The sequence below is a fragment of the Callospermophilus lateralis genome, chromosome 10 (assembly GCF_048772815.1).
Source record: "Callospermophilus lateralis isolate mCalLat2 chromosome 10, mCalLat2.hap1, whole genome shotgun sequence".
In the NCBI taxonomy this organism is placed as follows: Eukaryota; Metazoa; Chordata; class Mammalia; order Rodentia; family Sciuridae; genus Callospermophilus; species Callospermophilus lateralis.
Window position 1 is genome coordinate 80,913,807 of NC_135314.1, and position 72,089 is coordinate 80,985,895.

Sequence of the window (72,089 nt, forward strand, 5' to 3'; positions counted from 1 at the left end):
AAGACATAATACTTAGGCCAGAGGGTGAAGCAAAAGTTTCCTTATGTGAAAGACTAACACCACTGTCTTTGCACTGTAGGCTTCCCATGCTATTAGGTCAGAATCCATGGAAAGGATTTCCTGTCCTGAAAAGATTAAGCTGGTAAGACTCTTGCATTTGTAGGAACTCCAGAAAATAGACAGATACTAAGTAAAGAGGAGGTATACAGTCCAAAAGTAGCAAGCACAATTAGAAAAGTGGTTGACCCATGAGGAGGGGTCTTGTGTCTGCAACTCCAAGGTGTTAAGCTCTGATGTCAAAGAGTGAGCCTAAACTTCAGAAAGATACAAAGAATTAAAAAACAGAAGGGTTTTCCCTCAATTTTCTACTGCATGTTTAGAAAGGTAAAACATTTTATTATGAAATAGCTGTGTAGCATTGGTAGCCTTACATATTTTATTGGATTCATTTCCTTTCAAAGATGTTACCTTTGCACACATGTATAACAAACAAGAAGTATGGCTCTAAGTTTTATAAAAGTCTAAGAATTACAGTATGGAGTAAAAACTATAAAATGTGTCCTGTGCCTTCAAAAGGAAAATCAAACATCACATAGAAAACCACCTGACCAACAGAGACCAGATATTTGAGAACAAAAAATTTACTGTAGCAACCTACATAGAATGAAAACTGAAGACAAGAAAATGTCACCAAGGTCAGTACAATAGACAATGACTGAGAATGGATCATATCATTCACTCCTTGAAAACATAACTTGACTTATTGAAATACCCACTTTAATTCAGTTAATACTGTGGCAGAAAATGGAAATTCTACAACATTTTACCATTTAATAAAAGAAAATTATTATACAGAACTAGGCATTATCCAAAGGTTTGTTGTGGTTACAAGATATATTTTTCTATGTTTCTAATTTATTTAAAATATAAATGTAACATCAAATTGAGATATAATAAAAATAAAATAAAACAAGTGACAACATTATTATAAAGCAGTTGATAGCAAGTGATTGTAAAGTTGTTGCATAATATGTACAATAAACATCCTCAGATATACATATTTCAATTTCAAATGTGAAAATAGCTATACTTCTTAAAAATGAGTTAATTTTCCTATAAATAAAAATTTTCAAGAAGCAAATTTCATATTTAGAATTTCATTTACTATTTAGAATGATTTTTTAATATTAGCTGATAAAACCTTCATTATACCTCTAAGTGATATATCAAACAGTTATTTACCTTTTCTAGATGAGGAACTAGAACTTGATTGAGATCAGGAGAGTTATATATGTTCCTTGATATGACTATCAAATCCTGCACTTAAACTCACTCTTGAAATTCAATCCAATTTGTTTTTCCAATATACTGTAGTATTTACTATTAGGTACTATTATATTATGTTAGCATTAAATCACTAATGAACTTTGTACAGGAGAGTGTTATTCTTTATCAAATAAATTCAGTGAGGATATACTAAAATAAATTACACAAAGTAATTGAATATGGTTTTCGTTTGTGATTTAAATGTTTACTAGTCTGAATATATCTATATGGGAAGTTTGATATTCAAAATTAAAGGTATGAATACTTATATAGGGAATGTTATTTTTTTTAGAAATACATTATAACCTAAATATTTGTTTCAATATTACAAAAATAACACTCATTATTTAGTAACAAGAAAGAGATCAAGATTTTTTTTAACAATTCCAGAATATATGGAAAGGTTTTGTTTGTTTATTTATTTTCTTTAATCTGACTACTCTATTTTAAAGAGCATCAAGCAGAAATTCTAAGGTTGAAATATCTTGTAACTGCTTTTCTAGTTAGTTTACTGCAGGTCTAGGACTTCTCAGCTATCACAGTAATATTTCTACCAGATAAAACTTAAAATGAGTAAGAATCTCACTTTTGTATGATTTGGACTTATAGATGTTTAGTTAACTATTCAATGATTTCTTATTAGTTAATTAAATTTTCTCACCTCTATTCAGATTGGATTAATATTAGTATGTGTAACATCTTAAAATTACCATTTAGTGAATACTGAACATGGAAAATCACAAAGATGAAAGCTATCTAAGGTATAGGCATAACTTTTCAAAGAAATTAACCTAAAAGTGTTTTAGCAATATAACTTGATATAAACTATATGAGCTTCATATTGTGGCATTGAAACAATCTCTATAAGTAGGTCTTGAAATTATTTCTCATTTTACAACTTTATTCTGTCTCAAATGATTTTCCTATGTAGAAAATAACTTTAATATATGATTTTAAAACTATAGGCATTTATTTAATTACAGCTTGTACTTTTGCATTTAATTTTGTTACCTGGTTCTATTTAAGGTAAGGATAATCTTAATTAGCTTTTAATTATTATATGAAGCTCACTTTCAATAATACCAGAAGTGGTCCTATACTGTGGTGATACAATAATAATAATATAAATTGACAGCATACCTCATAATCACAACTCAGCAAAATAAACAAGTTTAAATTACTTCTGCTTTATCAGTCCTTAAGGGAAAAAAGTATTTACAAAGATCAGTGTAAATACCTACTAATTTTGAATTTTGATGATTGGTAAATATTAAAAGTTTAAAACTGCAATTTCTAAATTTTCTTTATAGCAGTTTCTCTGTATGACAGAAACACAGTGCTTGATGGACTGCTTAAATCACTTCATTCACCACTGAACTGAAACTAAGAAGAAACATCTGTACATAACAAAGTGACACAACTCAAATATTTCAAGCATAGAAATGAGGAGGAAAGGAATGATTCATCATATCATAACCAAAAAGTGATTTTATCTGTACAATATAATTATCTTAATTGGTGTTAGTTTAAATGAGGCTCAAATTTGCCAGTCATATTAAATTACTACTAGTTAATTATGAGAGACTACAGGAAAATTTTAACCTCAACAAATATGACTGCACCTGCAGCTCAAATTGTATAAATGTATGCATTTGAAAAACAGCCTAAAGAATTTCATCCTCTAGTAAAGAAATGCTATAGTAAAGTAACTATTTGTCTCATGAACATATTATTGTTTTAAAACAGGCTTCCTTCTGTATACCAATGTTCATGTCTATATGTCTATGCTATTGTATGCAAAGGTATTAAAGTGCTTTATTCAAGTAAATGTTCCCCCAAACAATTTGTTTAAGATTCTTATATTATATGGTATATCAGCCAAAAATAAATGACTGGTTTGTGTTCTAAAATGTATGTTCACCTATTAATGATTTCTTAATTTTCCATAATTGATCACCATTTTTAAACAATTTATTTTGAAATTATTTCAAATAAGGAGAAAAATCACAAGAAAAATACAAATTGTTTTTGTATGACCTTCATAAAGATTCTCAAAATGTTGTCATATCCCCATATTTGCCCAATTTTTGTTTTCTTACTCTAGGTGTATATGTATATTATTATTTTCTCAACTGATGAGAGGAACTTTACATCTTTTTTTCTTTAGAGTTCACTTTGCATTTACTGAACACTAGAAAGTCTCTTCTATAGCAATGTTGTAAAAATTATTTTCAAAAATCAATAAAATAACAGTGATATAATACTACTTTCTAATCAATAGACATCATTCAAATATCATCAATTTTTCCTGCAGTGTTATTTCTTATAAAATGATTTTAGTTTCTGGATATGTTATCTAATCCAGTATAACATACTGCAGTTAGCTTTCATATCTATTTAGTTTTCTCTAATCTGGTCTATTTCCTCAGATTTTTCTCAGTTTTTCAGAATCTTGACAACCGTGAGAATTACAAGCCAGTTATTTTGTGAAGTGTCTTTCAATTGGGCTTTGTCTGATGGACCCTCATGATTAAATTTGGATTAGATAATTTTGTCAGAAATATAACAAAAGTGAATTTCTGCTTTTCTCAATACCTGATGGCAGGATGAGACTGGTTGGCATTTTAAAACAGCTTCACTTAAAGAGGATGAGACCTTGGTTATCATTCTTTTCACAATGTGGTTCTTTTTGGTGTATGAAAAATTGTGCTAAGCCATTGTATTTGTTGCTTCTTGGGAGAACAGGATTTTTCTACTCTGGTGGAATTGACTTCATAATAGTCTTTTTTATTTGACATTTTTACCTTTTATTATTTCAGAAACATATTTAAAATTGATGTCTGTTAGCTTTCTAAAAAATGTATTACTCATTCAACTTGGATGGATCACGTTCTTCTTTTCTGTCTTCCAAACCCAGATAATAGCACTACAATGGAAACCTATAAAGAAAGATAAAAAGAAGCTACACATGATTACCACTTACATTTAATTTTCCTTCATCCTTTTCCCCATGTGTATTCTATATATGATTTCCTTTTATAAAGTACAATAAATAAAACAAGGTTTAAATTCCTTCCTCATAGATGAATGTTTTAAAAAATCAGGATTCATAAAACTGGTATGAAATCTCAGAGTCAATCTCACATAATCTAGTCTTGAGAAATGAGATTTTTCCTGAAAGTCATCCTAAGAAATGTAATTTTCTCTGAATTTATAAGTAGTAAACTATTTTATCTCATTGAGTAGTTCTATAGGTTGATAGTAGAGCATCTCATTGAGTAATCCTACAGATCACTGATTTGATCAAACTGAGCTGAGTTCAAGAAAGTCAGTTCTCTTTCTTCACTAACAAAATCTCCCCTGACTCCTGAGGCAATGGAGTAGTTTTTTGAGGTTATCCTCCACCACATTCTTTTAATTTGTTCATCCCCATAGTGTAGCTGCAGGCCATGAATATAGTCTTGGATATGTAGAAAATTTTAAGTTTCTGGACTTCAGACATAAGTAATTGATCAAAGTCTATACTTAGGAAAGTTCGTGTTTCTCTTCCATTTTACCATTTAAATTCCCTGAAAGAAAATATTAATTGGTATTAAACTTTTTAGTTGATTTTCATAAAATAATAATTTCCATACACATCCAATATAAAGCACTCAGTTTCTTCTTGAGTGTATATATCTTTTAGGTATCATAAGATAAATTTATTCTTTGGGAGGAAATTTGTAACTCACGAATATTATGATGAGAATAATAGTGAAACTGCAATTATATTGCATAATTCCTAAATTATGCCCTATCCTACAAATTCAACTCAATTTCAAAGAAAGCTTCATGGTTTAGGAAATTGGCCCTTTTCTTTTTGCTTATTTAAATATCATGTAACTACCACTTATAAAATACACTCTTGTTAATCATTACACGGACTTGATATAATTGATCCTTACAAAAGAATCTCATAATTTAGTAGCTCATTCTCTTTAATATGATAATAGATGCTGAATGTCCCTTTCAGGTCTACTAAACTAGCTGCTACACACATCTCCCAGCTATTACAAGGCTTGTGCTTAGCAAATATCACCTCATATCTGCCTCCTATCCCAGAGAATTTCCCTCAGCCAAATAGCAACCACTTCTGCAGGTTTTATGTGCTCATTCCCTGTTTTGAGGACAGGCTTTGGTTAGTGACTGACTAGTGCAGGCTTAAAAGTAATTTGTTCCAAGAAAGCACTTCTGATCTACATGAGTGTTTTTCCTTAGTATTAGATTAAAACTAACTTCTATCTGACAAGACATTATTATTTATAGTTTTTCTCCTAATTCTTACTGTATCACCTCTCACCTTTTTTCATATCAAGTCACCTGAAAACAAAATCTTATCTTAGATTCTGCTTCTAAGAAATCTGAATTAAGACAGTGCTGATCAGGAGCCATCCTAGTAATGACAACTATAGATGTTATTTCTAGATGGCAAGGGGAAATTTTGTCTTTTATTTTAAGCATAATATTGACAGTTGTAGAGCAATATAATTTCTAAAACTTCATTTCATCTGGAATGGACTGGAATGGATATACTGTAAGAACACTATGCACTAGCATTGCAGTGTCTCAGATATTTAAGATAAATAGGAGAGATATTTAATTATAAGAACAGTAGAATTAGAAGGCTGCTTCTCGTGCCAATGATTAATCACCCAAGAGAATGAAAGGCTCACATCTTTTAGTCAATAATTTAAAGCAATTAATGAAAGTCAAAATGATTCTTGGCATTCTTAAAAGAGGCTTTCCTCCTCTGCAGTTAGAGGATGAAGACAGTTGGATATCAAGAGAAGGCAATAACTGTAGAAAAAAATAGAAATTCATAGGGAAAAAAACTTTTTTTTTCTTTTTTCTCAGCAAGAGAAACAATAAGAGAGGTAAATAGGGAGCCTACATCCTGGGAACAAATTTTTACTCCTCACACTTCAGATAGAGCCCGAATATCCAGAATATACAAAGAACTCAAAAAATTAAACAATAAGATAACAAATAACCCAATCAACAAATGGGCCAAGGACCTGAACAGACACTTCTCAGAGGAGGACATAAAATCAATCAACAAGTACATGAAAAGATGCTCACCATCTCTAGCAGTCAGAGAAATGAAAATCAAAACCACCCTAAGATACCATCTCACTCCAGTAAGATTGGCAGTCATTATGAAGTCAAACAACAACAAGTGCTGACACGGATGTGGGGAAAAGGGTATACTTGTACATTGCTGGTGGGACTGCAAATTGGTGTGGCCAATTTGGAAAACAGTATGGAGATTCCTGGGAAAGCTGGGAATGGAACCACCATTTGACCCCACTATCGCCCTTCTTGGACTATTCCCTGAAGACCTTAAAAGAGTGTACTATAGGGATACTGCCACATTGATGTTCATAGCAGCACAATTCACAATAGCTAGACTGTGGAACCAACCTAGATGCCCTTCAATAGATGAATGAATAAAAAAAATGTGGCATTTATACACAACAGAGTATTACGCAGCATTGAAAAATGACAAAATCATGGAATTTGCAGGGAAATGGACGGCATTAGAGCAGATTATGCTAAGTGAAGCTAGCCAATCCCTAAAAAACAAATGACAAATGTCTTCTTTGATATAAGGAGAGCAACTAAGAACAGAGCAGGGAGGAAGAGCACGTGGAAAAGATTAACATTAAATAGAGATGAGAGGTGAGAGGGAAAGGGAGAGAGAAGGGAAATTGCATGGAAATGGAAGGAGACCCTCATTGTTATACAAAATTGCATATAAGAGGTTGTGAGGGGAAAGGGGAAAAAAAAAACAAGAGAGAGAAATGAATTACAGTAGATGGGGTAGAGAGAGAAGAGGGGAGGGGAGGGGAGGGGGGATAGTAGGGGATAGGAAAGGTAGCAGAATACAACAGTCACTAATATGGCCTTATGTAAAATCGTGGATGTGTAACCGATGTGATTCTGCAATCTGTATTTGGGGTAAAAATGGGAGTTCATAACCCACTTGAATCAAATGTATGAAAGATGATATGTCAAGAGCTTTGTAATGTTTTGAACAACCAATAAAAAAAAGAAAAAAAAAAGAAATCCAGAGGGGACTGAATTCTCTGCTGAAGCATATTCTTTATTCAAGAATTAATGAAATGAGAGGAAAACATGAGATGTGGAATGGGGATATAAAGGTATATGCACCAGGATCCTTGAATATCTAGGTGACTCTTTTTAGAGAATAGTGCAAACCCTTTGCTTAAAGGCTATAAAGGGGACTTAACTAAAATAATATGCTGACAAGATAATGCTTTCTTTTCTCAGGATCTGCTCATACCTCATTTCCTTGACAGAAGACCAATAAATACAGTCAAATCTGATTAATAAAAAAAATTATACAATTGCTTTCTTCTAAAATAAAGGTATTTTAAACTACAGAAAATGAAAACATCTATAGACAGGAACATAAAAATGTGCCTAAAAGTAAACATTTAAAGGCAGCTGAATGAAGGTATGTGTAATGTGTATGTGTGTGTGTGTGTGTGTATGTGTACTTGAAAGCTAGATAGTAGGTTTTGTCAATATCTGAACACTCTCCTGTGACTTGATATTTCATGACCTGAAAAAGTATTAAGAGCCAATTCTTATACATTGCTGGGATGACATCTAGAGTCTAGGAAAAGAGCGGTCCACACTAAATAAAATGAACCTTCTGAAGAGCTGAGGTCAAGTGCAGAAGAAAGGAACGAAGTCACAGAGAAGTAAGGAACACCAAAATGTTAAGACAGAGGAAACCAGCAACTACTTGTTCCTAGACAATGTTGGCACGACACATCCTTTACAATGACTACAACTACAGGCTCGTGAGGAGAATATGGATATCATGGAGAAACTTAGAGTTGGATGTTCTCTGTAAATGGATCCTGAGGAATCCAACATGGCGGCGGGCAGAGAAGCTGCGCTTTTAAGGCACACCCAGTGATGGGAACATAAAATCGCAAGGATAACTCTTGGATTCGTCCAACGGAGATTCTTCTAGCAAAATTCCTCTGAAGAAAGACCGCCCGGGAGCTACTAGAATTTTTTTGAAGCGTCTGTGTGACCCGGACGAGCGGGACCCTGCCAGAGACGCGGAATTCCAAAACTAACAGCCACAGTCCGCGCACCGCGGACGCAGCTGCAGATCCGTCCACCCGCCCGCAGCCAAAGGACTGGGTCCTGCTAGACGCCGAGACACAGCTTGGCAGGGAGAAGTCTTAAGCCAAACCTCCACAAGCCTGAAGCTGAGGCGAACCGGGCCGGACCAGTCCCACCCCTCCCCTCGGACACTCCGGCAAGGAGCCTAGGGCCCGCCATAGCAGAGAGGTGACGTCATCGGAATTCGGCCGCCAGAGTTCTTTCTCAGCAGAATCCACTTTAGCAGCACCCTCATTCCCCTAACCCCCAACTCTCATCCCAAGCATTACATCTTCCATTGCGTGTAATTGTCTAAATGCAAATAGGTGAATATCTCGAGGCTGTCTATAAGACTCATAAATACCTAGCTACTATCAGCACCCTGATCCAATTGCCTGGTAGTATCCACCTTCAGTGGAGCAATCTTCTAAAGTAGCCAAGACATACAAACCATCGTATCACCAGAGCACCCAACCTAAACATATAGTCCTAAGAACAAACAGCAAAACATTATATGCATACAGAACCAAGAAGCCTTATATGAATTGAATGAATCAGATGTAAAGTACAACAAAGCCCAACATTTCTAGGCATAATCCCCCACCACAAAAGAGAGACAACAGAGATATACAAAGCCAAAACAAATGTATAGGAGAAAGCAGTTACTAAGCAGTCAAACAGAGCTGGAAAGCAACGTGAACAATATGAAAAAACAAGGAAAAAAAGGGTTACAAACAATAGAGGACAACCTAAATTTACAGGAGGGCCAAGAAGAATCAGAAACATGGACAGGGAAAGAAATCAAGGCATACCTAATTCAGATGGAACGGAATATTAGAGAAGACATGAGACAGCAAATCCAAGCATTGAAAGTATATTTTGAAGAGGAACTAACCACACAAATTCAATCCGCAAAGAATGAACTTTATCAGGAGATAGAGGTGTTAAAAAAAAATCAAGCTGCAATCTTAGAAATGCAAGAAGCCGTAAATCAGATTAAAAGCGCTAATGAGAATATTACAAACAGACTGGATCAAGTAGAAGTCAGAACATCAGATAATGAAGACAAAGTTTATCAAATTGAAAAGAATATAGTCAAGACAGAAAAGATGCTGAAATCTCACGAGCAATCTATCCAAGAGATATGGGACCTCATCAAAAGACCTCATCTGAGAGTCATTGGGATAGAAGAAGGCACAGAGAATCAATACAAAGGAATGGATAGCTTATTAAAGGAAATAATACTAGAAAACTTCCCAGAGATGAAAGATGGAATGGATTGCCAAATTCTGGAAGCTTACAGGACCCCAAACATCCAAAACCATAATAGACCAACTCCAAGACACATAATTATGAAGATAGCTAACATACAGGACAAGGAGAGAATACTAAAAGCTACGAGAGAAAGGAGGCAGATTACATTTAGGGGTAAACCAATTAGGTTAACAACTGATCTTTCATCACAGACTTTGAAAGCGAGAAGATCCTGGAACAACGTATTTCAAACACTGAAAAATAATGGATTCCAACCAAGAATCCTGTATCCAGCAAAACTAAGCTTCAGATTTGACAATGAAATTAAAATATTTCACGATAAACAAAAGCTAAAAGAATTCGCAGCTAGAAAACCAGCACTGCAAAATATGTTGTGCAAAATATTACAAGAAGAGGAATTGAAAAATAGCGCCCAAAATTAACAGTGGGAGGTATATTAGTAAAGGGGGAGAAAAAATAACCAAAGAGGGAAAACTAACCAATCTAAAATAAATAAATAAATAAACATGACTGGAAGTACAAACCATATTTCAATTGTAACCTTAAATGTTAATGGCTTAAATTCACCAATCAAGAGACATAGGCTAGTAACCTGGATTAAAAAAACAAATCCAACAATATGCTGCCTTCAGGAGACTCACATGATAGGAAAAGACATACACAGACTGAAGGTGAAAGGGTGGGAAAAATCATACCACTCACATGGCCCTCGGAAGCAAGCAGGAGTGGCCATTCTCATATCGAATAAAGTCAACTTCAAACCTAAGGTAATCAAAAGGGATAAAGAAGGACACTATATACTGTTAAAAGGAACCATCCACCAACAAGACATAACAATTATCAATTTATATGCACCAAACAATGGACCTGCAACATTCATAAAACAAATTCTCCTCAAGTTCAAGAGTCAAATAGACCACAACACAATTATTATGGGGGACTTCAACACACCACTCTCGCCATTGGATAGATCCTCAAGACAAAAGCTGAACAAAGAAGCTATAAAACTCAATAACACAATCAATAACCTAGACTTAACTGACATATATAGAATTTATCAACCGTCATCAAGTGGATACACATTCTTCTCAGCAGCACATGGATCCTACTCAAAGATAGACCATATATTATGCCATAGGGCGAATCTCAGTAAATATAAAGGTGTGGAGATAATACCATGCACCATATCTGACCATAATGGAATGAAACTGGAAATCAATGATAAAAGAAGGAAGGAAAAATCCTGCATCACCTGGAAAATGAACAATATGTTACTAAATGATCAATGGGTTACAGAAGACATAAAGGAGGAAATCAAAAAATTCCTAGAGATAAATGACAATACAGACACAACATACCGGAATCTATGGGACACAATGAAAGCAGTGTTAAGAGGGAAATTCATCTCCTGGAGTTCATTCCTCAAAAAAAGAAAAAACCAACAAATAAATGAACTCACGCTACATCTTAAAACCTTAGAAAAGGAAGAACAAAACAACAGCAAATATAGCAGAAGACAAGAAATAATTAAAATCAGAGCGGAAATCAATGAAATTGAAACAAAAAAAACCATTGAAAAAATTGATAAAACTAAGAGTTGGTTCTTTGAAAAAATAAATAAGATCGACAGACCCTTAGCCATGCTAACGAAGAGAAGAAGAGAGAGAACGCAAATTACTAACATACGGGATGAAAAAGGCAATGTCACAACAGACACTACAGAAATACAGAAGATAATTAAAAAATATTTTGAAACCCTATATTCCAATAAAATAGAAGATAGTGAAGATATCGATAAATTTCTTAAGTCATATGATCTGCCCAGACTGAGTCAGAAAGACACACACAATTTAAACAGACCAATAACAAAAGAAGAAATTGAAGAGGCCATCAAAAGACTACCAACTAAGAAAAGCCCGGGGCCGGATGGGTATACAGCAGAGTTCTACAAAACCTTCAAAGAAGAGTTAATTCCAATACTTTTCAAGCTATTTCAAGAAATAGAAAAAGAAGGAGCTCTTCCAAATTCATTCTATGAGGCCAACATAACCCTGATCCCAAAACCAGACAAAGACACTTCAAAGAAAGAAAACTATAGACCAATATCTCTAATGAACTTAGATGCAAAAATTCTCAATAAAATCCTGGCGAATCGAATGCAAAAGCACATCAAAAAAATTGTACACCATGATCAAGTAGGATTCATCCCTGGGATGCAAGGCTGGTTCAATATACGGAAATCAATAAATGTTATTCACCACATCAATAGACTTAAGGATAAGAACCATATGATCATCTCAATAGATGCAGAAAAAGCATTTGACAAAGTACAGCATCCCTTTATGTTCAAAACACTAGAAAAAATAGGGATAACAGGAACTTACCTCAACATTGTAAAAGCTATATATGCTAAGCCTCAGGCTAACATCATTCTAAATGGAGAAAAACTGAAGGCATTCCCTCTAAAATCTGGAACTAGACAGGGATGCCCTCTCTCACCACTTCTATTCAATTTAGTTCTTGAAATGCTAGCCAGAGCAATCAGACAGACAAAAGAAATTAAAGGCATAAAAATAGGAAAAGAAGAACTTAAATTATCGCTATTTGCGGGTGACATTATAATATACTTAACAGACCCAAAAGGGTCTACAAAGAAACTGCTAGAGTTAATAAATGAATTCAGCAAAGTGGCAGGATATAAAATCAACACGCATAAATCAAAGGCATTCCTGTATATCAGCAACAAAACTTCTGAAATGGAAATGAGGAAAACCACTCCATTCACAATAGCCTCAAAAAAAATAAAATACTTGGGAATCAACCTAACAAAAGAGGTGAAAGATTTATACAATGAAAACTATAGAACCCTAAAGAGAGAGATAGAAGAAGATCTTAGAAGATGGAAAAATGTACCCTGTTCATGGATAGGCAGAACTAACATTATCAAAATGGCGATATTACCCAAAGTTCTCTACAGGTTTAATGCGATGCCAATCAAAATCCCAACGGCATTTCTTGTAGAAATAGATAAAGCAATCATGAAATTCATATGGAATAACAAAAGACCCAGAATAGCAAAAACAATTCTAAGCAGGAAGTGTGAATCTGGAGGTATAGCGATACCAGAGTTCAAACTGTACTACAGAGCAATAGTAACAAAAACAGCGTGGTACTGGTACCAAAACAGGCAGGTGGATCAATGGTACAGAATAGAGGACACAGAAACCAATCCACAAAATTACAACTTTCTTATATTTGATAAAGGGGCTAAAAACATGCAATGGAGGAAGGATAGCATCTTCAACAAATGGTGCTGGGAAAATTGGAAATCCATATGCAACAAAATGAAACTGAATCCCTTTCTCTCGCCATGCACAAAAGTTAACTCAAAATGGATCAAGGAGCTTGATATCAAATCAGAGACCCTGCACCTGATAGAAGAAAAAGTTGGCTCCGATCTACATATTGTGGGGTCAGGCTCCAAATTCCTTAATAGGACGCCCATAGCCCAAGAGTTAATAACAAGAATAAACAAATGGGACTTACTTAAACTAAAAAGTTTTTTCTCAGCAAGAGAAACAATAAGAGAAGTGAATAGGGAACCTACATCCTGGGAACAAATCTTTACTCCCCACACTTCAGATAGAGCCCTAATTTGCAGAATATACAAAGAACTCAAAAAATTAAACAATAAGATAACAAATAACCCAATCAACAAATGGGCCAAGGACCTGAACAGACACTTCTCAGAAGATGACATACAATCAATCAATAAGTACATGAAAAAATGCTCACCATCTCTAGCAGTCAGAGAAATGCAAATCAAAACCACCCTAAGATACCATCTCACTCCAGTAAGACTGGCAGCCATTAGGAAGTCAAACAACAATAAGTGCTGGCGAGGATGTGGGGAAAAGGGTACTCTTGTACATTGCTGGTGGGACTGCAAATTGGTGCGGCCAGTATGGAAAGCAGTATGGAGACTCCTGGGAAAGCTGGGAATGGAAACACCATTCGACCCAGCTATCGCCCTCCTCGGACTATTCCCTGAGGACCTTAAAAGAGCATACTATAGGGATACTGCCACATCAATGATCATAGCAGCACAATTCACAATAGCTAGACTGTGGAACCAACCTAGATGCCCTTCAATAGATGAATGGATAAAAAAAATGTGGCATCTATACACAATGGAGTATTATGCAGCACTAAAAAATGACAAAATCATGGAATTTGCAGGGAAATGGATGGCATTAGAGCAGATTATGCTAAGTGAAGCTAGCCAATCCTTAAAAAACAAATGCCAAATGTCTTCTTTGATTTAAGGAGAGCAACAAAGAACTGAACAGGGGGAAAGAGCATGAGAAAAAGATTAACATTAAACTGAAACGAATGAAGGGAGGGAAAGGGAGAGGGAAGGGAAATTGCATGGAAACGGAAGGAAAACCACATCGTTATACGAATCACATATATGAGGTTGTGACGGGAAAGGGGGGGGAGGGAGAGAATGGAACAACAACAGATGGGGTAGAGAGGGAAGATGGGAGGGGAGAGGAGGGGGGATTGTAGGGGATAGGAAAGACAGCAGAATACAACAGTCACTAATATGGCATTATGTAAACATGGTGAATGTATAACTGATGTGATTCTGCAATTTGTATTTGGGGTAAAAATGGAAAAGCATAACTCACATGAATCAAATGTATGAAAGAGGGAAAAAAAATAATAAAAAAAAAATAAATGGATCCTGAAAGAAAGAAATGCCATTGCTTAATTGGAGGTCTGCTTCCAACTAACTACTAATCAGAGAGTTTGCACTAGAACTCAAATGATCTTTCTTGATGGGATTCCTATAATGGATATCATCTTTTTGAGGATTCCCCAGTGGCCTTACAAGACTTCATTAGATTTGTGTGGCAATTTCTGCCATCCTATCATCTCTCTCACACATTTTATCCTCCATCATACGCTGAAGGCTGTCTTCTGTCTATACCTATTATCCTGGCCTTTCATCCAATTTAGCAATCTCCAGTGCTGTCATTTCATCCTACATTCTCTTGTTAGAGTGAACACATCTGAAGTATAAACTCACATATCTGACAGTAAGAGTCATAGAACTCAAAAGATATTTAAACTCTTTATCAAGCCATCTGTTATGGCAAGATTAGGGCCATGATTGGAAAAACTTAAGATGCTGAAACATAAATAACTGAATGAATGACTTAAGAACTTCAGTTTTGCAGATTTATGTAACTCGTTGAAAATTTCAGAATTGATCTTGAGTAATAGCTAAAATTTCATTTGTGCAAGGAACATGTTGCAGAGGCTTCTCTTTTAAAAGGCACCATGAAATCTTAAAAGAAATTACTCATTTTTCATCTTGTTTGGCAGGGTGGTAACAAGTCATAAATTAGCAGTGTAATCTGGATTGGGTCATGCTGGACCTGAAAAACAGCAAGATATTGTACCTTAAGGGACTCCAGCAATTAGAAAGTATGTTTCAGTAGGAGCAGTGGAGCAACCTGAAATTGGAACTGGGTAATTTATCAAATATGTGGTAATGTAAGAATAGGTAAGTAGCTAAATAGCAAAGGAGTTTTATATGTTTATATGTTCAAAAGTCAGTGTATCTTCTGTTAATTTATTGTTGAATGTGCTGTAAATGAAAACCTTTTCAATTAAAGTAAGATTTGCCCACATCCAAGGGGGAAAAAAGAATATATAAGTAAGAATTAATTGAATAAATGTCCTTTCTTGAGATAAGGGAATATTGCCAAGGTTGCCAGATAATAGGGCAAACTTATTATTTAGATGGCTTTTAAAAGCTAAAAGAATACGATGACCCACTATGAGTTAAATAAAAATGCCTAAATTGTATTGAAAGGAAGAATAAATATTTGGATGGAAGTGGCTATACTGGAATTAATAGAGAATTTTATGGCAGATTTTATGTTCTGCAAGACAGTTGAAAGAAAATAACTTCACCTAAGTAATCAAGAAAAATTGATAAAAGGAGCACCAGTATTTAAAGAATTCAATGTTGATGCTGACTCTACTTTGTGGGCAGATGCACCTACAGGAGAGAAGCTGTGGTCACAGAGATGGATTTGTTATAGTCATGGGGATAGGAACATCTGCAGCAATAAGGTTAGAAGGTGGTACTTACATGCTGGAAGTCAAAGGAATAAAATTATTTTGATGTTTAGCCAGGAGAAAAGAGAAGTCAAGAAGCTCTGACATGAAGGGAGTGTTAAAGATGGTTAAAAATCTATAACAATATTAGAGTTATAGTGGATGCATGGCATAAGACTAAGTTGATTAATAACTATAATCTAGAGGGAAAGAATGAAGGAGCAGGTAGCATTGCAGTAAAATCAAGAAGCTTTGCTCAGTTCCTGCATCTGGGACAATTTAGAAGTCTGGTACTCACTGGAGTCTTGGAACATTTTAACATTTATTGTAATGGTCCTCCAAGTGGGTGTCTTAATGACTCATAATTATTTGCTTGCATAATTCAACTCTAAAGAAAGAGTAATAGGAGACATTTTCAAGTATATGGGTTGGACATTGGTATTTGAAGATATTAAAAGTTTAGGTATGCTGTATGCCCAGGAAGATAATCAAAAACATACATGGAATAATATTCTGTAGTAAAACAGCAAATGAATAGGAAACTATATCTACAAAAAAACAGCGACCCATACTTCTAATAGAAAACAAAACAAAGTGACATCATGACTAGAATGTTCATTTGAAAATATCCTGTATTGTCTAATAAATTGAATAAATATTTCTAAGTTATTCAAATCCAATATCAGACTGAGATTGAATTGAGAAAGAAGTAAAGGAAGAAACTTGAAACAAATCAATACCATACTAAGGTAATTGGTGTATTAGAACCAACAGGGGACACAACACATAACTAAACACAAAATATATGACTTAGCAGGAAAATATCATGCAATAAGAGAGGCAAGAGAAACATCAAAAATATTAAAAGGAAAAACAGTTAAAAAACAGAGACAATACAAATATAATGTATGAATCTGGCATCACATCACATGGTAGGAAGAATTCCATAAGAATGGAAAGTTATACTCCAGGTATGTATAACATGTCGAAATACACAGTACTGTCATGTATATCTAAAAAGAATAATTAAAAAAGGAATTAAAAGTCAGTTGAAGGAACAATAAATTACTAGCAGTTACAAATAATTGCATTATAATTCTTTCTAAATATATATCTCCTATCCAGAGTTCTATTGTGACTTTATACTCAGTTTCATATTACTATTTTTTCCTTCCTTGAAAGCTCTTAGAAGGGTTAGCAAATTAGTACAAGAAAAGCCAAATTCCTCTCCATAGCATGTCCTCAGATGCAGCTAATATTGTTTTTCCTTCTCATCATCATATTCAGGCTGTGTCTTTTACATTTCTACTTCCTTCTTTTCATTAATAACTACTTATTCTAAAAGTTTTTGTCTCAAACATACCTCTATATTTATAATTTTTAATAAAATTCCATATTTTATTATCCATGCTAGAATGGAATCTCATAATACAAACACTGAAATGCAAACATTTTAACATATTTTAACATAGGGTCTGGTAAGCAGACCCTATGTTAAAATATGTGGCTTACATACCAATCAAAATAGATAATAGTGAAGAAAGATTAGTAGGGTAAATTAATAAGCCCATATTCTATAATTAAAGCAATAGGCATTAATTTTTTTGTAAATAAATTATAAAAACGTTGATTAAATTTTGACAATTGCTAGTTTCTAAAGAAGTTTGCTTGACTAGTCTGTAAAACACTGTGTGGAGCATGTTCTTATCCTAGTTGGTTTAGACAGTGTTTGGCATCTCTTCTTGTTTGCTCTGCTACGTTTAAGGGCCCAGTGCTTAACTCTCAGTGTCTGGGACAGGTTCTGCTTCCTTTCAACATGTTCAAAGACTCTGTCTTTTGTTGGGCTTTGTATTCCCAGTCTAAACTCCCTTTATGTGTATTGATATTCTTTTTGCTTGTTTATATTATTTATCATTGCTGTGGACTCAGAATGCCTTGGGAAGATATAGGACAGAATATTCATTTAAAAATCTCCAAGAAATAAGAGTCAGTGTCAGCTTTGAGGTGTACTGTAGACGTTTCTCTAATTTCCTCCAAACCAGAATCATTTTATACAGCAAAGTTTGGTAGCCTTTTGCACCAGTAGTTCTGGCATTGATGCTAATTATCTTGAGCTTAATATCACACTTTATTACAGCTTGTTCATCTCTGAAATATTCAAAGCACACTGGCCACTGTTGTGTAATTCTTTGCATCAGGAATTATCTACTAAATAAAGATAAGATGTTTTGCTTACTTGAGTGTAATAATTTGGTATTGCTGTGAGTGGAAGATTAAAAGACAAAATTGGAAGCTATGTTTTATTGATACTCATTTCACTCTTTGTTGCTTAAGTATCATTTTTGTACTTCCTGAATAAGAAAGGAAGTAAGCACCTAGAGGAGTAATAAACCTTTCTATAAATGCTTATCCCACATGGCAAAAATTTTTCTCAGTACAAGTTAATTCATAGAATATCATATAAGTAAAAAATGAATAAATTAATAAGTAATCTTCAGAATAAAATGTTTTTCTGGCTTTGTGCTTGAAACATCCATTTTCAGTAATGACTACACTCTAAAAGAAAGTCTGCCCTGTAAACAAACGAAACACTAAAATGAAGACAATCACAATTTTTAAATGTCAGTTTTGTTCTTATATAATGATACTTTCACTGAATAAAGTCCTTGATAGAGCTGTGATATGTAAACAATATATATTTATTTAATTCTTGAGGGAAAAAGCCTACCAGGTATGTAGAACATTTCTTTTTGGAATAAAAGTATCTCTTAAGCAACTAATTTTTCTCTAGAAACATTTTTCTTTATAATATTGTTAAGAGTTTCCAAAGTTTCACACAAATATTTTAAGATCATTTTGAAAAATAAGTTCAAACTTTTTATTATCCCATATTGAAACATTGTGTTATAATATAGACTCTAAAATCTTGGGGCGGGGGATGTGGCTCAAGCTTTAGTGTGCTCACCTGGCATGCACAGGGGCATTGGGTTCGATCCTCAGCACCACATAAAAATAAAATAAAGATGTTGTGTTTACCGAAAAACTAAAAAATAAATATTAAAAAAAATCTTTTTGCACCTCTAACATTTTAAGATATGTATGTATATAGTGAGAGATATACTCAAGTACACACATATCCATGTGTATAATTATGTGTAAACATAGTTTAAAACCAATTGGGCTTGACATAGAATATAAGAATGCAATGTGCTAATGCTTGGAATTAAACATTAGAATCAAATTTAATACAAAACAATAAAGTGTTCAACTAGATCATAGTCTTACCTGAAATAAATTACTCATTTTGTATTTTGTAGTTTTACTGTAATGAAATCATCAAAATGGCTTTATAAACAATGACAGAATATTCTTATTTGTTTAGAAATAAAATGTATGGTTCAAGGACTTGTATAAATCATTTAGGACAGATAATTTAGCTTCATTATTGTTGGAAGTTATGAGCTGTAATAGGATGTGTAGAGAGAAGAAATAAAACTACAACAAATGGCATATTTATTTCACCTTCCCAAATCAAGTGACACAAATGTCTCCTGAAAGCAATGACACTGTTAAAACAATTTTGCAAGCTCTCTTAGGAAAGTATAATTACATTTGGTTGGTAAGAGTCTAGGTTTTCATGAGGTATTCCAAATATATTTTTTAAACCTTGATGAAAAACAGAAATACATTTTGGCAAAAGTTTATATTATTTATCAAAACATTTTCTTGAAAATTGTCTTTTCAATTTTATTTTAAATTGTTAGGAATTTTCCTTACTATTAACTATTCAGAATCAATAAAATTATTATGATAGGTTAAAATACTCATGTTAATGTTAAAATAATTGCACCTTTTTATGCTACATTACAGATACATTACACATAGATTTGAATTTGATTTCAAAAGTTGTAGTGTTTGCTTTTTAAATATGTTACTGCTATATGGTTTTTAATAAAGTACATAAAATCATGTACTTAATTTCAGTAAACTACCTACAGGTAAGGCAATTTTAGTTTTGAGGTGAATTTTAAAAATAATTTAATTATGGAATGAAGTATTATCCATCAAAACAACTCCAAACATTTTTGTTCTGTTGTCGATTGCACCAGCCAAATATAGAAGTTGGATTAGTGCTGAAAATAAAGCAGATGTCCATCCTCATATTGTTACTTTTTAAATTGTCTAACTACATATCTGGAGAAATAAATGCCACTAGACAAAGTATAGAAATCGGGATGCATTATAGAGTATTGAAGAAAAAACATTGTTACCAAGTAGTAAGTCTGACTAAATGTAACATGGTTGAATCTCTAGTTATTAACTCCGTGGACATGAGCCCAAATAAAATGTTTAAAATAATTCATTCCCTGGACATGAACGATTTTAATGTTATTTAAAAAATGAAACATTTTAAGTGAAACAAGGAAAGAATACTGGTAGAAAAAAATTATAATGACAAACTAGCTTCAATTGAAAATAATCCTCTATAAACAGAAGAATCTTGCTAAGTAAAAATAAAATAAAATGTTTAAACATACTGATAAAATACTTGCATATTAATGTGTTATTGCACCTAATGTAATTGTCATTGACTTGAAATTTGAATATATGAACTGATGATTTAATTTGGGGCAATATGAGAAAAAGTGAATTTTAATTTAGTGTTAATAAAAACCCATCAAAAGTGGTAAATAATGTTCAGAAAAATATACAGATCAAATCAGACAATACTTATTTTATTCTGGTGTTTCCTGTAGCCTCTGACCCTTCCTCTGGTAAAGAATCTCCCCCACCAAATGGACATCATAACCAACATACCCTTCCCTATCACAGTGATAGAGCCAACATATTCTAAGCTAAATCAAACTAGCATTTGCTCTGCAAGATTGGTAATTTTCAGGGAAGAGGATCCCTACATTTTGGAGTTGCTATTTGAAACAAAGAATGTGAAATTTCCTTATCAATAGCCATGCGGCTTGCTGCATAAAATTAGTTTAATATGAGCAATAGAGAGAGGAGTCCTAGAAAATATTGTTTGAATACCTGCATCCACTTACTTATGTAGTTAATTTTGTTTTAGAGTTTTCAGAATAAATTTCCAACTCTTGCTTAAACTAAAGTTGAGTTGTTCCTACTTTTACACATATAAAATCAATAATGACATTTTTATTATTTTTATTTGTGCACTATAATTATACATAATGGTGGGATTTATTATATCATATTTAGATATGCACATAATTTGATCAATCTCATTCTCTAGTACCTTCCTTTTATAATCTATACAGCATATTTTCTTTCTCAACCACATGAGTTTCTTCTCCTTCTGACTTCTTTTTTTTAACTATCCCTTTTATTCGATGCATACAGTCAGGTTTATTTTCCAATTACTATTTCAAAATATTATCAGTGAAATTTAAAGAACCCATTAACATTTTACAGCTACTTATATTACTTTTTATTTATGCAGCATTGAACTGTGATACTTAGTAAAACTTATATTTTGCCTTATGATTTTGAGATATTCTCATCTCTGACTATGTTGTCTGAAATTTTTAAATTCATTTATTTATTGTAATTTGTTATACATGACAGTAGAATGTATTTCAATTCATAGTACACATATAGAGCCCAATTTTTCATGTCTCTGGTTGTACACAAAGTACTCACTTTGACTTCTTATAAAATAGTTTTAATTAGATTTGTATCTTCAAGATTAAAATCCGGATATATTTCCTTTTATACAGAAATATGAACAATATGCTGCTTTTTATAGAAAACAATAAAAATTTTTATGTTTTTTAAGAATTTGATTTCATTAAGAAATTATCCCATGTAGACTATCACAAGACTATAAATATTCAACAGTTATGACACTTTTCATAACAAAAAGACCATTCTCAACTATCATGTCAAAGAATAATTACAGGAAATTGTATACAGGTCTTAAGAAGTCCAACTTATATATAAGTTAATAATGTTATAAGGAGTCTAGGAAATAGATGAAGTATAAAAGTAGAGAATTATAAACTCGTTTAAAAACTTTTAATAAAAGAAACAGAGTAAATAAAGAAAGGTAGAGAAAAAAAGATCACAAAACAAGAAGAACTGAAACTACTGTAAATATTATGGGGACTGAGATTATAGAATTACTTCATCCCGAATGACTATAAACAAGTAAAAGTGGAGATATTTGGTCAGAAGAAAACATTTGGGGAACTTTAACTGGATTATTAGAAAATGCCATTTGAAGTGAACTACTACAGAAAGGAGAAAGGAAATGACAATAAAAATAATCCTGGTCAATGAAAAAGGTGTAAGTCATAAAAAATAGCTCAGACTAACCATTGAAAAATATTGATTGAGAGGGCCTGTATGACCCACAGAAATATACATATATCAAGATTTTAAACTGATAGATCAAATCACTGCACTTCCTTTTTGTGATGTGATGTTGAAACATTCTTTCTACTTTAGTACTTGGAGTTATGTAATTATTGAAGGAACATCATACTTGTTACCATATTTAAAATTTTTGTTTCATAATGGAAATAATGAATTTAAACTTATTAAGTGACAGAGGGATCTGATATTATTTTTCAATGTATAAGGCAAGTGGCTATAATTCTTTGTGAGACATTAAGAACATATGTAGTATGTTTTGAAAGGGTCTTTTGTTTTATGGAAGATATGAGAAATTGTTATTCTATGATACACAAGTTAATGTTATTCATAACTCAAATATCAAGAGCTAAAGACCTGCTGTTTTAAGTTAGAAAGTGCTTTGAAAAGAAGAAAAAGAAAGGTAAGCCGGTTATCATTGATTTAAAAAGCTTATGAGAAAATGCATGTGGTACATGACCACAGAAAATATACTACTATGTAGAAAATGATAAACACCTATTAATAAATTTTTTAAATGCTATGATTTCCAAAGAAAATGAAGATTCCTATAAATAAGATACAGGAGTATACTTGGAGGAAAAAATTTGAAGTTATTACAATAGAAATGGCTTAGCAAAGAATGAGAAAAAGAACTCAAAGTAGGCAGAGGAAATACATAGGAAGTAAAATTGTAAGGTATCATAAAATGTGATGATAATGTCACTTAGAAATGGGTTATAGTCTCTGATTTTGAATAATAAAATTAAGAGCTTAAAAGCATCCAGATCTTGGGGGCTGTGGTTGTGGCTCAGCAGTAGAGCATGTACAGGGCACCTGGTTTGATCCTCAGCACCATATAAAAATAAATAAAATAAGGTATTATGTCCAACTACAACTAATATATATTTTAAAAAGCATCCAGATCTTGCATACTTTTCACTGGACAAATAGAATTTTACCTTATTATATAGCAAATATATTGGATTACATAATTATGTTAATGTACATATATAATGTATAGTGGAAACACAGATTTTTGCCTTATTTTCCAAAACCACAGTATATATTTTCTCCCAAGTGAGAGCACTGATTTAAAATTTGCAATTTCAAAAATAACTATTTGAGCTATCACAAAACATATTTTAAAATATCAGTGAGAATGAAAAGTTGAATACACTTTGAGATTATTTCATAATAACATATTTTCTGTCATGATGTCTTAATTATGTAAAAATAACATGAAACAATAATGTTTAAATCAGAATTTGTATAAACTCTAAGAAGTGTGGACAAAGGCTATGTGTAATTTGATGCTTTGAACCAAGTAAGTGAATTAATCCACTATAAACAGTGGTTATTGCAAATTTGATGAGTTTTTTTATAGTACTAGTTCTCATGCCTGCATGGATATCAACATAATTTGATTCACAATTAAAATTCAATGTCCATACCATATCCACACAAATTACTTCAAAGTTCTGAGAATGGAGATTTTAAAACTACTAATTATGGATCAAACTAACAAATTGTCTACCACAAGCACATTTTACTACCACAATCACATTTTACATAATAACTAGAATATTGTGTCTTATTTTCTTTCAGTTACAGTAAACAACAGTTACAGGTTTAAAAGTGGTTGCCTAATTAGTAACCAGCTGATTCATAGATTTTTTTTCACTGTATTTCTATGGACTCCTGAGAGTTAAGTATTTTATTTTATCACTTTTCTATACTCTCTGTATAATTCAGGCATAATTTATTCTTTGTTATTCTTTGAATATAGTTGCCCTTTCATAATGGAGAGTCTGAATATTCAGACTCTACCCTTATATATTCAGCCTATACAGGAAAGATGTTATGAACTTCATTTCTTGAATTTGCTAAATTCAGATCGTATCTTGTCAGTTAAAAATGTCAGATTTTAATTTAAACTCAAATTGTCAAAATTTATTATTTCTTATTGCATCCACAACAAAATTCTCCTTTATTTTCTATTTATAACTTCAATTAATTTTTATTAAATTTTAATATTATCAAATGTTTTTCTTATTATGTATGTTTGCACATTATTCAAATTGAAAGCAAACAATGAACTTGTGTCCTTCTCTGTCTCTCAATATCCTATCTTATTCTATATTCTTATCAGTTATATATGTATATGTGTGTATGACAGTGTTTATGAGTGTAAATGTATAAACATTATCCATTCAGATTTTATACGTTCTTAATCATGTAAAAATCAAAGGGAAATATCAAAGCCGTCTTTATACTTCAAAATGTATTTTGTGATGATATTCTTTTATTAAACTTACCTGAGCCCGGCCCAGTGGCACATGTCTGTAATCCCAATGGCTTGGGAGGCTGAGGCAGTAGGATCAAGAGTTCAAAGCCAGCCTCAGCAAAAGCAAGGCACTATGCAACTCAGTGAGACTCTATCTCAAAATAAAATACAAAATAGGGCTGGGGATGCAGCTCAGTGGTCAAGTGCCCCTGAGTTCAATCCCCAATATCCCCTATCTGATTAAATGGTATATCTTTTATTATAACTTTCTCAGTAAATGAAAAATCTTTGTTAAAGGGCACACAATAGGATAGGTCTGGATTATAAAATGAGGAGTAAAATGAACATTGGTTCTGCCATCTTGACATTTAAAGTCTCTTGAATTCACAAACTCTATTGAAATGGGAACTAAAAAGCAATATAAATATAACATTTGGATATTTTTAGGAGTTTATTTTTCATCATACTTATCTTCAGAATCATGTATCAAAATCTAATATTAAAATAAGCTGAACCTGTCTCAGCATCAAGCAGAGAAGTGAGGGAATGCTAAGATTTGTATTATGGTGATTCTTCCAAAATTCATGTTGAAATTTAATTCCCAATGCAACAGATTAGGAAGTGTGATTTGGGGAAGTGAATAGGCCACAGGTGAAAACCACATAAACAAGATTCTAAAAGAGGTGAGATTAAAGAAGTGCAGTCTTTCCTTTCCACCACATGAGTGTACCCTGTAAAGGATGAAGCAATAAGTGCCATCTTGGAATTGAAGACTAGATCATTACCAGACTACGAAACTGCTGGTGCTTTGATTTTGGACTACCAACCTCTAGAACTGTGATGAACAAGTTTCTTTTTTTAAAAAAATAAATTACCTACAAACAGAGATATGAAAAATTGTGGTATATATGTGTATTAAGAATTTTAATGCAAAAAAAGAGTACATGTATAATGGCATAATTTGGTGTGAACAAACTTTATATACAGAGTTATAAAAACTTATGCTGTAAATGGGTAATAATGAGTGTAATACATTCCACTATTGTCATGTATGTAAAAAATAAAAAATAAATAAATAAATAAATAAATAACCCAGTAGTAATTATTTTGGTACAGTAACACAAATTTATTAAGTCAGGGAATATATGTTTTTTAAAAAAGTACATTCTGTGTAATCTTTGAAGATTCGAAACTCTAATTTTAAAATATTGCTATGAACAATTCACAGCATTTATTATCCCCACATCATGTTCCCTAGAGAGAGTATTGAGGGTGTAGCATCTTATAAGAAGCAAGGGATATACAACGATAAACATGCAAGTAGCAAAATAAACAAACAACAACAACAACAAAAAAAAAAACTCTCCTGAAATCCAGATAAATTTGTTTAAATATTTTTGTTGTGTACCACTTTTTTAGTCTCTTAATAACTTTTATATCTTAAGAGGGAACAAATTGCTTTAATAATATAAGGAACAATGTCAATTATATCTTAAGAAGGAACAAATTGCTTTAATAATATAAGGAACAATGTCAATTAGTAGTAATCATACTAAGAGTTACAAACAAATTCTTTCCTATCCTGAAGCTTGTGTAGCTTTGCAACAAACAGTAGGAAATTTCTCATCAAATAAAATACAAGGAAGAAATCAAGAAAACAAGAAGAATAAAAGAAAATATAAAGAAAGAAAAGCCAACACAGATGTGGCAGAGATTACTATTTCTCTTTAATAATGTGTATTTTAATTTTCCTGGTCTTCAATCAGTTTTTTGTTGTTTATTTATTTGTTTGCTATCTAATTTCTTGTGTTTCAATGTGGGAATGACAGCGGGGATTATCCACTGGAGTATGTGCAGAAATGAAATGTACCATCTCTCTGAGTCTGACACGTCGACATCCTGAGAATGGTAGTCACATTCTTTCTCATATTTTGTCTGAATGCAGAGGACTTCTAGTATTTTATTTGCCTCTGTCTTCTCTAATAAGTTAAATCAAGTAATAACTAGGGCTGAGTCATTATATAAAAACCTGATTGGAAAGGGTAGAGCCACCCTGTGCAGAAGAGTATGAGAGAAAAATGTTTTCCAGGGACAAGCTAATGTAAAAATTCTCAAGAGAAATATATTTATGTTTCATGAACATATGAAAGTATTTTATAATTTCTATGATTTAACAATGAGGTGATAACTATTTTCCCTGCTAACTAATAAAAAGAAATGAAGTTTTGTTTCTGTGTTCAATGAATAAACACCTCAGGGGAAAAGAACCATTTAAGTAACAATACATTTTTTTTAAACATTTTATAAAAATAGTATTAGCATGAACATAAAGGAAAATGCAACAAGAAATAACTATCCTTCATATTGTATATCAGGAATAGCTTCAAACAGAAGATGCAATTTGGGTTGGTACTTGGATCATGATTGTGTGTTTATTGAGCATAAGAGGAACCATGGGAAACAAATATTTTTTTTTATTTTGTTGCATGTTAAAAATATAAAAATAAAAACTTTTATGTTTAGTGAATATGACATTTGCAAAGGCTTAATGTAGTTATTTTTGGGATGTGAGGTGTCCCCCAAAAGCTAAAGTGTAAAACAATGCAAGAAGATTTAAATGTGAATTTGGTTGGGTATGAGAACCTTATCCAGATCAGTGAATTAATCCCCTGACAGGAATTAACCAAGTGTCTACTGAAGGCAAGTAGGGTATGCTGAAGAAGCCAGGAATGTGGAGCCTGACTTTGGGGTATAATTTTGTAGCTGGTGAATGAAATCAATCTCTCTCTCTCTCTCTCTCTCTCTCCTTCCTGATCATGACCTGAGCCATTTTCTCCCACCACAATCTTATGCTATGATACTCTGCCTCACCTTAAGCCCCAAGAAATGGAGTCATCCTTCTATGGACTGAGGCCTCTGAAACCATGAGCCCACAATATAAACTTTTTCTCCTTGAAAATTGTTCTTGTTGGGTCTGTTGGCCACAACAATGAAAAAGCTGACCAGAACAAGTATACTGGTGAAATTAGTTTGACACAAGGAAACACAATGTTAAATGGGAAATATATAGAGATATCATAATTTTATTATAAGCAGTAGCAACAATAGGACTGGATAATGGAACCAACTGTGGGTTTGGTAGAGCAGGTACCAGCAAACAGTGACATAGGCCAAGCATGCCCTGCCACCAAATTGTAAATAAAGATTTATTAGAATATAGTCATGTTCACCCATTTATAACTAGTAAAAATGTCTAGACCTTTTTAAAGTAATTTGTCAGTCACAAGCATAGTAGGATTACTAGTAAAGGACCTTGTATTATAGAGTCCATTGTTACTGAGGGTCAGTGAAAGGTGACATGGGATGATAGAGACATAGGATAAACAAGAAAGAAAAGATTCTTAAAAGCTACTAGAGAATGCAGTAGCAGCTATATGGTTGAGAATTATGGTATAATTTTGTCTAGTCGACCTTGTATTGAATACCAAAGGTCAAATCTGGAAGGAAGAAATAATATTGAATCATGTTGAAAAACGAATAAGGACTAAGGAATATTATTATTTCAGAAAAATTTTCAGTGCCAAGTAGTGACAAAAAGGAAAAAAATATAGTAACTATTTGAGTATTTTAGGGCATTATGGGATTCTAGTTATTACTTGATTTAACTTATTAGAGAAGACAGAGGCAAATAAAAAACTTAAGACAATAAAGCAAAGGAGATAAAAAAAAGAAAATGATAAAGAAAGTGGGATTAATTAGCAAAGCAGATAGAAGAGAGGCAAGAGAGAAAGAGAATCCAAGGATACTGGATAAACTTGAATAGGAAAAGAAATGCCTCATATTTTCTGCTGCAATGGAAAGGAGTTGACAAATTTACATAGCATTATTATAGGTAAATTTCAAATTAGAACAGATGCAAGAGAAGATAAAAACACGCACATGGGGCCTCTTTCCCATCATATTTCAGAAAGCTCATTCATCTGCTTGGATGGAAAGGTGGTGGCTTTGTGGAAAGCCATAAACAACTCTGAGGGATATAAAATAAATCCCATTCAACTTGGGTTGAAAAATGTAAATCAGCAGTTGTATCAATGTGCACATGAAAACAAATTTCTGTAATTTCATAAGGAATCTTTTTTCTTGATGGATAACATTAGGTGACATTCTGGGAATTACTGTTAGCTGAGCACAGGGACTCCATTGATGAGGAAGTCTTGGCAAAGAAAGCCATATTCTTTGTTAGAGAATAAAAATTACGTTGATATCTACACCAGATGCTGTTAGTTGGCTGCCACTAAAGGTTTCAGCACTTCATCCTGTGGCCATATGGTAAGGATAAGAACCTCATAATTCTGCAGTGTTTTAAGTTTTGGGGTGGGGGAGAAATTAAACATTATATTTTATTCTATGGACAAAAACTCTTATATTCTCAATTCATGGATCACTGGACCTAGGAATTTTATATTACACTCGAAATTAATCCACATTCAGTTTAATTCTAATTATAAAAATGAGAATTTTTTTAGAATGTGAAATAGTTCACACGTGTCTAAGATTTTATTTCCATTTCTTGGTGTTTCTGACTATATCTAAGATTTATGCAGAAAGTAAGACAAAGTAAATAAATGAAGAAAAACAGAATAATCACAAATCACCAATTACTTTTTTCTTAGATTCAGTGAAATTTATATTTAGCAACCATATTAATTACAGTCAGGAAGAAGGTTATAAAAGATTTGAAACAGACTTGAAAACACAGAAGCTTTGTTTTAATTCTTGTCACACCTAACTCTCTGAGAGAATTCTAAGTATTAAAGACACACAAATTTAATAAATGTAATAAGCTATTTTCCCTTATAATTTAATTGCCCAGATCATTCTGAGATTTCCTGACTGTGGTGGAGCAGCTGTGAAAAGTTTACCTGCCTAGAAACTACAGTGTGGCCCACAGCAACAGAATCTTTGGGGAGATACAGCCTAATTGAGTGCATTATAGCTCTGACAATTAGATCTCTCATGCATCTACCTGTGGATATGCTTTAAATCACAAATAAATTAGATTAATTCCAAATGAAGTCCTATCTATAAATTACCTATAGCTTAATTAAACAGTCTTTTATTCAAGTATATTAAATGTTAAATCATGAAATATCTTTTTAATTGGTTTATTATAAAATGAAATTATTAATATTAGAAAAGATAATTTAAAAGCTGAACTAGCAAACCATTAGATAAAATATGGCTGTGGATTCATGATTTTAAAATTCAAAAAAAATTTTTTTGAACATTTTAGCAATTTGAAGCATATTTAGTTAGGTATTTGACTTGCTAGTGTTTAACTTTTATTTTGGAAGTAAGTTACAAAACGTTGTCTCAGCTGATTGATAATCTGTCAAAGTTCTTCCAAAACCTATTTTATTGTCTGTTTAATACTAAATTTCATTTGAAGAACATTCCATTCAGAAAAATTCCATAATATTTCTGAATTTATTAATTCCTGGCCATTTCCTATACTTTGTTTTTTAAAAATATTTTTAATTATTGCCTGACCTTTATTTTATTTATTTCTTTAAATGTAATGTTGAATATGGAACCACATGCCTCACACATACTAAGCAAGTATTCTACCACTGAGCTACAACCCCAGCAATTTCCTGTATTTTTTTTTTATCCACAGCAAACTCAACAATGAAAGACTTATTGAAATATTTAACAGGATTATTAAAGTTGTTCCATATTTAAAGAGTTCTACTGTATAAGTTTTACATGTCAACAAGGCCAAAATAAGGAACATATTTGTTACTCCAAAAATTTATCTCTTGTCCCTTATAAACTTCCCTATTGTACTTTTTCCCCTGTGCCCAAACCCAAGCAAACTTGTATCTCTAAGGATTAGTTTGCAAATTTAAACAAAATAACAGAATGTCAAAGTACCCCTAAGATTAGTCTAAACAAAGGAGAATCACATTTAAATTTGTACCAAATTGTATGTATATTGATAAATATTAAAAATTATTATAACAAAAACTTTAGTAAAGTTATCATAGCAATAAATGATTGAGATCAGTGTAATAGAAATTAATAAATAATTAGATAAATTTTAACTGTTCATATATGTCTTTTGGAATCCAATCTAACTGCTTAGGTTTTTTATCTATTTACATATGCATATATATGCACACACACATATATATGTGATATGTACTCTTCACATTAGTTCCAATAGCAAAAATAATCATTATCTTCCAAAGAATAATATAACAGTATTTTCAACATAAATGATTTTCATGGTTAACTTCATTATTTCTTAAAATGTTTTATAGTATAATTGCTTTCAAGGATAATCACTTTCTCCTATAATAAAAACATACTCCAAATTGGTAATGCTTCCATAGTTGACTATGAAGTAGAACTAGTGAGGGAAGGAAACAGCTACTATTGGACAATGCAACTACGTTTTAAAATAATTTATCAGATGGTGAAAAATATCAATTTAAAAAAGACATTTAAATATTGGTTTGCGCATTCAACAGCATGGCTAATACAAAAAGTGAATGTAAATGAAGTAAAAAGCTGTCTCTGAATGCTTGTTTTTAAAAGAATGTAGCTTTTAGAGCATGAACTAAGCTTTAGCATATTTTTCTTTATATTTTAAAAACATACAACAAGCTTAAACACATTTTCTTCAACATTTTCTACCACACTTGTACAATTTCATAATTGTAATTCTGGGGTAATCAAATTATAATGTCTACTCAATGGTCAATCTTTGATATGGAAACACAGAAATATTTTGGTTTTCTTTCATAATCACTATCCTCTTTGAGAACTGTGTCTGTGAAAGTCTGTATCAACAATACTTGAGATAGAAAAGTAAAAAAAAAAAAAGTCAACCTTTGTTATAAAGAGTTAAAATAGTAACACTGAGAAAATAACTTTAAAAAGAATTAGCATGTAAATTTACAGGTGAGGATATTTAAACTTATTTTTAATACAGGTGAACTCACATTGTCTTGTATTCATAACACTCCCTTAAGAATATGGATAATATTCTCTGAGCTCAAGCTTTTAAAATACATATTTGAAGCAATAAATATTTCAGAAAGTTAGAATGTTATATCCCTTTTTTTTCTTTTTTACTTTTCACAGATATTCTTGTAATTATCTGTTTATTCTGTCTAAAAACATTAAAAAATGCTACAATGTGTTCAAGGAAAAGGAAATCATCTCAGAACTGGTGAAGCAATTGTTGTGATCACTGATTCCTGTTCAATCATTCAGTTCTATTTGACGTTTGAAAATCAAAACAAAGGGGGAGCATGCAGTATCTCATACTTTTTTTTCTGAATCTACATTTTAAAGATAGTATTATGCAATATTAAATTCCAATAACTTTAATAAGCTTAAATGTGACAGCTAAATGCCAGGCTATCTGCAATAGAACAAAACAAATATGCCACATATTCTTTGAACTTAAATTTTATGAACTTACTATGTAGATAGCATAGGTACACAAGCAATTGAACAATAGCAAGGAGGGATTAAGATTTATGTTTCACCAAGTAGAAATATTGGAGAGTATCAAAAGAAACAAAAACTGATGTTAGTTGGTATCATAAGTTTTTCAGGACTTCCTGAAAACTGTGTGACAGGACATGAAGAAAACCATACCTTCTGGCCATAAGAGATTTGTGTTATAAAGTAACAGGATACACAGTTGAAAAACAACAGGGGGCAAGTTTATTTTAAGTTTGAATGTTACTTAGTGGGATTAGAACATGGTCACTAGAGATGAGAAAGTTATTGAATATTTATAACCAAAAAAATATCATCTAATCATTATAGTACGTCTGGAAGATTACAGAGGGAAAGGAAGAGAGACAGATTATCCATATTAGGTTTTATAATTGCCACATGGAAAAGACCAGGGTAATAGAAGTGGTAATGAAAAACAAAGGCAAATATATATGTCTTTATCAGATATAATTCACAACAAAATGAAACATTTCTAAAATGTTCCAGGATATTCCTTCTTACATAATCCAAGTACTAAGCATTTTATGATGAATAAATGGAAACATATGGAAAATCAAGGAATACAATTTATAATCTCCCTATTTAGGTCTAAACACTGGAATGTTTTGGTGATTGTCTTCTAATACTTGAAGAAATATATATGCATGATGTTTTATAAAATACATGTTATATGAGTTGTAATATATAACAAAATATAAAGTATGAAACTTTTGTTAATCATCCAATACCATATAAGGGATTTATATATATATTTATATGTATTTTATAATAAGTGTGTGATTTTGATGTATAAAGAATAGCAAATGTACATTTTCTTTCTAAATGTTATCTTTTCAAATGAAATTAAACTCAATAAAATAAAATGTAGAATACTTATTTATTTACCTCCATTTAACCAATTCCTAAATTAATATAATGAATACTTTCAGATCCATCAGAAATTTTACACTTTCTTTATCTGATTAGTACTCACCAATTATGAACATTATTCTAATATCTATCACCAGAAGTTTTGACACCGATACTTAAATTTCATGTTCTAATGCACTTGATATATTTATGAATTTTGTTTTCCAAATTATTGTGAGGTTCATCAATTTTGATGTATATATTATTAGTCTGGTTATACTATCACAATACTTTCTTTTTATCATTCCACTCAGGTAGACATGTGACTTGTGTTCACTTATCACTATCATGAATAAAACTTCTATGAACATTCTTGTAATTTACTTTTGTTGTTCACTTGTGCTCTTCGATGATACATACTCTGAAGAATGAAATCTCTGAGTCACAGTTTAGTATATGTTTTGCCAAGCATATCCAAAGTTGATGATTTCTGTCAAAATTTCAGGATTCTCCCCTTTAACTCTACAGCTAAAGAGTCTTTCCAAGCTAAGGGGTAGTTTATACAAATTTGGGAGTTGTCTTTGACTCCATTAAAATTCGCCTTAAAGTCCCTTTGGCTTCTAAATTGGAATTCAGGTCATAAATTCCTCCACTAAGTAAACACTCAGCTTTTCTTTGGCTTCTAATCTCTCTGTGTCATTGTTTTGAATATGTACCTGGGTAGAATGATGTGAGGAACATCACCATGTGCGATTAGGAAACCACCTCTTGGGGAACTCATCTACTCAAGGATCATAACCTAGACATGTTTCATGAGTGCTATTTATGTTTCCAAATTTGGTTTTTATTCAGGGACAGGAAAAATTCAAGACCACTCCTCATAATTGGCATGTTGATAACCAAATAGTTTGTACATACTCGGAAATAAAATCAGTCTCACTCCAGATTTTTACCTCTATTATTTTGTTTTACTCATAAATATATAGTTAGTTAACACACACACACACACACACACACACACACACTCACACACACACAAAAAAAACCTATATGCATGCATTCATAAGAAAACATGAAGAAAAGGAACCAGAAGTGAAGATATTTGTTATATTATTGAAGATTAACTTCAAATACTTTATCCAAAAAGATAGATTTTGATATCCACATTGCAATAATTTGAAATCTTTAAAAATATTTTATATCTGACCTGAAATATGATATTCCTCAATACCTCAAAGTTCTTTAGAATACAGAAAGAATGCATATCCAGTATTGGAACACAAAGTGACAACTGGGCTGATTAAAAAGAATTTTCATGTTTTTTTTTTTTTTTTTTTTAAACAAAATGTATACTTCAGGGCTGAGGATGTGGCTCAAGCGGTAGCGCGCTTGCCTGGCATGCGTGCGGCTGGGTTCGATCCTCAGCACCACATACAAACAAAGATGTTGTGCCTGCCGAGAACTAAAAAATAAATATTAAAATTCTCTCTCTCTCTCCTCTCTCTCTCTCTCCTCTCTCTCTCTCCTCTCTCACTCTCTCTAAAAAAAAAAAAAAAAATGTATACTTCAGTCAGAACTCTGCCCTGTTGTTCTGTGTAAACTCTAGTTAGTTATTTCTCAGATTATTCATCTTTATAATGAAAAAAATTAACATATAACATTCAGAAATCTTTCTAATTCTAAAATAATTCAACTCAAATAATACTTTATTCATTTCAATGATGGAGAAATATAATTAGAATATATGATTATATTTTTGATATGCAAAGCTAATATGTTAACAAATACAGTTTATATATGTGAAATATTAGAAAAATTATAACTTTTATTTATTCTTTGTGGATATTACACAAGTTGAATCATGAAATTTATTTTGATATGTGACTAAAAACTTTGATACTTTTTCTGAAGTTACTCCATTCTAAAATAACTGTTTATATCTCTTATTTTCAATTAATGGTATTTTTTTCATGTCATCAATATTCACAGCAAAATTTAAAACTCTACTATTCTCTTTATTTCAAAAGCTTATTTGAATCCAAAGAACCAAGAAATATTCTGATATTAAAAAATGTATTAAAAAGTCTAACTCAATTTGTACTTTAAGTGATATAAAATCTGTGCTTCTGAAAAAGGAATTAAGATTGCAAAATAGCAACAAATATCTCAAACTGATTAGAGTACTTATCTGCTCAAAATACCCTTTCAAATCAAATTTCTTAATGATAGTGATTCTAAGCCAAGTGGCTTCAAATATGTAGCTAAATGATAAGAGAACATTTATTCTCCACAGACTGTATTGTTATTTATAAATTTATAATATTGTGTTTGGAATGATCTAATATTTTTAAATAAATCTTCAACATAGAAAATAACTTTTTTATTACTCATTCACTATACAGCAAACAGTTTTAGAGAACCTGTGATGTTCCAAGCATAAATTCATTTCTGAATGTACTAATATAAATAAACATAAATAAAGCTTTTATGATAAACCCCAAATACAGGTCAGTAAGAGAGGCAGACAAACACAACAGCAAACATAAAGCAATATTCTCAGAGTATTTTGAGAATGGGGTACTTGGAAAATTGTATAGCATTCAGAAGAGAATAGTCTCTATTATGACTCTTTTATTAATAGCAAAAATATAATTTAAAAAGTTTATGCTTCAGAACATTATATCTAAAATTAATGTATATCCATTTAGGATTTAAGATCCACTGATTAAGTTAATATTCTCATAACCCAATCATTTTACTCCTAAACTTTCTTGTGTTTCATTACCCATGAAGTTTGGGGGAAAAAAACCCTAATATCTAAATTATAATAAAAGAATGACTTAATATTCAATGTTCATCAATAAGGGAGTTTAAATTGTGCTATTCCTTAGAACATATCATTATGTATACATTTAAAACTTTAATATAGAAAAGGGAAAGAAAATGTTCTATCATTAATATATTAAAAATAGTCAAAAAACACTTCATGATTTAGTTTATTCCTCAAAATTTTATTGTGAAAAAGTACACATAACTGAAAATTTGCCATCTTAACAAAATTTAATTGTACGACTCAGTGGAATATAAATGTTCATAATGTTGTGCATCTATCACTACCATCCATATCTACATTTATTTTCATCTCATAAGATTAAACTGCATATCCATTAAACACTCACTCCCCATTCCTCAACTCCTTTTTTGAATTTTATGAGACTTCTATATCTCTGTTTATTTCTAAGAATTTTATAATTTTGTTTTACATTTATAATTATCATAACTTCTTGCTGTATTAAAACTTTTATTAATATGTAATACAATTTGTCTCTTGTACCCTTTTATGAATTTATGGCCTCATATAATATACTGAAAATGACACAATATTATTTCTGAAAAAGAGACTTTCAGTGATATATTAAGAAATATTTTTCCTAGAACAACTTCCCAAACATAAGATGCCAGTATTTCCTTTTTCTACTTATTGCTATAAATACACTTAAATGAATTTCCTTTCCTTTATTCCTTGGAGTAGCAAAGAAAAATATTCTCCTAAAGAAAGAAATGTAACATTTACAACAATGATGTGTGTCTCTTCTTAACAAAATTAGATAGTAATTATTACTCATATTTTTTAAATTTGTTTGTGACTATCTCATAAACATTTTTAGTTAAAAATACTGAGTCATGGGAAAAATGTTGTGGAAAAAGGGCAAAGGAGTAAGCACCAGAAACTGATCAACACTTAGACAATAATTACACAGTAGAATCTGAAATCTGGAATCTATTAAAGACTGTACAACATTTAGGGATATGCTTTAATAGTAAAATGTGTTGAACTTAAATCACTTCTGCTCTTAGCACAGGAGCAGCTCCTCACCCAACATCCCCAGCCCTGAGGCAAATGGCAGAGCAGATAAGTGTCCTTAAAGCAGCTTGCACACAGATCCTAGAAACCATGTGGACAAATAGAACAATCTTTCAAACACTGGGGATCTGCAGTCTGATAATCGACTGTTGCCTCTGCCTGCAGATGAAGAAATGAGAGGACTTTCCCCAGTTTTTCAAATCGCTCCCTTTCTGCCTTTCATGGCATTGAAAAAGTCCACATCCTCCCTTCTGACCCTTGATTTTATATTTTTCACTTTTGGTAAATCAGATATTAAGTTTTATGACACTTACAATCTCATATACAAGGGAAATTAGAAAGTGACTGTGCATGCTCAGGGAAAGAAGGCTTATTAAGGAAATTAAAGTACACTTCAGGCTTATGCTTGACATAAAAAGAGCCTACAACAACCAAAACCAAACACACAAAAACCAATACTGTAGCTCTTTAAAATATCAACAGCAGGGGCTGGGTTGTAGCCCAGTCTGAGTAAATAGTAATGCTTTTTAGGGAAAAATTACTTGTAGATGATTCTTGGAAATAAAATTAAATAAAATTATAACTTTTTATTTTTATTTTTTTTAGTTGTAGATGGACAAAACATCTTTATTTATTTTTATGTGGTGCTGAGGATAGAACCCAGTGCCCCACACTTGGGAGGCAGGCACTCTACCACTGAGCTACAGCCCCAGCCCAGAGTTTTAACATTTTAATAATTTTCCATAATCTCAATAAAAAATACATTATGAGAAAAACATACTTAGAGGAAAACAAACAAGCAGGATAACTTGATAAAATTTTCAAGTGTACCTCGTTAATGTATAATAATCCAATAGGTTGTAGGACATAGATAACCTTGCAAAGTCTCAGTTTTTTAAATACTTAAATGACAGTGATAATATTTCATTTTAATAATGTACTAATAATTTAAATATACACTGATATATTCCAAAAAGAAATACAAGTAGTTTTTGAGTGAATAAATCATAAACTGTTACTGATATTAGGGTGCTTTTTTAGTGTTAGAAAAACTTGTTTTGTTTAAATGTGATACACATAAAATCCTCCAACTTTAATACAAATTTTTCTTAGCATTTCTAAAATTAAATGATATTACTGGATTAACATAAATTAAAATATAAAAGTAAAAATATACTCAAATTCATGAATAAGTATAAATGAGGTAGAAATTGAAATATCCCTTTAAGAGAGAGGTTTTTTTTTTTTTTAAATTCAACTTCATATCAAAATAATGTGATACATATTGTACTTTAGACAACTTTATGTTGCAGTTGATTAATGTTAATTAGAAATGTGCAGATTATTATATAAATAAAATATATTAATCAAAATATAAATTGCTATGATTTAAATACATTAATTTACTAGTCTGATATTTAGCAAAAGTTTCTTAAAGAGTTCTCAAAAATTGACATCATTTAAGTATTTAACATTTGATATATTCACATAGGTAACAGAACTCTAAAAGAAAGTCTAGTGGAATAAATAATTTTTATCATATTACCTAAGATAATATTCATATTAAATGGTTAATCATTATGGAAGAATTTCTTTAAAATATGTAATAGCATTTCAATATTCCCAATCTAACATATTTCTATGTAAACCTCTGCTATGTGAAATCATGTGGATTAGATTTTTTCAGAACTAGCTAATCATTATATAAATTATCCATTAAAGAAAGTTCAGATCTCTCTTCAACCTTCTTCGCAGGTCTTCAGAACCCCCTCCAACTTCTCTGAGGAAGTGAAAGGAAATCAACTCTAAAAATAGCTCTGTATCTTATTACCAGTGGTGGAGACTTTGAGGGTGCAACTGGTTTTGGAAATTACTTTATAAATTGGTTTTAGGAAAATTTTTAGTTTAGAATCTTTACAAATTACTCAAATTACTTTTTTGAAATTGTGCTCTCTTCACTTTCTTTTATCTTCTATGAATACAGGTCGTAAGTCAAGCCCAGTGCTGTCCACAAGACTCCCCTCTCCAACTGAGGGCCCTTTTCTAGTCATTGCTGTTTACCTGGAGGAGATGCATTTTAAAGGAATACGTTTCTGTTAACTGTATTCTAGACCCATTAAATCAAATCTTCATGACAGGTAGGGTAGTGATGAGACTGTAGAACTTGCATTTTAATGAAGTTCTCCAAGACATCATTTTACATCTCAAATTTGAAAATCAAACCTCTGGGATGTCCAGGACTGTAGGAAAGAAAGAAAATACATATGGCTCCTTTTTGCCAATGAATCCCTTTCCAATCACATGACCCAACATGGGAAGGACAAAGTTCTAACACAAATTTGGGGCTTAATGAAACTCCAAATACAGTGAGAAAGGTATTTTTTAACATATGGAGAGAAAAAGAGGGGGGTGGGGTGTTGAGAAGACAAGTACAATGGTCAAAGGGGCTGGAAATAGTAATAAGAAGAGGTAGGGGTCAGAAAATTAGAATTCCAGATACTTTCCACTTAGAGATCATGCCTTGCTGTGGGGCAGGTTGCTCAGAAAACACACTAAGTGCCAATTTTGTCCTAATGGAAGAGTCTTTATTTAGCCAGAGAACCAGTGACTTCCCCTGGACGGACCCATAACTCTCTCTGCAAGGAATAGCCCTTAGCCTGAGCATTTTAAGATATTAAAAGGAAAAACCACATCTGATTTGATGTAGATGCAAGCAAGCAGGTACAGAATCTTGAATTGGGCAGTTAGCCAGACAACGCCATGGGTACATTTGTATTTCCCACAGGACTTTCTAGGTTGGCATAGCAGCAAGCAAGCAGAAAGGGGAAGTGGGCCAAAATGACCCTAGTTCAGTACAAGTTAGCAAATGGTTACTAACATCTAGACAATCAATCTCTGACAAGGTCTGACAAGATACATTGCCCCAGAAAAATGGAAACCAAGGAGAGCAATTTCACATTGTATAAGAACTGCTGTTTTGTGTTACCAAGTGTGCTATGCTAGGTAACTATTAATGGGTACAGAGATGGGGCTTTCCCATGGGAGAAGCATTTTTTACATGATATGGATTCTCAGGGTAAAATGGAGTCTGTTTGGTCATGGCCCATATAGCCTGGCCATAATAGGCCCATTTAGATAAAGTGGGTTTTGAGATCTTGATTCTCAGCACATAGAATAAAAGCTAAAGAGATAATCTTTTATACTGATATATACACACTCGTTTTCTTCTCTAGTATGAGTTTTGATGAACCTCAAATGAAATTGAAACACAAGGTTCAAACATGAAAATCAGTATATATGTATTTTAAGTTTACAAATTAAAACAGTAATCAAAATGAGGTCTTGTATATTTATTAGTATTTTCTGTTATAACCCAAACTACCAAACCATACAGGAATAGAATTAGAATCACCAATTAAATACATGTATATGTCACATGCAAAATTAGTGTGTATGCGCATTTCTGTTTGCATATGTGTATTTGTTGCTGGTGTTAATGATGCTATTGTTATGGTAAATTCCCACTTTTTCTCTGTCACACAAGGCACAGTGATTATATCTCTTCTGCTCTAAACTCCCTTTGGCACTAATATGAAAAGGCTGGCTAGTGAGTGAGTCATTGATCATAGTTCCCAGGAAATATTCTCACAGTAACATTACTAATGTTGCAGATACAAAAGTTGCTCATCCCTGCTTCCTACGTACTTTGTGAAACACAGAGAGTTGGAACAGCATCAACACCATGGAGCTAGGTGTGAATGGCCAAGAGGAAAAACAACTTTTTAAACCTGAGCTATGCAACCACTATTTTAAATAAAAACAAAAACAATTTCAAAGAAAGCGGAATGAGGCACTTTAACATAGAATATATTAGAAAATATATTTCCTAGAAAACCAGGTGTTCAATCTCAGTAATATAGAGAACAATGCAAATAAAAGAGAAGCATCCATCACTTATAATGACATAGAGTTCAGTATGAAAGATAAGAAGGTTTATGCATTTTTGGTGGAGCATCTTTTTGAAAAGCCATCTTGGTATACTTGCAGTTTTAAAAAATAATGGAAAGAATACAGAAGTAACATGAGTTAAAAATTAAAAAACAAAATATGCCCAGTAGTATAGCATTTGTTTATCTCAGCTATCCATCCACACTTATTATTTTAATTCTGTGTGTAAAGTTCCATGAAATAAAAATTCACTCATATCTTTTTTTCATACACATACACATTTACACATATATTGAAAACATATAATAGAAAACTGAACAGGCATTAGATTTTTAAAGTCCAAGAAGTATTTATATATTAGAAGAAAACTGTGTTGCATTGATACACAAGAATCTAATTGTTTAAAATATTCAAAGATATGTGCAACCTCATTTAAATATTATAAATGTATACATGTATAGAAATACCAAATGCATCACATTAATATGTACCTGTTAAAAACAAGTTTAATTTAAATACATAGATTTTTATAAATTTTAAATATAGCCATAAAGTGTAGCAAAGTGTTCTTATCAGTTTAATCATGTATAGGAATGTAAATTTATATTATGTTAATCTCTATAGGTTATACATTAAATATTTTATGATTTACAAAGTAACAAAATAAATTCTCAAGTTAAGAGATTAACAAAGGACATTATTATTAATAAAAGTACAATATAATTGATGTACAAGTAACTTAAATATTCTCCTGTCATCAGAGAATCTAAGGTAAGCAGTACTATGTTGTGATTTAAAAAAAAAATGACCTTGAATGATTATTTTAATATATGGCCAATTCTCCATTGAAAAATTTTCCCTAGGGAAGAAATCTTCCTAATTCAGATCACCAATCAATGATGTTTTGTCAAAAAATTGCCAATAATGGAATTTAAGTTTGTGAAATTATGATATCAGTTAATGGAATCCTAAAGTATGTAACACTCAGACAACGGTCAAATTGGTTCCAAGCCTTGAGGGATCTGAATGTTCATTAGCAGAAGGGTCATATATTAACTCAAAACCAGTCATTCATTTCAAGACATTGAATTAGGTTGAGAGAGAAGAGAAAAAAAACACTTATTAAAGATACCATGATGTTCAAGGTCATAAAAAATGTGACTAGCTTATAGCTGCCTAAATCATTTTGCCAGATACTGAATTCAAAAGCTGCTTAAAGCTTTGCAAGTTGTGAAATTATCTTTTAAAGTTCAGGTTGCATCATTAAACCAATCTTTAGCTCTTAGAAAATAAAAACATTTGAATTTTCTTCATTATCTTTCCATGGTAGAGAAAACAACTAGAAAAGAATAGAATATGAGCTTTAAAATACTTTCAGTGTAATAATCCAGACCCTCATGTGTTTTTTACTATTTAGAATTAATACATTCCTTTTCATTGTGTTGTTAATGTTGGCTAGTTTGTGAGGCCTAATTTCTCTATATGTTAACATATATAATAAAACAGAATTCTAAACAATGGTGATTGAGAAGAAGAAAAAAAACACATTCACAATCTGAAAATTTCTATATTTCTATCTTAACTGCTTACATGTTTTTGTCATAACAATTATCACAATAAGTAAATATTTAGTTCTATAATCGTGTTATTATTACTTTTTTGTTTTCACGAGTGAAAACAAAAATTTTATAGCAAAGGCCATATATCTCATTTGTATATTTTTATCCCTAAACTCTAGCACAGTACCAAATAATAGTAGAGGCCATAAAATACCTAGAGACAATATGAATGACTTAATGAGTTAACGAAATAGACCACAGCTGGTCACTATAATGTTAATGTGACTGATAAAGAGAATATAATCTGACAGAGTTCAAGAGGAAAAATTTAAAAAAAAAACCCCAAACTTGAAAATAGCACTAAGACAGAGTGGGGATGTAAATATGTGTCAATTGCTGGCAATTTTGTTGGATCCAAGCCACTCAGTCCAAGTGCTTACATAGGCTCACACCTGATTGCTAACTATCAAATAGGCTAGGATGATCTCAGCTCCTGTCCTGTCCATACAGATCACCTCCAATCACCTCCACAGTAGTGAGATGTATTAGCTGATATCATGGACAAAAAAAAAAAAAAAAAAAAAAAAAAAGCTCTTGAAAGCTGACTATTTCAGAATCCAGGAATCCAAGTGAATTTAATTACTCAAAATTGACTTGGAACTCTAAGGCAGGAGGCTATGTGATGACTAATCACAGTGACAGCTCTGTTACCTTATGTCATTAATGAATGTCTTCAAGCGCTCATACCCAGTATTGGCATCATTTTAGGTCAGGAGACATTTTGTCTGGAGGTTCCAAAGTTTTGATTCTGAGGCAATGCTGCTTGACATCCAGTAAGAAAGAAATGTGCCTGCTATCAACCCCACCCAGTTTAAACTCCTGAGCAGCTTATGAGTTTCCTCTTGAGGGTTGTGGATCTGCTGTGAGTTCCCACAGGCTGCTGCTCTCCTTGGAGGAGCAGCCTTGTCAGTATATCTCATGTTACTGACAATAAATCTCTGGGGTGGGATTCAGGTGTGTGCTGCGGTCCTTGGACTTTGGTGGACTCTGAGAGTGTCCCTTCACTAGGGCACTAAATTTCTCCAGTGGGATTATACTTCTATGTATTATATATCCTGACAATTTCTAAGTGAAAGATATTTAGGTCAGCCTCAACCTACTTACTTCCCAGAGCTAAGCTGTGCCCAACTTGATGTTTCAGGCCACAGATTTTTACAAAAGGGAAGTGGGGCAGCAGTTACGCAGGAACCTAGGGATAAAAAAAAAAAAAAAAAAAAAAAAAAAAGCCCCTGTCTTTCTGAAGTAAAGCCCAAAAGCTATAGGGCTTTTTTCTTAACTTAGTAATGGTTGGGCCTAGTGGTTCTGTTACATCTTTGAGGCATAGCTGATTATTTAGTTTGAAATAATTTTAATTTTGACCACAATTACCCTTTGCCTCGAATTACTGGATTTTTGTTCTAATGACTCAAAAATTAATTCCCTTGGTTTATGAGTGGGTGTCCTTTTTTTGTTGTTATTTAAATCCTGGAAAACTAGTGGCTGAAGTTGAAGAACCTGGTTGTACATAAAACAAACAAACAAACAAACAAAAATGAAGGCTGATTCTTCAGTCCCAACCTTAAGCAATTAAAAAGCTTTCCCTGGCAGTTTTTTACAGGAGAATGCTTTCTCTTCACATCAGGCCTTATACATAACCAGGACATTGCAGCCTCTGAACAGAATTGCTCTCAAGAATTTAACCCATCTGGCTATTAAGTTCTTACACATATTTACATTCCTAGCCCACAAACATTCATTCTTAGTTCTCCTTTTCTGTTTTCTATGGTTGCAGGAGAGGAGAAGACAACCTTGAAGACATTCCCAAGAACTCAGTACACATTGCATTTCACTGCTATTTCTCATTCCTCACATTTCCAGTGGTTCCAGAGTTCCTAATATCATGGAAGCTCATTTTCTGGGACTCCGTCAATAGCAAGAGGACCTCCGACATCTACATTGATACTCTCTCTTTTTTTTTTAACCTTTACTTTATTTATTTATTTTTATGTGGTGCTGAGGATTGAACCCAGGGCCTCGCACATGCTAGACGAGTGCTCTACCACTAAGCCACAGCCCCAGCCCTCATTGATACTCTGAAACCTTGCAACAGTGCACCTGTTCCATGGGGCAGAATGGAAAAATTGCAAGTTAGCTTCTTCTCCAGTTCTAGACTCCTGTTTTACTATCCAGGTGGTTAAAGAAAGCTTAATTGTTTATCTTCATTTTGCTTGGTTGATGTTTTAATTGACTACTCCAATAACTGGCAGCTTAGCTCTCTCCAGCTCAACCAAGCTCCTGACAGTAGATACATACATAATGTAGCAGTAAATGTTTATTTATAAATATTTATACTTGGATTAAATAACTATATGCAACAATAGTGTAGAGAAATAAATATATAAGCATAAAATATATAATATACAATATGTTAAAATAAGAATATAAATATACAAATTAAACAGGATGAAGAAAATTATTATTTATAAAAATTAAAATAAATAGAAGCCACTAACAAATATTCTGAACAACTAAATAAGTTTTGTGGAACTCTTGAAGAAAGAACTGTGGACTTTTTTCTCTATCTTGTTCCAGGTTTGAGCCTGTCAGGGATTATTTTATGTGGAGAGGTTTTGGTTAAAGAAAGCCACATTTTAAAAGATAATTAGAAATAGAAATTTTTAAAAACCAACATGAAATATTAATAAGATTTTTTTTTCAAAATTTAAACTGTTTATTGAAGCAGTATTCACAATGAATAGGACATGGAAACAACTAAAAAATTCTCAACTGATAATTGGATGTGGTAGAAATTCACATTTGAATACTATTCAACCATAAAAAAAAGAAAGAAATCTTACAACAACATGGCTGGAACTAGAAAATCTTATGTTATCTGGTAAAAGGCAGGCACAACAGACAACTACCATCTACTTTAACTCATAGGTGGAATCTAAAAAAGTTAAACTCATGAAAATTGAGAGTAGAATGATGGTCACCAGAATCTGGGTAGAGTCTGTGAGTAGAGAGAAAGTAGACCAATGAATGCTAAGTTACAGTCAGGTAGGAATAAGGAGTTCTAAGGTGCTGTAGAACAGTAGGGTGACTATGGAAAACAGCACTGTACTATGTCCCCAAAAGTGGGAAAATAGGATTTTGTGTATTTTAACTGTAAAAAAAAAAAAATGATGAGTGTTTAATGCAATAGATAAACTGTTTTAAAATATTAATCAAAATATCTCATGTCAACCCAGTAATATGTACAATTTTTATGCTTTACATATCATTTTTTAAAAAGAATAAAGGCAAAATAAAGATATTTGAGGATGGAACAAAGTTAAAATAAACTAAAGCTTAAAAAAATTGAAGTTTCACATATAGGCAGATATTCATTTGCTTTGTAAACAAGACATGCAAGACTTTTTGTTTTCTTTCTCTTTCATGCAGATGTTTTCACATATTGAAAACATGTTTTTGTTTGTTATGCCCATCTGCCTATCCTTCTGTGAAGGTTTCCTTGACCATGAAGATCTAAATTAAACACACTCATTTCTCATTTCACAGCCCTCCTGTTTACATCTCATGCAGTAGATTGTTTTGAAGTCAGTTTCTTCCTACAGCCTATGTCATATTTTGACAGTGCTCAATGAATGCATGCTAATGAACACCATCGAACTGATAAGATGGTAACTGTCAAAAAGTCATATTAAGAATATCCAAACACATTTCAAATTCTTCATTAGTTCTTTAAACCAAGAGTTTTGAAACCACTTGTTTTATCCTACCAAAATTCCAGAATGTGTATTTTGTATGAGTTTTAATCTTCCTGAGCCAACCAATGAGAAAAAAGGTTTGCTTTACGGTATCTGCAGTGATGAGATGGCTGTTTTAGAGTAAATCTTCAAAGACTTCATTTTAGACTTGCAGCCTATTTTACAGTAATGGAGAGTCAATAAAATCATACTGAAATGCACATTTCATGTTCATCAACCCTTAAAAGTATTTAAAAGCTAGTCATAAAAGAGAAATGTTGGGAAATAAATTATGTAAGAATATTTTCTAAATAGTTATTTTCACTGTCAGTACTTTATTTGATGAGCGCATTTGAATCTCTCCTTTAAAATTGTCACATGTTGCTTGTATAACTATTGTGATTCTTTGGCTTATATGCTGAATCTTTAAGAGTACAAGTTTCTATCCTCTGGAAGAATTGTTTTTGTTAACTTACTCTTTTATTATTTAATGCCATTTTATAAATTGGATTATTTAAATACATAAAGCAAGTTATTTCTTTTTCCATATTGTTTAATCATTAACAATAAGGTGAGCATTATCAAGATAACCAAACCAAACAAAACAACAACAACAACAACCAGGAGAAAGTCTGAACTAGTCTCACTAGTGCTTGGTCTTTATTACCCATTCCATCCTGAGAAAGTAATATAAGAAGAAAGTCAATAGAGTTGGGTCCAAAACAAATAGTTGATCAGAACCAACAATGTTCTAATATGATATGAAATTCATTCTAATTCTGTAATATTCCAGGTTTTTTCTTGCCTCCACTGTACTTATCCCTCAGTATTTTAAAAATATTTATAAAAATGTTATTCATTCTCCACTGATATATTTAATTTAAAGCAGCCTTTGAAAAATAGTGTAACAATAAGCATTGTAAATTGCTATGGTCCTAATGCCAAAGACATTTTCTGATTCATGTTAGGATCCAAATTGGTGAATGAACGTATTTTTCCACTACATGTAGTACAGTCCACAAAGGTCAGGGAATATGTCAAACATTGCATACCAAGTGTCTAACTATGTGGCCATATATTAATAGGTATCAATTTCAGGTAATATTGGACCAAGATGAAATTAATTTTCCTTGTTATCAAAATTAGACAAATCCATAAACTGGAAGAAAGATAACAAAGTTGAGCTTATTTTAGGAAGAAGGAAAAATCATAATGAGAAGGAACAATCTGTTCAGTGTGAATCCACATAATTCAATTGGTCGCTTATCTATAACTATGATATTGACTGTTGATGATTTGTGTAGATAAATACTTGGTATACATTAATTGTTATGCATTTGATAAACATGGTATAAAAGATTATTCAGTGTTGTTATGTGTTTACTTGTTTCATAAGTTGTTATTGATGAACCCCTTGGAAGATAGCAAAACAAATTCATTTTCAATTTTGAATGAAATTTTCTCACATTTATATTATTTTTTGTCTTTAGAAATAAGATATTATATTTACTACATGCTTATATTACTAAACTGCAAAATAGTTTATGCTTAGTAATCTCTTAGTGGAAACTTTCATAACTATATGTCTTACTCAATAATATGAAATTTTAGCAACTAAGACCACAGATTGTGGGTATGTATCTGTCTTCTTGGAAATAAGGACTCTATAGCAAAAGAGTATTGCATGTTTTAAATGACTGAAACTTTCATTTAAAGCAGCTGTAGCTATAAACATAGTTTCTGTTTTAGAAAATAAGTATGCCTTTCTAACATCAGAACTAACCTGAACAAATAATAGTGGTACTAAATTTATGACTGGGAAAAAATTGCAGATTTTTTAAAGTACAAGTGATAGTATTGCATGAATGACATGAAAATTAGTATTGATTTTTTTCCTATGTGGCCTTTTTAAATTACAATAATATCTTACAGGCATTTATTGGTATATACAATGATATGAATTGCTTTCTATTACTTACCTGTGAGAAACACATGATGGTGAAGTTTAATTTTGTAGTAGGATGAATATGGGAGGGAAGACTTGGAAAGCTCAACAGATGGGTAGAGAGAGAAGTTCTCTAGACAGAATGAAATACAAAGGAAAGATGACCAGAGAATATAAATGTGATAGATACTCCAAGGTGCACAGGCTACTATTTTAATTTCTTGACAAGAATTTAAAGTGAGATGAGAAAAATATTCATATTTTAAAATATCTTTAAATATTGTTGAAACTAATGAAATAAGCCAGAAATGCAATCAGTGAAAGGGACAGAAGAGATCACATTATCAAAGAAAAAAAATAGAAGCAGGGGTAAAAATCACTGATAATATATTTTTGCTAGTGTTATATAACTAAAGCTTATCATATTGTTTTCTTATCTACAGTCTGGCTCATATTCCAAATCAAAATTGTATCTAGTTAATGGTAGACATTAGATAAACACCAGTGTAAATATCTTTCATTCAGAGTCATCAGCCATATTCAGAGTGTCTTAGAAAAAAAACATAAAGGGGTAACTTAAGAAAATAAAACAAATTCAGTAAAAGTCATGGACATGTGGCTTTGAAAAATGAAGAGTGGAAACAACATATATATTGAATCTCACATGCTTTTTACCTTGAGCTTTCCCATATTAAAAATAGGAGATAAAATAATCAGCAAGAGAAAAAAAGCAAAACTAAAATGACCCCAATGAGAGCCCTACACATTGAGTTTCAGATATTAAGACCTTTCAACTACTAGCAGTTTCTTATTTTTCTTAAGAACAACCTTATATTATTTCCTGCTCTAAATATTCTACTGTGAATAAATAATGATCTTAAGCTGTCTACATATAGAAGAATTATAAGTTCAGTAATTGGAAAGAAGTTTTTATACGCTCCAAGAATTGTAGTATAAACTTCATTTTTCAAAATGATTCTTTGATGTCTTTTTAAATGATACTACAATATCCACATAATATAACACACTGAAATATTTAATATGATGAGTTGAGACAATTGCTAGATTCATATATCACTGCTAAAAATTACATAAAGCAAATCTCCATCAGCCCAGAAAATTTCCATATGCTCTTCTTCAGTCAGTTCTTTCTCTCTCAAAGTCAACTGCTTTCTAATTGTGAGATTTGTCCAATAATGTCAATAAATTCTCAGTATTCCAATGTATGATTCCTTTTGTTCAAAGTATTCTTAGATTAACTCACGATGAATATATCAAAAACTTCTTTATTTCATACCAAAATGTTGTCCTGCATTATGAATATACTGCAACGTGTTCATCCTTGCCTTCATAGACATCCAGAATGGTTTCAAATTACAGGCTTTTATCACTATACAGGTACAAATTTTTCTGTGACCCCTTTTGGTAATTTATATGGTAATATACCTACAATAGAAATTGCAGAATTATAAGCTATGTTTACAGTTAATTTTAATTATAATTTGTTTCTACTAAATGATTCCGTAACTTTTCTGCCACTAGGCAATGTACAGGAGTTCTAATCATGCCAGTGTTTTCCCACTGGTGGTAATCTAAGTACTTTGGATTATAGTTCTTATAGAATGAATTAAAAGGATCTCTTATGTGAGTTTGACTTGCATGTCCTTGATTAAATGAGAACATTTTTATGTACTTGTTGTACATTTCTGTATCTTCTTTTGCACACTGGGTTATCATAATGTTGCCAATTTTAATTAACTTTTCTTTTTTGTAGATTTTTTAGGAGCATATTCAATTATAGGTGCAAATTCTTTTTAAAAAATCTGTTGTGAAAGTTTTTTTCTAACTCTTAAAACTTGATAAAATTGACCAAATTATGCTATGTACATATGTGAATATGCCACAATCTTCCTGTGTATCTATAAAACACCAATTTAAAAAAATAAATGAAAAGAAGACAGATATAGCATAGGAAAGGGATTAGGAGGTGGAAAAAATGAACGGAAAGAGAAAGAAGTAGCGACTAGAATGGAACAAATTATATTCTTTACATGTATGAGTATGTTAAAATGAGTACTACTATGATGTTTAACTCTAATACACTAGTAAAAACTTTGTAAAATTTATCAGGGAATTCATATTATAGAGTTACAGATGAAGGAAAATAGTACTTCCTAACTAAATATAATGCAGGGTCAGTTTTGACATAATTTGTTTTATGGAGGTTGATTTTGAGGATTATAAGGGTTCCATTTTGGTGGACTCTTTGTCATTAACTGTATCATTTTAGATATTGAGTCATAACAGTGATGTAAATATTTTCTGCAAGTCTTAGAGCAGTTTTGTGGCACAAACCTTCAGTAAACACTTTCTCTATTATCTTTCCTCCACAAGACTTTTCCTGCAATAAAGCAGGTAGTTTTCTACTAGGAACACATATGGATCACAACTACTCTTGACAATGTATCCTTTTTTGTACATAGTAATAATGGTGCTTTTACTACTTTGCTCCCCATCTTAAGCATCAGAGCCATTAATGATTAAGATAAATAATTGTAAAGCTTCACTACAGTGGTAATTTGGTATCACTCAGATATGCATTGGGACTTAATTAATGCATGCATCTAATAAATAAAGAATGTTGGGGAAGATAGTTTTTTAAAATAGGTATAGAAGAGATATTTGTGTTCAGACAGCCTTCATATATCATATTTTTTTGTGAAATTCCTATTTTTAGTCTCTAAGCTTTGAATGGTTTCATTGATTTAAAAACAGATAACTTTTTAATAATGAGTAAAGCTCAACTCAAATTTTACTTGCTCTTTTATTTATTTTTGATATAAAAAGGTTCTATATAGCAACTCTAAATTTGAAGACATTTAGACACCATGGAAACCTTACAAGTAATCTAATATAAAGGTGCAACAAATAATCTCAAAAAAATTCCTCATGGATGGAAAGGATTGCTTCATCTAAAAGAAAAATAAGAAAAGAATGATTCCAAGGGGTCCAGTTAAGCTAATAATGGAGTAAGTTTTAATGGACTAATATTCCAACACAAATATAATCCCCAAATATGTACACTCACACACACAAAAATATATGAAGTCATGGTAGAGTCCAAAATCAGGCAAAATTTGGAGGTGATGTGGCCCTTGAAAAAGTGAACCACACCTACTAAGATTGACATTTGTTTTTGTTTTTGTTTTTCTCCTGAGGCTGTCACACTCAAGCAGAAAAACTCAATATTTTTTTAGAGAGCTCCAAGAAGCTGTTCAATACTTAGCATGAATGGAAATTGAGGATAAAGTTCCTATAAAGGAGAAAGACATGATGTGATGGAAGACTTGAAACAGAAATTCCCTTTAAATATTTGGTTGACACCAAATACTCAGGTTCAGGAGAAAAACAAATCATAAAAAAAAAAGAAGGCTTCAGTATAAGATTCCCTATGGTAAGTTAAAGTGATAAGTATATTATAAAATGTATTGGAAGTTAGGTAAAATTATCTGGGTGTTGGGAGGCTGGCTGGCCTGAATATAAATTACCATCCTCAGCAGTTTGTCAGCAGTGGAGAGGCAAAAGAACAGCACAGATCTCTGCAGTCCTACTGAAAGCATCTTCCTCAAAACATTAACCTCCTGGTGTGGGTAAAAGGAATACCCACTGTTCAGACAAATGTAAAGTGTTTCAACACATGGTGGTATGTGATCAAACTTTTGAGTTTGCTTTTACTGAAAGAAATTTATAGAAAGCATGAAGTGATTTTACAAATTAGAAATCCCCAGTAGCTCAGATATTATTCTAACATCCGTATCAAAAATGTCAGACTTTCTTACTGTTTGCTTTCATCCCCATTTTTTAATGATTTGTTTATATGCATATGTGTGTGTGTGTGTACGTACACACACACATAAAGTCAGAAAATGCTAATGCTAAGATAAAGATATTTAAATTACTCATAAAATTTTAAGCAATAAAAATTATAAAATACTATTTTCTGCAATGCATTAAGTTTAGAAAATGCTAAACAAACCCATAACACAAGTAAGTGCCAAAATCATCAAATAAATTGTATATTTTTTGAAGACTCTTTACTTCAATCATTATATTTGTGAATGCTAAGTAAGCCTTGTACTTTCTGCTTAGAGATTCTTTCAATACTAATTTTACTACAGTAAGAAAAGAAAAATAACTACTAAATAATAACATTTATAATATTAATGAAAATTAATCATGATGAATTTTTCTACAGATTAAAATATTTCAATAATCTTGTTATTATTTATGTAAAATGACAAAAATTTAAATAATATTTTAAAAATTTGTTATAAATTTTTATTTTTGACACTTCAGTTGATTCATTCTACCATAGTACTATAGTTGTTCATTTGTAGAAACAACAAAACCACTGTTAAAATCATCATCATAATAAAACAAAATTGTCAAAATGTTTGAAACAAGAAGGTATGAGAAACTCTTCATTAGATGATGAAGAAGTGATTCTTGAAGGAAGTGAAACAAATGGTTCACATACAGGTTTGCCTTGGATTACTATCATCAAGAATGTTTTCAGGACATACCTAAAGAATACAGAGCCTATGAAGAGATTAATAGTCTTTTGGTTTGGGAAAATAAATCTAAAATCCAGAGTAATCAATGCATCAATGCACACAGAGAGACCTCTGGGAATCTTCAGAAGATGGAAAATTGAAATGAGTACACGTCAATGCACATCAGAGGAAAAAAACAAAAACACATTTAACAATGAATAGAACCACCCCAAAGTATTACTGGAAACTATGTCTACTGCTGATGTAGAACTGGGAGTAACACCTACTGCTATGAGCCAAACTCAAAATCCTTAAGATTCATGAAGTGTTGGCTCAACAGTAGGAGATAATAAGCCCTACACCAAACACCACTCTATTAGGATAAAGCAATCTTAAAACCAAGACTCAGAAATCAAATTTTTTCTCAGAAAACTCACTGCATAACAGTCAAAGTGCAAAAATAAAGGTATAAAAAATGTATCATTCAACTAGGTAAAAATCTACCCTTTTATCAAAGAATTCTAAGCAGAAAACGTGACCCTTAAGGAGGAGATAAACCAATAAATTGAAACTGCTATAGATGTTACATAGATGTCAGGATTAAAAGACAAGAACATGATATAGCTATTAAATCTTATTTCCATATATCCAACAACAAAAGACATAAGAAGAAGAGAGGAGATATATAGATTGTAAAATCGCCTTTGTTTTATTTTGAACTTAAAGAAAATGCTACAATAAGAGTCCTATAAGCAGAACTAAAATAATTCATAACCACTAGGCCAGTATAACAGTCAAGGAATATTTCATGAAGAAGAAATAAAAAATAAATACACTGGAAGAATAGTCAAGTAGGGGCTGGGGATGTGGCTCAAGCAGTAACGCGCTTGCCTGGTATGTGCAGGGCACTGAGTTCGATCCTCAGCACCACATAAAATAAAAAATGTTGTGTCCACTGAAAAACTGAAAAATAAATATTAAAAAACTCTCTCTCTCTCTCTCTCTCTTTCTCTCTCTCTCTCCTCTCTCTTTTTTTAAAAAAAAGAATTGTCAAGTAAAGGAGACTCTAAATTAAGCATTAGAAATAAATCAAAATGGCAGGAAATAAAAAATTATCTCTCTAAAATAATACTGAATATTAATGTTCTAAAATCTCAAACCAAAAGACTTAGATTAACAGCATGGATTAAAAAACAAGGCTCAACCATATTAGTTACAAGAGGCTCAGTTCACAGACACAGAGATTCACCTGTAAAAAGTGGAAGGATAGAAAAAGTTAGGTCATACAGATGGAGACTGAAAGCAAGCAGTGGTAACTACTTTCATGTCTGATAAAGACTTCAGACCACCAGGGAGGGACAAATGGAGTACTACGCAGCACTAAAAATTGACAAAATCATGGAATTTGCAGGGAAATGGATGGCATTAGAGCAGATTATGCTAAGTGAAGATAGCCAATCCCTAAAAATCAAATGCCAAATGTCTTCTCTGATATAATTAGAGCAACTAAGAACAGAGCAGGGAGGAAGGGCAGGAGGAAAAGATTAATATTAAACAGAGACACGAGGTGGGAGGGAAAAGGAGAGAAAAGGGAAATTGCATGGAAATGGAAGGAGACCCTCATTGTTATACAAAATTACATATAAGAGGTTGTGAGGGGAATGGGAAAAAATAAAACAAGGAGAGAAATGAATTACAGTAGATGGGGTAGAGAGAGAAGATGGGAGGGGAGGGGAGGGGGGATAGTAGAGGATAGGAAAGGTAGCAGAATACAATAGTTACTAATAGGGCATTATGTAAAATTGTGGATGTGTAACCGATGTGATTCTTTAATCTGCATTTGGGGTAAAAATGGAAGTTCATAACCCACTTGAATCTAATGTATGAAAGATGATATGTCAAGAGCTTTGTAATGTTTTGAACAACCAATAAAAAAAATAGATAATAGTAAAAAGTTTTCCATACCTTAGGGAAGAGATAGACACCCACATACAAGATGCATATAGAACTCCAAAGAGACAAAATTCAAAAAAGAACATAAGACATATTATAATCAAAATGCCTAACATAGGAAATAAGGAAAAAATGCTGCAAGAGAGAAATGTCAAGTTACATTTAGAGGCAAAACCATAAGGCTCACTCTGAATTCTTGACTCAGGCACTAACATCAAGGAAGGCCTGGAAAGGAATATTCCAAGCTCTAAAAGAAAAAAAAAATCCAGACAATATTGAAGAAAAAAAAAGACTTCAGAAAAGATAAAGAAGATCATTTTGTACTGGTTAAGAGAATCACCAAACAATAATTACTTGCATACTATCAGATCATAATATAATAAAGTTAGAAATCAATAACAAGACAAAAAATGAAAATTATTTTAATGTCTGGACATACAATAATACAATTTTGAAGGGGGAATAGGTCATAGAAGAAATGGAGGAAAAAAATTAGAAATGAGTGAGAATGCAAATATAATGTATCAAAATCTCAGGGATAGTGTGAAGGCTGTTCTAAGAGGAAAGTTTATAGCATCAAGTGCCCAAAATAAAAAGAAAATACAAGAAGAAAAAAAGCAGACATATTCCAAATAAATAATCTAATGTTATACCTAAAGGCCCTAGACAAGGAACAACAAACTAATTCCAAAATAAGTAGAAGACAAAAAATAATTAAGAAGAGAGTAAAATTAATGAAATTCAGAATAAAAACAAAACAAAAGCAATATAAAGAATCAATGCAACAAAGAATTTGCTCTTTGAAAAGATGAACCCTTAGCCAAACTAACCAAAATAGAAGACCCAAAACAAAAATGTTAGAGATGAAAAAGAAGATATTACTACCAATGCTTCTGATATTTAGAGGACAATTGAAATTATTTTGAAAATTTATACCATAATAAACTTGAAATGCTAGAAGATTCAAAAAAATTTTTGGATACATAACCTCCCTTCCACTCTGCCTCCCTTTTCCTTTCCTCTAATTTACTGGTATTCTTTCTTTTTATTTATTATTTTGATTTTTGGTTATTTATAAATAAACATAAAAGTGAAATTAACTCTGGTGTATTCTTGTATGTGCTTAGCATAATTACGACAAATTTATTCTGCAGTTTCTCCTTTTTCCTGTCCCTCCATCCTCCCCTCATCCACTTTTTCCTTTTACATTACTCTGTTTTACACAATGAGAGAGAACATTCCACCCTTGAATTTGAGTTTGGATTATTTCATTTAACATAATGTTCATTCCTAATATTTTGGAATATCTTAATACTGTTTTATCAAATGAGTTTTACTAATTTGTATTCCAAACAACAATGTATGACTATACCTTTTCCCCATACCCTCACCAGCATTTATTATTTATATTCTTGATAATTGCTATTTTAACTTAAGTGAGATGAATCTCAATGTAGTTTTAATTTGCATTTCCCCAATTGCCAGGGATATGCAACAGTTTTTCATATATTTGTTGGCCTTTGAATTTCTTCTTTTGAGAAGTGTTTGTTTAGTTTATTTACCATTTCTTAATAGGATTACTTGGGGTTTTTTAGGTGTTTCATTTTTTGTTGTTGTTGTTTTGGTTTTTTGAGTTCTTCATATATTCTGGATATTAATCCCCTGCAAAAGGAATAAATGGCACACAAAAGACAAAGAGAAAAAAAAAGGAAAACAAAATCCTGCAAGACAGATGCAAAATTAATAAAATGACAATAGAGTTCTGATCTATGGAAATTACTTTAAATGTAAATTTCCCATTAAAAAATCATGGAAAAATTGAATGGATGTAAAGAAAATATGAGTCAGCAATATACAGTTTCTATAAATAAAGGCCATTAGATTATAATAAAGTGTTTTCAGCAGAAAAATATAACAATTAAAATACATCTGCACCCAACATTAATGGTATTTAAATATATGGAGTACTTACAAGTGGGGAAATGGAAATACAACAGTAATAAGAGACTTTACTAATCCTATTTAAATGATATTAGAAAAATCCACACAAAAAATTAATAAAATAATATCAGACTTTAATAATAATATAGATCAATTAGACCTAAAAATATACAGCATATAGTACTTAATAGAAAGTATATTTCTCAAGCAAACATAAAACTTGCCCAGAATAGATGTGGACTATTGTTAATGTTGTAAGTTCACTAATAAGTGGATTTCAACAAACTTAAGAAGATGGAAATTATTCCATGTGTCTTTTTGGGTCACTTGAAATAAATCGCAGTAAGAAAATTGAAAAAAATCAATACATGAAAACAAAACAACGCACACTTGAACAAACATTAAGAGAAGATAATTGAAATGATAATTGAAAGAAAAGATAATTTTTAAAAATTCTTGACATAAGCAAAAACAAGACCAAAACTTTACAAAATACATGAAATGCATCAAAAGAACTTCTAAAAGAATTTCAGAGCAATACATTTCTGCATTATAAAAAAATCAAATTCAAAGAAACACAAAAAATAAGAACCCATTTCAAATTTAGCAGAAGGAAGGACAATAATTTTGAGGCAAAAGAATATCAAATAGATAATGCAAACATCATAGAACAATAAAATTGACTTTAAAAAAAAAGATAACAAATTTGCAAATCCCTACTCTGAGAAATAAAAGAAAGAAAACTCCCATGAATAAAATTAGAAATTAAACAGAAGAAATTACAATGGATATAATAAAAATCAGAAACTTTTTTTTTTTAAAGAGAGAGTAAGAGAGGGAGAGAAAGAGAGAGAGATTTTTTTTAATATTTTTTTTTTAGTTATTGGCAGACACATCTTTGCTTTGTATGTGGTGCTGCGGATTGAACCCGGGCCGCATGCATGCCAAGCGAGTGCACTACCACTTGAGCCACATCCCCAGCCCAAAAAATCAGAAAACTTTAAAAAAATATTATGAACAATTGTCTGTCAAATGAAAGAGGGAGCTAGAAGAAATATATAAATCCTAGAAACATACAACCTTTAAAAACTGAGCCAAAAAACATGGCCTGTACAGATCAATGACAAGGTAGCTGAATCAGGAATCAAAAGCCTTCCAACAAAGAAAAGCCTGGAATCATACAGCTTTACAAGTGAATTCTAATAAACATTCAACAAAAAATAAAAAATAATTCTTCACAAAATAGTTCAAAAATTTGAAGGATCAATTTCAAACTCATAAAGACAGCATTACCCTAATGCCAAAATCAGACAAAAATATATCAAAAAAAGAAAACCATAGGTCAGTATCACCAATGAATAGAATACTGATGTAAGAATTCCTGAGAAAATACTAGAAAATCACTTTAATAGCATTGTACACTGTAATCACGTGTGATTTATTTCTGGAATACAAGGAAGATGATTGCAAATTAATCATTTTATTTCTATGGCTTAGAAATGCCTCCCATTAGACCATATATTAAAGACCTAGTCGCCAGACTGGGATATGGTGGAACATTTAAAAAGTTGGGTGAAGTGGGAGAAACTTGAGCCACCAGAGTTGTGCCCTTAAAGGGCAAATTGGGACTCCAGACTCTTCCTTTCTTTCTTTCTCTCTTCCTGGCTGCGATGACTTGAGCAGGACCTCTCTCCACCACACCCTCCAATCATAATTTCTTCCACAATACATTGCTTTTTGGTATACAGATCTGAATCAAGAGACACAATCATTAGACTGAAACCTCTGAAACTGTGACCAAAAGAAGACTTTCTTCCTTATAAGGTTTTATCTCATGTATTTTTTCACAGTGATGAAAAGCTAACACCATGATTCAACACAAATTAACAGAATGAAAGACAAATATAAAATGATTATTGCAATTGATTTAGAAAAAATCTGGCAAAAGTCAGGATTTATTCATGATTAAAATTTTCAACAAAGTAGTTATTGATGGAATTTACCACAATCAAGATTATATATTAAAATTTGCAGCCAATATAATCAATGGAGAAAATTTTGAAGATTTTCATTAAAGATCTAGTACAAGCTGTTAAGGTCTGTAAACAAGTCAGACTGGCACCTGTTATTTTGCCAGAGAAATGTTAGAGTCTGTAAACAAATCTGCATGGTGCCTGGCAAAATGCCAGAGGGAGTGGTTTGTGAAGTAACAAAAGGGAGCCATTAAGCGTGGAGATTCCTCATTGGTTGACTGCTGTATCTATTTTATGCTAATTAGATAAGCTGTGTAAAATGTATAAATACCGCTCCTGTCCTACAATAAACGGCTCTCACTCCTGCTGCATCAACATACACAAGTCATTCGTCACCCCCCGGATATTTTGCTGCAGCCAGACTGCGGCGGATGGTGGCCCGTATGGGGAGCCCCGGGACACTCGGGGGTAAGTGACGAAAAAAGCTGCCCGTCCATAGATAGGATGGGAGCAATCTGCTAGTCCCTAGGCAGATAGGGCGAGAGGAAAAATGGCCATTTCGAGAAAATGGAGAAGATTGATGCAGTATGTTTGTGTCTTGTTTTGTCTTGAAATGTTGTATTGTCTTTGTGATGAAAATATGGAAGGGGTGAGAAGTAAATTGATAAGGGAAAAAGGCACCCCAGTGGAACCAAGAATATTTAGGACATGTGGTGATAAAAGCCCAGAAACTCTAGTCAGAAAGAAAAAGAAAGTTCAGAAGAAGAAGGATTATCAGGAAAAAAGTTGCAGCAAAAGGCTACTACTGAATACTTTTCGATACCGGAGGGTGCGTGAAACGACAAGGCGGCTGCCACCTGCCCAAGCCGATCAAGGCGCAGCAAGAATTTTCCAAGCAGCAGTTGCGGGCTCTTCCCCGCCCCCCTGCCCGGGGGAGCGGATGGCCACTGTGAGCCCAAATCTAGACCTGACCTGGAGGCACAGTCTCCCAGGCTTTTGCTCCCTGTGCCTGGAAGCAGTTTGAGTCTGGGACTCTCCCCAGGACAATCTGGGGCTGGCAGAAGACACTACTGGTGTCCCTGAATTTTGATCATTTCCAAGGCCAGTAACTACACTGGGTCTCCCACACCTGGAGACTGATGAGTAATGAGTACTATTAAGGCTTATTTCAAATGTAAAAAACCTTGAGATAATGTACTAAATTGTTCAGAAGGTTGTTTTCTTAGTAGAATACTACAGGATTTTCTTTAGCCATCCGGAGTTCCTGCCTTCCTCCCAGTGCCCGTGAAAACAAAGGTGAAAGAATTTACAGTGTTGCTGAGAACCTGAGGAAACTTCAGCTGAGAACCCGAGGAGACCGAGACTTCAGAGCTGTTGCTGTTTCTGCTGCTACAACTTAAGCTAGCTGCCTGCAGAACTTACCTGGACTGTGATTTACCTGGACTGTGAGTTAATCTATTGAGACACCTGGACTGAGACAACAAACTGTAATCTACAACAAATTGTAACTCAATATCTTTGCTAATGGTGTCATTGCTGGTATAATTTTTCCAAGGGCTTCTTTCATGGAGTCATCAATTAGCTTGGTATTGTAACATTTTGTATCCTCCCTTTCTGTTTCTAGCAGGTTATTTATGGTGTTTCTGTAAAAAACACTATGGTCCTTATTTAAATTTAAAAAAAAGGGGAAATGTTAAGGTCTGTAAACAAGTCAGATTGGCACCTGTTATTTTGCCAGAGAAATGTTAGAGTCTGTAAACAAGTCTGCATGGTGCCTGGCAAAATGCCAGAGGGAGTGGTTTGTGAAGTAACAAAAGCGAGCCATTAAGCATGGAGATTCCTTATTGGTTGACTGCTGTATCTATTTTATGCTAATTAGATAAGCTGTGTAAAATGTATAAATACTGCTCCTGTCCTACAATAAACGGCTCTCACTCCTGCTGAATCAACGTACGCAAGTTATTCGTCACCCCCCGGTTATTTTGCCCAGCCAGCCGGGCTGCGGCACAAGCTATTCTCACATTTCTTATTCAAAAAAGTACTGAAAGTCTTTTCCAAGATAATTAGATAATAAAGAGAAATAAAGGCATATATATTAGAAATGAAGAAATAAAATTTTATATGAAGAAGAGAAAAAATCTTATAAGATGCTTTTGTATGCACCAAACTCTAAAAACTCAGAAAAAGAAATATTAAAACTTATAAACAAATTCTGAGAAGTTGCAAATACAAAATCAACATACAAATATTAGTAGCAGAAACTGAGAGGGTATCTTAGTTTTATACAATTGATATGTAGATAACACTGGCTTCAATCCCTAGCACCATGGAGAAGAAAAATCAGGAGACAGAAAGAGAGAACCATCAAAAAAGGGAATTAAGAAAATAACCTCAGTTACAATTGTGACACAAGGAATAAAATATTTAACAACAACTGGTATAAGTAAAGGACTTGTCCGCTGAATATTATAAAATATTGATGAAGGAAATTAAAGAAGACATAACAAAATGTAACACAGCTCATGTTCACGTGTCAGAAAAATTGCTATAGTTTAAAAGTCCATAATACCCAAATAAACTCTAGATTTCATGCCATCTCCTTCAAAATCCTGATGTAATTCTTTACAGAAATAGAAAACAAATTGTAAAATTCATGAAAAATTATAAAATGTCAAAGTAAACTTGAGCAAGATAAACAAAATTGTCTATTGGAAGTTTATCCTTAAATAGGGTATATATTTATTGAATAATTGATAAACATGCCATATCAAATGTTGAAGAAATAAGGATAAAGAAGACACAGTAGTAGTTTTTCTGTTCCACATCACCTTAAACAAAGTGCATTGTTATATAAAGATCAACAAAGCTGGAAATGTCATCCTTTCTGATGTAAATTATACTCTTAAACTATAGTAATCAAAACAATATTGTGCTGGCAAGAAATAATACAAAATAGACTCATAAAAGAGAATACTGAATCCAGAAATAAGCACCCACAGTACAGCAAACTAAGAAAGCTGGGAATAAAGTATTTCTCTCTTAAAAGGATTTATGCATATTTCAACCTTATTTCAAACAGGTAAGATGAAGCTTCATTTTTTTCTTAAAATTTTATTTGCTTTTACATAAGCATTAACTAGAACATTTACTTTCTAATTATATATTATAGAAATATAAACAAACTTCACAATATCTGCCGCAGTCTGGCTGGGCACAAAATCACGCCACTCACAGCCTTGTAGATTCAAACAGCAAGTCTTTATTCCCGACCTCTCACCGGCACTCTACACGCACGTTCTGGGGAAAATCCACACCTCCACCAGGCTCTGCATCCCAAAATACTCTCTGAATCCCGAAAGAAAGGGAACTCAAGGAGTGGGCGGGCGCCTGAGGCAGCAGGATACTCCCTATTCCCAGCAGGGTCCACCCTAAACCCTGATCCACCCTGGTCCTTGAGCAGGGTCACCTTTCTCAAACATTCATGCAATGTCACTGCAAATGACCTGGGTCCAAGGCAAGCCCATTTCCACAATGGAGAGTCCTCCCTCTAAGCAACATTGGGTAGGCTGACAAAGAAATTGCCATGCGTCATTCCTACTTGGCAATGGTTCTCAGCAAATATCAATGTTTTTACAAAGCAAAGATACAATCTGTGTTTATATAAGCCTAACATTATGAAAAGAAAGTTACTTTCCACACATCTTTCAGAATTTTCACAATTTCTCTCTCTACATCTTCTAATAAGGACCAGGTAGGCCAATAAGAAGAGAGAAGTTGATCTCTCAAGATGCTGAGGGAGGAGAACACATCATATTTTATCTTTTATACATTAAAGAACTCTGAAAAGCAAGTATGCTTCATTATAATAAATGTTACTTAATTTCAAAAATATTATATTATGCAAGAAATCCTAGTACAAATGGTACTCACTTTATGATTTCACTTATAAAATCCATGAGAAGTAAGGGTGGTTATCTGTAGGAGGCATAATGGTAAATTCAAAACTGTCATCGGAGATAAGTAGTCTATAACTTGTCTACATGAGGAATATTAAGGTTATACAATTATTTATGTAAATAAACATTAACATTTTTAGATTTTAGTATTGTATAAAGTGAAACAAATTCTAATTTCCCCAGGATTTTTAGTATTGCATTTACATTGGACTTTGCATTATGTTCATGTAGTAACCGTGCACTTTGTTTAAGGTGATGTAGAACAGAAAAGCTGCCACTGTGTCTTCTTTATCCTTATTTCTTCACCACTTGATATGCACATTTATCAAGTATTCAATAAATATATATCCTACTTAAGGGTAAACTTCTCATTGACTGCTAATACTTATTAAAATGTATGTTCATTCACAAATATATGGAACTATTCATTCATTCATTATTCACTTTTCAGTTGATTTCCTTTCTCTAAATATTTCCTGTGTTTCTTTTAAGTGACAAAGTGTATTAGACTTTTACACATGGGTGAATAAGAAAAATATGCCAACTTTCCTGAAGGATTTCTATCAATAATAATTTGAATGCAATCTTTTCTCTGTTAACACCACCTGAATACTTTGTTTTAAATTGTATCTGTTAATAGTGTGCAAAAATTAGAACCATCAGAATTTATTATGGTTTAGAAGTGAGATGTTCCACAAAAGCTCTTGTGTGAAGCAATGCAAGAAAGTTTATAGAGGTTAAATGATTGGATTAGAAGAGTTTTAACTAGTAAGTTTATTAATCCAGTGATAGGGATTACCTGGGTATAACAGTAGACAAGTAGGATGCCCTGGAGGAGCTGGGTCACTGAGGAGGTGAGGAGAGCGCTTGTGATGCCTGCACATGTTTTTCTTCTCCCTCTGCCTGCCCCTCTCCCTCTTTCCCTCTCTCTCCTTCCTGATGCTATGTCCCAAGCTCCTTTTCTTTGCCACATACTTCCACCATAATGCTCTATCTCACCTCACTCCCCACAGAATGGAGCCAGCCATTTATAGATTAAGGCTGCTAAAACTGAGTCCCCAAATAATTTTTTTTCTCATCGAAATTTGTTCTTTTATTCATAGCACTGAAAAAGCTGACTAAAACAGAAGCATAATCCTATGTGGTTTGCCTCTGCTTGTAACTTCTACATTTTTTCTCTCTAATCATATCTTCTGCTGAAAATTCACAACTACACTTAAAAAGTTTTTGCAATTTTTTATCATTAAGCCTCACCAAAATAGGTTATACAAGACTTTCTGTACTGTCTACTGAATTAAAAAGTGTGTAAATTATTTATTCTATTTGAACAATAGATTAAATTTCATAGGGAATATAGATATATCTTCAATTTTGCATACATGCACATAAAAAATTGTAAAAAACAAATCACACCAAAATGACAACTGTTTGTTCAACCTGATAGATTTATAGTTTTCCCTGATTAAATTTACAGCACAAAATGTTGCCCACAGCAATTTCTAAACTGCAATTGTAACAAATAACCTGTCTTTGGGAAAGTGTGTGTGTGTGTGTGTGTGTGTGTGTGTGTGTGTGTGTGTGTATACACATTTGAATTTGAAACAGGTCAACAATATCAAACAGTTATTAAAATTTCTAAAATATCCTAAAATCCATATTAATATAGGAACTTATGGCAAAAGCAAGACTTATTAATCATATTAATGATTTTCTTTAATCACCTACATCATGTACTCTGATCACATCTAAGTATTATGTTTCTAGAAAATAATGATCATAATAAAATTAATTCAGAAATAATAAAACCCATTTAACTCTTATACCAACTATGAAACAGAGGCTGTGTCATCCACATATTTTATAGATGATGAGACAATGCTGACTTTATAAATTCTGATTGTAGAAAAAATTTAAATCTATCTTCATGACAAAGGATATTGTTTTAACTGTTGTATGCTATTTATTAATTTATCTATCAACCAATATTTATAACTAAAAGTAATTCATAATTATATTTTGAAAGAAAGAAACTTGAATAATGGAGAGATGTCAACATCTTACTATAAAAATGATCTAAAAATACCTAAAGCAGAGTGAAAAACAATGTTTATTTGGAGGAAGTAGGTTTAAAACAAGCAACTTATCCAACAATATATGTAGAATAGTATATTGCAATACTGATTAGTTTATATGATCTCTGTGATTTGATTTTTGTTATTTGAATATTGAATGCATTGATGCAGATTTATTAATACAGATTTTAGATAATCATTCTTTCCACTTGAAAATAATCTGTTCCCTCTAAATCCCAAGTGCAAGTCAAATGTGTAACAGAAAACCAAATATTATTTGTGAACTTCTATTCCTGAAATGTGAGCAGAAAGAAGAGCAGGTCATGACTAAATTTTATGCTCATATGAACCATAAAATAACAGAGTTATCTAGGCATTTGTTAAGTTTCCTTATTACCTGGCAGTTATAATGCAAAGATATGCCAGATTAGAGAGAAATATTTTAATATAAAGACAAAATAAACCCTATATTTTAAGTGATAAACTTATGGCACAAGTTGTCTTAATATACACAGTCTGATATATAATATATATTTTATGTCACATAAAATTATATAAATGTATTTGAAGCAAAAAAACCTATACTTTCAAAACTTACATAAGAAATTACATTTAAATTATATTATATCTCATAAGTTTTCCTTGTAGTTAAGTTTACTTACAAGAACAGGTAATAATTTGTACACCCATTCCAGTCCAGACATTCATGAAGTAAGACTGGGTCATATTGTGCAAAGTTAAATTTGAGGGAGCATTAAAAACTCTGCCATCTCCAACACTTTCCTTCCATAGTCTGCCTCTAACTTCTCTTTCATCTTTTTCTAAATTAAGCATTACAGGGAATAAAAAATGAGTGGGTATTCAATCATTATTTTGGCTACAATTATTCTTTCAGAATCAGATAAAATATCCAGCAGAAAAGATATGGGACGAGAAACTATAAATGAAGGAAAGAATATAATGGAAACTTATCTGTGAGAGCTACTTGAAGACAATTTAAGAACATCCTGGAGATTAAGAACTTAAGAACATTCCATACTCATGAGTAGAAAAAAATGTTGCACATTAACTTCACAATAGCTGTGTTGGAAAATCCAGAAAGAAAACTTTAATGGAAAAGAAAAGATTCCAAAGAAGCAAATGAATTCTCATTCAAAAAAAAATTATATCAATATTTTCAGTATTCTTAAAAAATCTTATCTTCTGTTTGGTAAGCATAATAAACTAAAATGATACCATAGCTAATTTATCTATACACTGATTTCTATTTATATGTGTGGGAAAAGAATATATATATATACTGATTGTGTGTGTGTGTTTGTGTGTGTGTGCATTCTCATGAGAAAGAAAGATCTGAAATTTGACTTTTGATCTAAACTTATGTACTAAGGTATACCTGAATGTTCAATGAATAGTATGATTTCCATTTAACAACATTTGCCTTAATTCTTGGTTTCCAGCCCTGAGACACATTACATTTATTCCATTAAATTTAGCCAACTAATCTGGGATTTGACTTTCAGCTTTTGTTGCTATCATTCCTCCTAACTCCCTTCATCTAGGGATTTAGATTTGTACTTTAGAACCTGGCTTAATAATTATTTTTACCCCAAACTGCCTACATAAAGCACAGTTTTGTGAACACTTTGAGTATTACAATTATGTTTTCCAAATGGATCTTAGCCAAGGGAGTGCAATTCTTACCACAACAGACTAAGTTGCCAAAAACAGCATGTAGATAATCAATAACTTTAGTAAGCAACACAATATTAGATTAGCACAGTGTGTTCTTTCTTTCCTAAATACACTTGCAACTATTGTGATATAAGTAACATTTGTCTTAATTCTAAATTTTCCTAGAGCCAGCCATAGATAGGTAAATTCATTCTTTATTAACACCAAAAAAAAATCTCAATATATATGTTTATATAATATATATATTCACAAATTTTATACTTATTATATTTATAATATATATACATTATAAATATAATAAAAAAGCTTTAATCTCTAATATAGTTACAAAATACTTTGAAAAGTATACAGAGATATTCATATGGCTATTACTATGTAGTTGGAAGGACACTAAAAATAGATCTTTTTAGGAACTGGTGAAAATCCTAGAAAGGGATAGAAATAATTCTTGTACTAAAATCTCAACTGGGAAAATAGGAGGAGGTCTGATAAGAATATACTAATGAGACCCAGAGACACAAAGTCTAAATAAGACTAAATATCCATTTAATGGGATTATTCCTCCTAACCCACACCTGTCACCATAAAGATAGCAAACAAAAATAACAAGTAAAATTTAGAGAGCACAAAGGAAAAGCCTAAACCTAAGTGTAGCATGGTAATTGAGATAAACCCTCTGTCAAGTCATGCCTACCCTCAAAATAAATTAATGATAAAAGACTTAGAAAATCACTGTAAAATGAAAGCTAACTGAGAAACAAGTACTCCAAAATCAGTCCAGCTTCTGACAAGGTTAACTCAAACCCCAAGCTTAAGGTTTAGCAGGAAAAATCTATGCCCATTATCAGACATAAATGTGTTTATCCCAGGTTCTATTATTCTATGTCAGATTTTCACACTTCAATAATACTTTAAGGCAAAAAAATAATTTTTTAAAAAGCTACACATCCAAAGAAATATAACATCAAAAGAACCAAAGTAAGGTTTGACACATACATTGGATTTACCTGATAGTGAATTTAAAATAACTAAAATAAACATATTAAAGACTCTAATGTAAATATGTACACAAGACTACAAGAGAATACTTTCAACAGATGAGTTAAAATAATAAGAAAACAGTCAAATGGAAATTCCAGAACTGAAAATAAAGAAATGTTAATCAAGAATGACTTTAACAAGATCAATAGACTCAACTCAGCCAAGGAAAGAATCACTCATAATGAAATTGTTTGTTATCAACATTAAAAAATAAACAAAATTAGCATATAACAAACACCTGAATGTTGTGTGACAATATCAGATTATTTCATTGTTTTGGGTTGCTTTTCCATTACCGGACCAAAAAACCTAACAATAACAACATAGAGAAGAAAATGTTTATTTGGAGGTTATGATTTCAAAGGTATCAATTGACAGATGGCCAACTCCATTGCTATGGGCCTGAGCGATGCAGAATACTATGTTGGAAGGGCATGGGGGAGGGCAGCTGTTCAAAACAAGGCAATAAGGAAAGACATGGTAGCAGCAATCATGGACCAACTCAATAAGGAAGGAGGGAGAGGAAGAGGGAGAGGGGACAGGAAGAGGGAGAGGGAGAGCAATCCTCACCAGGGACAAAATACATACTCCAAAGGCATACCCCCAATGACCAACCTCTTCCAGTCACCCCTAACTCATCTATAATTACCACCCAGTTAATCCCTTTCAGTGGATTAATGTACCAATTAGGTTAAGGCTTTCATAACCCAATTATTTCATCTCTGAGTATTGAAGTGTTGTCTCATATATAAGCTTTGGGCACAGCTCATTTCTCAACAATAATACACATATATCAAATATATGCTAACAGAAAAAAACAGAGAAAAGTGAGCAGATACAATGGAAGAAATATTTGAAGAGATTTTGAAATCACTGTGTGTATGACTTTAAACTTTAAATCATACTATGGATTACCAGTGCAATGCTCTCCATACTTCCAGGAGAATCTGTAGCAATTTGGGGTATAACCAAGTTACAGAACCAACTTCAAAAACCTCAAAAAATGAAGAAAATTAAACCATAAATTTATGTTCCTGTAGAACCACTCTTGATATCAAAATCTGTATACAGCAGGGTTCTTTAGAGAAAGAGCAACATGAGGATATGCATACACGTGATTATAAAAGAAATTTTTATTTTTTTGTGATCAGATACTGAACAGTCCTATAGTGGCTATCTGTACACCAGAGGATGGAGGAACCAGTAGTAACTGCATAGTGTAAGAAGCCAGATCCTCAGAACAAGTGGAACAAATGACACAGCCCCTGTCTAAGCCTGATTCACTGGTCAGACTTGATGTTGGATGAGTAAAGAAATAGGAATCTGATGTCCTTGGAACATGGCAGCAGCCAATCATGGACCAACTCAAAAAAAAAAAACAAGCTAAATCATTGTGACTTTCTCCTTCTTCCACCATTTGTTTCACCCAGAACCCCAGCCCATTGGGCATTGCTGATCACATCCAGAGCAATTCTTATCCCTCAATTTGTTATATCTGAACACACCCTCAAGGTCAACCCAGGAATCTCTTAATTCTAGGTCTCTCTCAATCCAATGGATTTAACTATCCAGACTAACCAATACTTTAATAATTCTGCAAAAGTAATTGCGAGTGTCTGTGATCAAGACATCTAACAAACTCAGAACTGCCAAGAAAGAAAGAGAGGGAGGGAGGGTTGGAGGGAAGAAAGGGCAGATTTTTTCTAAGAACCATGATGAAATTAATAGATGTCTTTTAAAAACAAGTGTGTGTGTGCACTTATGTGTATATGTGTGTGTCTGTGTGAATATATGTGCTTTGAATATGAGGTGTCCTTCAAATTTTTCTGTATCAATGCAAAAAAATATTAAGATGAAGTGATTGGACAGTGAGAGCTCTTACCTAATCAATCTATTCTAGTCTGAATTGACTGGGTGGTAACTATAGGCAGGTGGGACATTTTTGGAGGAGATGGGTCACTGGGAGACTGTACTGGAGGGAAGTGAATGGATGAAACTCTCTGATGGTCTTTCCTTCCCTTTCTCATTATCTGCTTCCAAACCTCTTCCTAACCTGAGCAGTTCCCTCTCCCTTGCCTCCACCCTGTGATGTAATGTGCTGCCTCACCTTGGACTCAGTAATGGAGTCAGCTGTCTATGGACTGAGACCTCTGAAACTACGAGCTATTGTGACTCTCATTTATTCTTGTCAGTCCATCAGTCCTTCCTTACACATGGTTTTACTTTTCTCAGTTTTAGTTACCTGTGCTCAAACATGGTACAAAAAATGGAAAATTTCAGAAATAATTTGTAACTTTTATTAAAGTATGTTATTACAATTGTATCATTTTATTATGACTTTTGTGAATATCTTACAGTTCTTAATTTATAAATCGAATATTATCATGGGTGGGTGTTTAAGAGAAAAACATGGTCCATATGCGGTTCAATACTTTCCGTGATTTCAGCCATTCACTGGAAACAGAGTGGATCTTAGAATGCTTCTCCCATTGATAAGGATGGGAAGACTACTGTACTGATCACTGTTGTGTTCTCTGCACTACACTGTTTATAATTAATAAAATTTGTATTGTAAAAATACAGCAGTAAATTTTTGTTAATATTGGAACTAAATTAATTTCCTATTTACTGTACTAAGTTTATAAAAGACTTTAACATTGGGAGAAGCAGTGTGAATGTATATCGAAACACTGCACAATGGTTTTACATTTTTAAGTCTAAAATATTTTCAAAATATTACATTTTTCAAAAGAAGACATTTCTACAACACCTTGCTGAGCACCTTTTAATATTCCAATCACAATGCAAAATTGACAAAAAGATGATTAAAATACATTATTTAACATTTAAGTGGCCATAAATTAGAGATAAGCAGATAGATAAAATTAATAAAAATTTTAAAATTTTATATCATATTGACAAATTTCACTCAAAATGTGTATTTGTGAATGTTTGTAAGATGTGTGCTTAACCTGAATTTTGAGGACAGATGGAGATTTTCATAAAATTGAGAGACTCATTTTAGAGAGGAAAAGAAACAGTGTTTGAGTGGATAGGGGTAAGTAAGATCTTTGTTTTTACATGAAACTGTAGAAAAAGTATAATAAAGAAAAATGTAGATGGTGAAGCACCAAAATCAAATTGAGCAGAGAACAGGAAGGACCTGACACATTATATGAAATCCAGAATTAATGTAATTGAGAATTGTATTGAAATTAAAGCAAGCAACAACAATGATGGCTGAAATAAGTATAATAAAGACATTTTCCAAAATGCTGTGAACATGCTTATATCCTGTACTCCCTGTGAGGTATCACCTTAAGAAGGTGTATGATCTTAATCTTTCTTAACCTCAGTTTCTTCAAAAGGGAAATAGGACCACTAATATACCATGCAGGTTTTAGTAAGGACAACATGAGATATATTCAAGAAAGTGCTTAAGATAGTTTCGTAGCACATATAAGTGTGCCATATACAAAAACTGCTGCAATAGTAACTGTTATAACTAGTAATGCCAGTAGTATTAGTAATGTTAATAGCATTGTGAAAATATCTATAGTTAAAAAAATGTTAACAACCCAAGAATTTATGGAGATTATTTCTAACAAACATAATTTTGAAAGATCAGAAAAAAAATAGCTTATCTCTATACAAACCAGACTGACTCAAAAAAACATAGAAAAAAAAACCCTCAAAAGGTTTTTTTTTTTGGACTTGAATTTTTATATTTCTAATACTTCATGATTTCCATTACTTTGGAGGTTTTACCACTCATTTTTCATAACAAGTATTATCAAAATGAATCTCTTTTTCAAAATATCTATTATAACAAAGCTCTAGTATCTGATATTGGAGCCATTATTTATTAACTGTTGTATAACTCTCTACTGGGTGTGTTGATGCAAAAGTTAAACAGACATAACTCATTTTTCTATATAAAATACTATTTAAAAAGCTAAGAATTTTCTCTCATTGAACATTATAAAATCTTGGAAATATTCATTAATTTTTTTGTGTGTTTTGTGTGTGGGTTTTTTTTTTTGGCCACAAATATAACTAATTTAGAAACACATTTTAATATCAAATCAAATATATTATTTTTATCCATGTATATATAATATATTAATATATTAATGTATATAAAATATATGTATATTAATATAAATTATGTTAAATGTTAAAATATAATTTGTTTCCATATATGTAATATAGAAAATTACATAATTATAGATACATATTATATATACATAATTGACTGCTATTTATTTATTTCTGAGGGTCTGTAATTGCAATAAGTTTAAAAAACACATGTCTAATCATGTCTTTCTCATCTCCTGGTAGAGAACTATTCATATTAAAATGTAGATCAGCTATCCAATCCAAATAATATCACCCTTCACTTAAGAAATTCACAGACTCCTGCAGTTGTTCTGTGGGCTTTGTCAAACCTCATTTCTTGGTTAAAGACTCAAACCAAGTTTGATAGCTTGATTAGTAATATGATATTTTTATTAATGGGCTCACAGGCAAATTAGATATTAACAGCAAATTAAACAGTTAAAGGAAAATTTTATAATTAATTTTCAATTGCTTACAATTTTCATAACTTTAATATTTAATAATTTGGCAATACAAAAATATGTATCAAAATAGGTTATACTGGTGGCCAAAGAGGGATCAGTATTGGAATATCATTTATTATATATTATTTATAGGGAGTAATTAGATGTTCAGTTCTTCAGTTGATCAAATTTGATGTGCAATAAATTAAAGTCTATAGAAATACTGAATTTAATTAGGAAGATATTTGTTGCTAATTATTTACTCATAGA